The sequence below is a fragment of the Podarcis pityusensis genome (genome assembly GCF_964106645.2).
Source record: "Podarcis pityusensis genome assembly, chromosome: 16".
Classification (NCBI taxonomy): Eukaryota; Metazoa; Chordata; class Lepidosauria; order Squamata; family Lacertidae; genus Podarcis; species Podarcis pityusensis.
The window spans coordinates 19,215,049-19,274,330 of NC_138041.1; the positions used below are offsets into that span (position 1 = coordinate 19,215,049).

At 47.3% G+C, this 59,282-nt stretch overlaps 3 protein-coding genes across 6 annotated transcripts; 2 read left to right on the top strand and 1 right to left on the bottom strand.

Annotated features, from left to right (window-relative positions):
• The first annotated feature begins 3,297 nt into the window (after positions 1-3,297).
• Positions 3,298-26,278, top strand: VSIG10 (V-set and immunoglobulin domain containing 10). Of its 2 annotated transcripts, XM_080986368.1 has the most exons (9): positions 3,298-3,453; positions 6,523-6,807; positions 11,999-12,304; positions 16,567-16,839; positions 16,984-17,277; positions 18,660-18,770; positions 19,401-19,413; positions 21,571-21,704; positions 24,492-26,278. In XM_080986368.1, exons 1-9 carry the CDS (start codon positions 3,378-3,380, stop codon positions 24,560-24,562), a joined length of 1,563 nt encoding a protein of 520 aa, XP_080842494.1. In that variant the 5' UTR covers positions 3,298-3,377; the 3' UTR covers positions 24,563-26,278. The 2 variants fall into 2 exon arrangements, with proteins under 2 accessions (XP_080842494.1, XP_080842493.1); XM_080986367.1 differs by lacking the exon at positions 19,401-19,413 and having other exon boundaries at positions 18,660-18,759; positions 21,547-21,704.
• A 1,790-nt stretch (positions 26,279-28,068) lies between these two features.
• On the top strand, positions 28,069-44,712 carry WSB2 (WD repeat and SOCS box containing 2). The gene is made up of 9 exons (XM_080986385.1): positions 28,069-28,224; positions 32,206-32,377; positions 34,044-34,264; positions 35,238-35,372; positions 35,979-36,079; positions 36,419-36,591; positions 37,309-37,422; positions 39,892-39,999; positions 41,560-44,712. Exons 1-9 carry the CDS (start codon positions 28,146-28,148, stop codon positions 41,720-41,722), a joined length of 1,266 nt encoding a protein of 421 aa, XP_080842511.1. The 5' UTR covers positions 28,069-28,145; the 3' UTR covers positions 41,723-44,712.
• On the bottom strand, positions 44,678-57,335 carry RFC5 (replication factor C subunit 5). Of its 3 annotated transcripts, none has more exons than XM_080986445.1 (11): positions 57,222-57,335; positions 55,875-55,939; positions 54,949-55,085; positions 52,882-52,961; positions 51,629-51,702; positions 50,860-51,019; positions 49,839-49,920; positions 48,300-48,429; positions 47,415-47,492; positions 46,235-46,289; positions 44,678-45,646 (listed from the first exon to the last, which is right to left on the bottom strand). In XM_080986445.1, exons 1-11 carry the CDS (start codon positions 57,287-57,289, stop codon positions 45,550-45,552), a joined length of 1,026 nt encoding a protein of 341 aa, XP_080842571.1. In that variant the 5' UTR covers positions 57,290-57,335; the 3' UTR covers positions 44,678-45,549. The 3 variants fall into 3 exon arrangements, with proteins under 3 accessions (XP_080842571.1, XP_080842573.1, XP_080842572.1); XM_080986447.1 differs by having other exon boundaries at positions 54,949-55,080; positions 57,222-57,273; XM_080986446.1 differs by lacking the exon at positions 57,222-57,335 and adding an exon at positions 56,608-57,180.
• Positions 57,336-59,282: the final 1,947 nt, after the last annotated feature.

Sequence of the window (59,282 nt, forward strand, 5' to 3'; positions counted from 1 at the left end):
ATTAGGACCCACCTTATGCTTCTGATTCCAGATGGTTTAGGCAGGTTTTCATATTGGATTTTTCTGCCCTGGGACTTTATGGTGAAAGGTGGCAATTAATAATAATAAGAAGAAGAAGAATAAGTAAGCACAGTAAATGGGAGGTACCTGCAGGCCTCCACATACATGCTGCTTTTAGGAAGCAAGTGGTGCCAATTTGTATGTTCCCTCACACCCTCAAAAATAGATGGGCAAAGGGAGATCCTGGAAACTGAGCATATTTGCACACTCATGCGCACACACAATCCTATATTGCTCCATCCTCACACATGTTGAAAAATGGTTCCAAAAACGAGTCTTTTGCCCCAGAGTGTTTGCACAACTGGGATGTGGGTGAGCAGGAGCCCCTTGTTCTCCATTCCCCCAACTTAGCTTTAAACACAGCAGCTGTTTTCTCAACCTTGAAGATGGCAAAAAAACAAAACCCCTATTAAACACAGGATCTCCAAAACAGGTATCAAGTCTTTATACCTTTTGAGCTTGGAATGTTTCCTGGATGTCATCTTCCTTGGTCTGGATTTCATCTGGCGGCCTTTTCCTCCTTCCTAGTCATTCTTGAGTTATCTCCCCCTGCCGACCCCTCACTTTCTTCTGATTTTCCTTGCTTGATACATCGACCATCCTCAAGATGTTGATCTCCGTGGCATCGTCTAGGTGCTGGCTTTTTGTCCTGCATTTCTTCCTTCCCTTCTTTGGCTTTTCTCTCCTTTTCCTCTCCTTCCTTTTCCGGTTGTCTGTTACCTTTCTGCCAACTGTGCTGCAACGAGAAGCTCCTGGAAGTTTCAAGCATGGAGAATCGCACACAATCGGCTGCATTACTTATTCGTCCAACTCCTCTTAGTTGTAAACACCCTGCACCGCTCTTTGTTTATTGCTGCTCAAAATGGTAGGTTTCTTCTGGTTATCTTGCATCTCATAGGTTGCCAAGCTCCTCCTCTGACACCTCTGGGTTGGCCTGTCTTCCCAGTGGACCTGTGGGCGAGGATGTTTGCAGAGAATGGTGCTATTACAACTTTCCCTCTCTGTGGGTGTGTTATGGGTGTATACAGTTGTTGCTGATATCTTTGCTTAATGGCATCTGTTCTGTTTTCAGTTTCTGGGTAGCATAATCCTTCCTCTGTGATGGGGAGGAAACTCCCTTTAGGAAGCCTTTCCAAATGCACTCCCATAGAAAGTGGGGAAATACTATATGTTCAGTGGATTATAATTAACTTGTGCAACAAAAGGTTGGTTGCTTGGTACGTGGGGAGGAGCAGCTGTGACAGGTGGCGCTGCCAGGTGTGGAAACAAAGTCCTACAGGGATGGAGGAGAAACGAGATTTAAAGTCAAAACCTATCTGATCCACATTTTCCAAAACACAATAAAAACTCAGCCATTTTTCAAAATTTGCACCGAATTTTGCAAGGCAGATCTTCAGCCAAGTAACATATACAAAAATGCATATGCTAATGTAAGGTTTCCATAGAACTGCATCTATTAGTGAAAACAACACACTATTAGTGAAAAGACACACAATTGCATTATACTTGGGGAAGTTGCTTTGCAATCATGTGGCTATTAGGCAAAACTGCAAACAAAACTGTGCAATTTAGGGGAAATTTGCATTCACACGCTGATGAATTTTCATAGGGACATCTTTTTTTTAAAAAGTCACAAAATGATGTTGGAATGAAGAGAACTGAAGACTAGAAAAATGTGAATCCTAGGAATTGTGGAGTTGGAAGGGACACCAAGGGTCATCTAGTCCAACCCCCTGCAATGCTGAAAGAAACTGAAATCGACAGATTCACCCCTCTTACAAGGCAGCCACAAACTCTCTTGGCAGAATCATTCTTAGATGAACCATCACCCCTCCACTTCTCTTTCTCTCTTATATGCACTTGAATTTTGGACCTACCTTTTGTAAAAAATTATCAAGGTATTTTATTTACTTAAAATTTACTTATTTACTTGAAACCTATTTGCTGTTGTAATGATTACCAGAATAAGCGTTAGTGCAGATGGCTGCAGCGTGAGAGCTGCCAGGAGTGAGATCAGAGGTCTGTGCCGGTTCACAATCTGCTACCGAGCCAAGTTCAGCTTGTTACTCTTAGCGTAAAAAGCCCTTCAAAGCTTGGGACCAGTGTACCTACGAGATCGCCTTAATCTACATATGCCCACTTGACCACTTTGATCTGCAGAAGTGGCCTTGCTACAGGTGCCACATACGGGAGTACCCCTTCCGTATTTGTAAGAACTCAATCATTTGGTGTGGCAGCCCCTACACTTTGGAACTCCCTGCCTATTGAGATCAAGCAGGCGCCTTCGCTGCAGCTCTTTTTGACGCCTGCTAAAAAACATTCCTGTTTAGACAAGCCTACCCAGCTGCTTACAGAGTTGAGGTAATTTTAATCCCTTTTACTATTTTCACTTTTCTATGTTTTAAAAGTAGGCTTGTGTTTCTTGATTGTACTGTTTTATCTTTTGTAAATCGTTTTGAGGTTGTTGTTTTTTTCCAATTAAGCGGTGCATAAATTTTATGAAAGATAAATAAAAACAAAAGCGTAGCAGTATGTGCATAGGAGCCACCAGCTCCTTCGTCCCTTCCAATAAAATATTTGAGGGGTCCCCCCACCAGTCGATGGGAATTGTTATTCAAATGGTGTGCGTTTCCCCCATATTATGCACGGCGGGGCTTACCCGGGCACCCCAATATTTTATTCAAGTCCGTGCCAGATTACCAAATAGAATAAACACTGGCCTATGGGCCCCATGACTTTTGGGGGGCCCGTGACAACTGATCAAAATAATATTGATTTGATCTTGAAATTGGTTTATTAAAATTGTTGGTTGGTAAAACCAAAAACGTATTAGGAGATCATTTGCTACCCCCCCCCCCCGATTTCGTCTGCCTAGGGGCCTCCACGGGGTTTAATCCGGCACTGATTCGAGTTGCCCCCGCCCCCTGCGTGGGTGTATTTATGATTTATTTTTTCATCTAATAAATTGCACGGGGTTGGACTAGACCCTTGGGTCCCTTCCAGCTCTACGATGCTGGGATCTAATAAATTTGTATGTCGCCCTTCACCCGAAGATCGAAGGGGGTTCACGACATAAAAGCGTCAGGTGAAGCTCGCATCGGAGTTCCCCAGTAGCTCCGTCCTTCTCCAGAGCCGACGCTAGGCGGAGAAATGGAGCCGGGCATCGCACCCTCTAGCAAAGGGGGTCAAGGCCCGGATCCGCCCACGACGGGGCGGGGAAGCCGCCGAAGGTCTCCCCCGCCTCCCTTCTCCGTCCCTCCCCATCGCAGCCTCCGGGGCACCGCCGGGTCGCTTCGGCTGCTGCAGCCGAGGCTGCCATGGCGTGTGGATTGGCCGCCAGACTCCTCTCCTCCTTCTCGTTGCTCCTCTGCTTGGGTCGAGGCATCGCCGCAGGTCGGTATGCGAGGTCCGGGCTTGGGCGCACGTGGGGACGGGGCGATCCGTGTCCCGCCGCGGGGCTTGTTTTGCGCGTTTGTTGGGCGCGCCCGGGGAATGGGAGAGGTGCCTGAAACAAACAGCCCGAGACACCTTCCCTACTTCCGAAGTTACTCGTGGGGTGAGGGGGATAAGTAGGTTCCCCCCTATTAATAGCCTAATGTCCCAGGGTGCTCGTTGCAAAAATGTTAAATACAATTGTTAAAACAATTGACATCGCCCCGCTTCCCACTTCAGCTGGTAGCAGATTTAAGGGCAGTGGCCCTTTATTTTTTAAAAAGAAAGAAAACTTCCCTCATTTCCCCCCAATTTGCAATTGTAACAGAAGCAAAGAGGAAAAAGAAACAACAACATTTATTATGGCAGTCTTTCTGGCAATAGGGCACAAGCTCTGTTCTGGCCCCGCCAACGATCTGGAATGACTTTATAGTTACTTATAACTATATAATAAACCCCGCTTCCTTCTGAAGCGTTCCAAGCGTGATATGCAATCATACGATACATAATTTGATATTGTTGTGTATACTGATGATTTGTCATCTAGATTGCCCAGGTGGCATGCAGTCAGTTAAAAACAATGATTTGTAAATAAAACAAACAAACAGTGGTACAAATTCACCTAATGCTCAACGCTGGACTATAGGAACTATCCATAAACAAAGTAATTGCTTTTTAATCATCATCATCATCATCATCTATCTCAGTCATGCTCCCCTCACCTAGATTCCACCTTCTTTAGTTCATTGCAACCACCAAGTATGTAAGAACATATACAGTCCTGTACTTAAAAGTACTTGCCATTGGATCCAGCAGGACTTCTGCCTCTGAGTAGACTTGGGATTGTGCTGTTTTTTCCTAACCACACTGCCTGCCAAAAATGAAGATAAATAACTGAACAAATTTTATCATATCTCCAGTAGCCTCTGTGTGTGTGAGAGAGGGGGGGGGGGAGAGTTTAATATCTATATTATCCATTTCTGCCAAATAATGATCAAGGTAGTTTACAGTAAAAAGGAAAATGCGGTGGGTAAAAATTAAAATTAAAAACCAAAGTTATAACAACAAACTGACCCAGATCTCTGCAGTAGGGCCAAATTTCTGCCCACGGCACCCCGCATTGATTGACCGTCAAAACACTGGCAATAACTGGCTCCTGTTAATTGGAATCTGTTGGAATTGTTATTGGTCTGTTGTTTTTAACTTTGGGGCTGCTGCTGCTGCTGTTTTTTTAAAATAAAATATTAATAAACAGTAGTGGTTGGAGAGAAAGCCAGATCAGATTTAGGGGGGGCACGGGGTAGGATGGGGGTGAAGCGCTATTGTGCATTAAAACACAATATGAACAACAGTTTAAAAGCACCTTTACAATCACAGAAATACGGTGGGTTCCCCAAATGTACTTCTCTAGTGTCAAAGGCCAGGGGTAAAAGGTTGCATCTCCATCATCTTCTGACAGCTGCATAATGAAGGTTCCCGATGCATCTCTGTGGGGAAGGAGTTCCACAACTCGGGGGACGCCACCAAGAAGGCCCTCATTTAGGCACCAACCCACTCCAAGATTTTGAGGGTGGTCGAACTACCAAGCGCCCCCCTCTGCTGATCTTAGCACCGAGAGGGTTTTGTAGGGAAGGGGGTGGTCTTTCAGGTATTTGGGGTCTGAGTTGTGTAGGGCTTTAGGCACTAACATGTGCACCTTGAATTAGGCCTGGGAATGAACAGGCAACCTGCTTTAAAACAGGGGTTATGTGAGATCTCGAAGGAACCCCAGCCAGCAATCTGTCTGCTTTGTTTTGGACCTGCTTAGCATTACTTTGGAGATGAGTCATCGTCCGCCTGGTCCGCTGCAGACTTTGAATCCACGTACGCAGCAGGGTGGACGCTTTATAAATGTGAAATGATGGTTTGGCAGTCGTAGGGCAGCAGTCCAAGGAACAGTAATGGGTCTGCTGTGTTGAAAGACGGTGCCAGACAGAAATCGAACAGCACGATAAATGAGTGCCCTGAGATGATTGTGCTGAGGAAGAGAATGGGTGGATGCAAAGTCACGTTTCAGTGGAAACCCATAAGAAGTGTCTTGATGGAGAAGACCCAGAAACCATTTTGGCCTGTATCCTGTTCCTCACACTGGCCAAGAAGTCTACAATCTGTGTCTCCTTTGTTGTTTGCGCTCAACACCTTTGCTTGTTTGATTATTTAGAGCATTTACATCCCACCCTTTAGAGTACATGAAACGACTCCCAGTGTGGCTTACAAAAAACAGTTCCAAGATGGTCCTTGTCTTCAAACTCAGGATCTTCAAGAACATAAAATAGACACATGGCGCACAAGGGAAAAAAGGAAGGGGAGGGAGGAGGATAAAGCCAGCTCAAGCACAAGTTCTTCAAGTTATAATTCTTTAATTATTATTTATTTGTTTGTTTGTTTATTTATACATACCCCGCAACTCTGGGTGACTTCCAACAAAATATTAAAAATACAATAAAACATCAAACATTAAAAACTTCCCTAAAGAGTGCTGCCTTCAGATGTCTTCTCAAAGTCAGACAGTTGTTTATTTCCTTGACATCTGATGGGAGGGCGTTCCGCAGGGCGGGTGCCACTACCGAGAAGGCCCTCTGCCTGGTTCCCTGTAACTTCACTTCTCCAGTGAGGGAACCACCAGAAGGCCCTCAGAGCTGGACCTCAGTGTCCGGGCAGAATGATGAGGGTGGAGACGCTCCTTCAGGTATACTGACAGGTATAAAGACACCACTGGACTCCATCCCTCCTCAGCCTCAGCCAGCATGGCCAGTGGTCAGGGATGATGTGAGCTGGAGCCCTACAAATCTCTGGAGAGGGCCACAGTCTCCCCTCCTCTCTGGCGTCGCAGCTAACCCTGTCTTGCAAGATGGTAGAGCTGGTTTCTACCTTTTCCTGCTGCTTGAGCTCCTCAGAGGAAACAGTGGCATACAAATGTTGGAAATAAATACGCCACTGCTTTGCATGAATGAATGCAGTGATTTTTCTTTCCCCTTTGGCCACCCACAGGGACGGAGGAGGTGGTGATTGGGGAGGTGGAAGGAAACGTCACCCTCGTGTGCCGGAACGTGTCTCCGCGAGCGGTCAAGGTGGAATGGTTTCACGGGGACCCGGGAAAGATCCCCATCCTCTTCTCGTCGGACGGCAGCCTCCCTTCCGACGCTCGCTTCTCCCTGGTGAGGAACAGCTCCTTCCGCATCTCAGGCTTGCGGCTGCAGGACGAAGGCAACTATACCTGCAGAGAGGTCCTGAATGAGACAGATCACAGACACAGGATTCAGTTGCTCGTTGCCAGTAAGTTGCTGTCTTCCTTCTTTGCATGGCCTTTTCTCTTTATTATTTTATAATAATTTTTATTTGATTAAAAAAAGTAAAAAGTAAATGTACAACAAAATCAATTGCAAATCCATATACTGTAAAGAGATTGCTCTGAATCTCAAGACCTCCCCTCATTCCTTCCATGAGTCCTAATATCAACATTTACAACTGCATATCAATCCGTTATCCACTTTTTTTTATCCATCTGAGTTATCCATAGTTTTTGTTACCTTACAAGTGAGATTAAAACCCTGCTAATGTTTTCATCTGCTTACAATGGTCTCCTAAATAAATTATAAATTTCCCCATTCTTTTTAAAAGTTCTTGTCTTCTTGGTTCCTGAGCTTGCCAGTTAGTTTTGCCGTTTTGGCATAGTCCATCAACTTGGTTTGCCATTCTTCCCTGGTCAGGACTGTTTCTTTTTTCAGTCTCTGGGCTAATAGCATACGTGCGGCTGTTGTCGCATACATAAATGTACTTTTCTGATCCTTTGGTATCTCAGTACCTATAATTCCTGATAAAAGGCTTCAGGTTTTTTAACAAACATTATTTTAAACATTTTTTTCATTTCATGATATATCATCTCCCAGAAAGTTTTTATTACCTCGCACGACCACCACATATTGTAAAAGGTACCTTCTTTTCTTTACATTTCCAGCAGATATTTGTGTTTGTTCTATATGTTTTTGCTAACTTAAAGGTAAAGGTACCCCTGACCGTTAGGTTCAGTCACAGACAACTCTGGGGTTGCAGTGCTCATCTTCCTCTATAGGCCGAGGGAGCTGGCGTTTGTCCACAGACAGCTTCCGGGTCATGTGGCCAGCATGACTGAGCTGCTTCTGGCGAACCAGAGCAGTGCACGGAAACACCGTTTACCTTCCCACTGGAGTGGTACCTATTTATCTACTTGCACTCTGACGTGCTTTCGAACTGCTAGGTGGGCAGGAGCTGGGACCAAACAACGGGAGCTCACCCCGTCATGGGGATTTGAACTGCCGACCTTCTGATTGGCAAGCCCTAGGTTCTGTGGTTTAACCCACAGTGTCACCCGTATGAGTCAAATACCACCTGTACATCATTTTCATATAATTTTCTTTCAGCGTACAACATGCTGTGAATTTCAAATCTGTTTTCCAATTTGCTTGGCGTTTCTTGCTCTTCAGCCAGCTCAGGGGTAGCATGGTATTCTCCATTTGTTTTTGGATTACAAGTCCCATAATTCCCAACTTGGTTGTGTTAGATCAGGGTGTTGTAGTACAACAAAATCAGGAGGCCGCTGTGTTGACTTACTGAGGCTACATTTCTTCAGGCAGCGCTGATTGATTGATTACATTTCTATGCCTCTTTTCATTCAAATGAATGAAAGTGGCTTACAAACAATAAATAACAATAACAAGATGGAACATAACAGGACATAACAACGACAGCATAAATTGAATAGAATAATTAACAAATCATCAGCAAAACAGTTAACAAAGTGACTAAAAAAACTAAGCTAAACATCACAATTAAAGTCATATTACAGTGGTACCTCTAATTACGAACTTAATTTGTTCCGGAGGTCCATTCTTAACCTGAAACTGTTCTTAACTAAAGGCGTACTTTCGCTAATGGGGCACATGATTTCCATTCTCATCCTGGGGCAAATTTCTCAACTCGAGGTAACTCTTCCAGGCTAGCGGAGTTTGTAACCTGAAGTGTTTGTAACCTGAGGAGTTTGTAACTTGAGGTACCACTGTATATGATTAACAAATCAATACAGCATTTATAATCTATAAAATGATATTAACAACATTAATAAATTAGCAACTAAAGAATGAACTAAGCACTGTTAAGTTCATACACACACTAATGACTCATAAACTTTCACTCCATTCATTAAAATACATATGATGCCTGTGGCAGCAACTCCCTTCTGAATGCTCCTCAGGCTGGAGGTGGGGCAGCCCAAATGAAACCAACCACCCCCTGATGGCAAACATGAGTCTCTCTTCCCTCAGGGTTCTCCCTCTGGAAACAGCTCCTTTTTGAAGGCTCCTGAGGTTGAAGGGTAGGGCAAGGCAGGTGGGGAAAGCCATTACCTGCTGGCCAACACAGTTTCTCACCCCTAGGAAGGGGAGAGGGCTCTTGTGCTTGGGTCCTGCTTGAGGGTTTCCTACGGGCATTCGGGGGGGGGGGGACGACGACCATGAAAAGAGGTTGCTAGATGGACCATTGGTCTGGTTCCACAGGCTCTTCTTGCATACTTCAAGCAGCTTTCTTGGTTGACCAAATGGTCTTTGTAGTAATATAGGAAGATAGGTCAGTTGATTTGTTTTTATCAGATTATGTTTGTACAGTTGTACCTCTGGTTGCAAACGGGATCTGTTCTGGAGCCCTGTTCGCAACCTGAGCAAAACGCAACCCACGTCTGCGCGTGCCGCGATCCGCTGCTTCTGCGCATGCGTGTGATGTCATTTTGAGCATCTGCACATGCGTGAGTGGCGAAACCCGGAAGTAACCCTTTCCAGTACTTCCGGGTCACCGCAGGACGCAACCTGAAAACGCTCAACCTGAAGTAAACGCAACACGAGGTATGACTGTATACACATTGGAAACCACCCAGAATGGTTGGGGCAACCCAGTCAGATGTGCAGGATGCAAACAACAACAACAACAACAACTTTAATAATAATTATTACTACAGTGGTACCCTGGGTTACATATGCTTCAGGTTACATACGCTTCAGGTTACAGACTCCACTAACCCAGAAATACTTTGCTTCAGGATGAGAACAGAAATCGTGCTCTGGTGGCATGGCAGCAGCAGGAGGCCCCATTAGCTAAAGTGGTGCTTCAGGTTAAGAACAGTTTCAGGTTAAGAACGGACCTCCGGAACGAATTCAGTACTTAACCCGAAGTACCACTGTATTACTATTATGATTCCAATGGCCAGCAGCCTCTTTTGCCCAGGAGATGACTAGATTGCTCCAGGAAGGTCTGGTACCCAGCCCTTGCAGAACAGATACCCATTACAACTGCACAATGACCTCTCCTCCTCATCCTTCCTCAGCAAAGTCCTCCTAACTGCCACCCCCCTCATGGGAGCCCTGTTATTTTCTTACTAACTGGTTCACCGCCTCCTTACTTCCTGGCTTCGTTCCTTGCACAGCACCCTGTTTGCTTTTGAGGTGTGCTTTGTTGGTCATCGTGAAGCATGAGCGAGCTGAACAGAAGGCGGCACCTTTTTCGTTGCAGGACGTTACAGCTCCGAAAGGCTGCGACCTTGAGGCTGGGGGCCAGCAAGGGGAAGCGCGTCAGTGCAGGCTGGACCGAAGTCCAGATATCTGCCATGCAGGGAGGGACAGGGAGAGGGCTGCTTGCCTTGTTTCCAAAGGCCCTGATGAACCACTGCAGCAAAACTGGAAATTGTTGAACCTTCAGGAATCTTTGCAGATGGACGCTGGCATCCCCTTTTAAGGCAGAGTGGCTGTTTTGCATGTGGGGTGTTTGTGTGTGTTGACCCTCTCTCCACCCCACATATTTCCTCCCCCCCCAATTTTTTAAAATTAGTTTTCACAATATTATAAACAAACAAACAAACAAACAAACAAACAAACACACAAGACAAACAAACATAAATCATAGCCTTATTGAAAATTACACTTATTAACTTTGTTAAGTGACTTCCTCGCTTCCCCTTGGTTGAATTTCAATGCATGCCCTTTTAACGGTTTTCCAAATCCCAATTCTTATGAAATTTAACTTAAACATTAACATCCTTAAATCTTCACCTTATGGAATTAAACATATTAATTCATCACTTAACATAAAATCCTAAGCCAATTAAGTATCTGCAAGCTATTTTCAGTTAATTTAACTTAACAAATTTAACTAGATACGTAATCATTAAATTTATTCCACTCTTCCTGATACTCCTCCTCCTTCTAGTCGCGGACTCTTCCAGTTTGGTCGGCTAGCTCCCCCCCACATATTTCCAGCTAAAAGGAGCAGGAGTTGGGAGACAGCTGCTTCCTATATTCCTTTGTCTCTAGCCCGCATGTGGGGCAAACCCCTCCTCCCCGCCTCTCAGCAGCAAAACTCACAGGGGGAGATCAGTGGTGGAACAGCTGCTTGGGATGCCAGCACAGCCAGTTCTGAGGTTGACGGACCAGTGGGTTGACTCGGTCTAAGTCAGCACCCTATGCTCCTGTTTAATCCTTAATTGGAGCCATGAGGACTAGAATCCTGCTTTATTTCTGGGGAAAGCAGAGTGCAAGAGTATCTGCTTGGTCACTGGCATCTGCAGGTAGGGCTGGGGAAAGACTTCTGACAGCTGCTCCCAGGCGGTGCAGCCAATACTAAGCTTTAAAGGATTAAATCATGGATGGGAAGGCTATCAATGGCTGCTGGCCACAGTGGCTATGCTCTACCTCTACTGCCTGAGTTGTGGGTTCGAGTCCCGCATTGGGCAAAATATTCCCGCATTGCAGGGGGTTGGACAAGATGACACGCGGGGTCCCTTCCAATTCTATGATTCTATGATTAATTCCGTTGTTTGCCTTCATAGCCCAGTGGAGGGAGAGCAAGGTCTGGGTTCAGGACCACGGACAGTGCCCTTTACAGCCAAGGTCAAACATCCAAGGTTTCTCAGAAAAGTCCTGGAGCATCTGGCTGAGTTTTACAAAATTTATTTGCAAATGGTAATATGAACTTGAGAGATAATCCCCTGATAGGATACTTATTGGCAGCTGTAGGTATCCCTTGATAAATTTCATTCCAGAATAAAGTACCCTGCATTCCCACAAGAAATAGGAAGCTGCCCCCTTTGTTCCCACAACCTCTCCAACAATTTGTTGGAAGCAATATGAGATAGTTAAACAGCTTTTAAAAGTATAGTCATACCTTGGATCCCAAACGCCTTGTAAGTCAAATGTTTTGGCTCCTGAACGCTGCAAATCTGGAAGTCAGTGTTCTGGTTTGTGAATGTTCTTTGGAACCTGAATGTCCAGCGTGGCTTCTGATTGGCTGCACGAGCTTCCTGCAGCCAATTGGAAGCTGTGCCTTGGTTTCTGAACATTTTGGAAGTCAAACAGACTTCCGGAACAGATTCCATTTGACTTCTGATGTACCACTGTATATCCTTTTTCTTTTTTTTAAGTACCTGTCTCTTTCACCTGCTTTCCAGGTGGCCCCACCAAGGTGAATGTCAACATTGGTCCTGCCACAGCGCTACCAAATGGCACCCTCTACGCCCAGAGACACGGGACCCTCAACTTCTCCTGCACCAGCGACTCCCGCCCAACCTCTGCGACCAAATGGGATTTCTCCCAGTCTGGCTCCGGGCAGGAGCCCTTCACGGAAGTCAACAGCTCCCTGAGCTACTTTACCCTCTACAACTTGTCGCCCAGCTTGCAAGGAAATTACTCGTGCTCGGCAACTAACCTGCTCAGCCACCGGCAGCAGACCGTCACCCGCGAACTCCTGATCTACTGTACGTATACTAATAGGAAACACTTGCATAGGGTCGTTGCAGAGTTTTGCCTTAAAAGCACTCAGTACGGTGGCCCGCATCCCATAGAACATGATGTCCCAGCTAAACATTGTGATACATCAATATATCACGATGTCTGAAATAAGGATGGAACTATGTAGAGGCAAACAGTAGGGCCGGGCAGTATCTGGTTTTCAGCATCGTGATACATCACCAACTAAACATTGTGATATTCTGATATATCACAATGTCTGAAATAAAGATGGAGCTATGTAGAGGCATGGGCTGGCTTGATGGTTTCCCCCACATTGTGATTTTTTGCACAGCGCACACCCACCCACCCACACCATGATTTGTGATCAATGCTTTTTTTCTGGAAAAAAGGTGGGGAAACTCAAAACAAAATAAGCTTGTTTGTTGCAGGCCCAGTCACAGTGCTCCCTGCCCCGCCGGCAGTGGCTAAATGTAATATGTGATGAATAAATTGAAGCAGAAAATGATCTGGGTTCGAAATGGCTACAACTTTATTGATTACAGATATTGGGTGGATTTTTGGCTCAGGCATTGGGTGTATATCCATTCCAGCTTCCACCCCACCCCCTGGACAAAAAATAATTATTTGATTTTTAAAAGGTTAGGGAACTCAGTTTTCCCTGAGTTCCTGCTCAAAAAACCCCTGTTTGCAATATATTGCCAGGTCAAAAACTATGAAACTGATATTACGATATTGAATGCAAACCAGTTTTGGAGGCTATATTGATATATCACCCACCCCTAGCTGGGAATTGCCCTTTCTTGGAACCCTGGAGGGCTGCTGCCAGTCTGTACGGACAATAGGAAAGTCTCCTAGGACAGGAGAAGTGATTCAATGGCAGGACATCTGCTTTGCATGCAGAAGGTCTTGCGTTCCTCTCCAGGTAGGGCTCGCAGAGAGGCGAGCATACGAACGAATTGCATGTCGACGCAAAATAAGAATGGATAAATACAGTGGTACCTCAGGTTAGATACGCTTCAGGTTACATACGCTTCAGGTTACAGACTCCGCAAACCCAGAAATAGTGCTTCAGGTTAAGAACTTTGCTTCAGGATGAGAACAGAAATCGTGCTCCGGCGGTGCAGCGACAGCGGGAGGCCCCATTAGCTAAAGTGGTGCTTCAGGTTAAGAACAGTTTCAGGTTAAGAACTGACCTCCGGAACGAATTAAGTACTTAACACGAGTTACCACTGTATTCACCTTTTTAGGCAAAAGGCCCACACAAGGTGGCTTACGATACAGTAATGTAAAATGATACAACAAAACAAAATGCAGCAACAATTGATCCAATTGCCAGCTGCAGCTGCTTGTTGTGACACTTAACCTGAGGTACCACTGTATGAAGAAATCTGGAATGAATATTTAAGCAATAAGGCGGATAGTAGTAGGAAGTAGAGGGAGGAGAGAGAGGTGGGAAAATATTGTTTTAAAAGGTGTAGTCATAGGTATATCAGTGTATCCAAATCTGAATTGTCAAATTGTGTTATTACTGTTATTATAGTTTTTGTTGTATGCCGGTGTCGATGGTACTGAGCTTAGATGAAGCAACGGTCTCGGCATAAGGCAGCTTCCTCTGTGCCAGGAAGGAAAGCAGATACTGGACCACTGAGCTCGCCAAGTAAGCTGAGGGCAGCTTCCTATGCACCCCCAGGCCTTCAGTTTAACCACCACACCACCCACCTAACCTCTGAAGACAGGGAGGCTGCCGTGGGCCCCCCAGTGATGATCTCCATGGGCTGTCGTTCAGCGTCAAAGATGGCGTTTTCTCATATATCCTGATCCTAAACTGCTTAGGCCTTGAAAGGGTATTTTGAGACTCCTGAGGGAATGCAGCCCTTGAGGGAACTCTGTTATGAAACAAAAGCATAGGGTGGATGAAAGCAGAGTGAAAAGAGGGTGGGCTTCTGCTTCTCTCTCTTTCCATCTCTCTCCCCAACATCCCCTTCTCTCTCCCTCCCTCTCTCTCTATCTTCTTGACACCCCTCCTCTCTCATTCTCTCTCTTCCCAACACCCCCTTTTCTCTCTCACCTTTGCTCCCCACCCAGTGCCAGGAAAGGGACAGATTGCTCTTGCTGGAGGTCTTGATGTGGGAAAAACCCCACCTAAAGTCTGTTGCAACCGAGTGCCTTAATCACCAACAACGTTGAGTGACGCCCAAGGATTCTCTAAAAGCAAAATTTTATTTCTTGCACAAAAGGTTACTGCAAGCGATCAGGGAAGCGACCGGAGACAGAACCCAGATCTTTGTTTACACACAGTTTTGATAGTCGTATAGATTAGACCTGCAAGACACCGAGTGATAAGAGTCTTAACCGCAAAGGCTGATGTTTCCACACTTCAGCCAGCTAGGCATTTTTCCTGTTTATACCCCTGTTTTAAAGGTCATGGCCTTAAAATTTTCCTTTACACCCCCCCCTTGTGGTTTGCACTTTCTCTGTCCCTCAAGCTTGCATGATTTTAGCATGAATACAAGGAGAATACAGTGGTACCTCGGGTTAAGAACTTAATTCATTCTGGAGGTCTGTTCTTAACCTGAAACTGTTCTTAACCTGAGGTACCACTTTAGCTAATGGGGCCTTCCGCTGCTGCCGTTCCGCTGCTGCATGATTTCTGTTCTCATTCTGAAGCAAAGTTCTTAACCCGAGGTACTGTTTCTGGGTTAGCGGAGTCTGTAACCTGAAGCGTCTGTAACCCGAGGTGCCACTGTACATGATGATGGTGGCAGCCTGCAACAAGATGCATTAGTCTTGCTTCAGCTACAACAAAGATGGAGGTGGTCTTGCTTCAATTACAACAGTCTGAACTTTTCGCTTGCTGAGGGCCACGTGAAATTGGTGGGGTGTGGATTACTCATGCCTGCTTCAGGCCTGAACACCCCAGTTCCCCATGGCCAGCCATGTCTTTACCTGCCCTGCTCCAAAAAACATATATAACCTGTAGGGCAGTTGGACATGGCTTGGCCCAAACATCCTGCTGGGCCAAATGGGAAGGCCTAGCGGGCCTAATCAAGCCTGTGGGCTGTAGGTTCCTAACCTCTGCTTCAAGGGACACACTGATGAAAATTAGGCTTGGGAGAACGGGGAATGATATGGGCAGGAGACCTTCGTATGTGAACACTAGATTGTTTTGTACATGCAGAATGGCCCCAAAATAAAAAATCCTCTCAGGCTTACATATAGCTGTATCTTGGAACTCGTACGTTTCGGCTCCTGGATGATCAAAAACCGGAAGTGAGTGTTCCGGTTTTTGAACGATTTCTGGAAGCCGAACATCTGGCACAGCTTCCACGGCTTCCGATTAGCTGCAGGATGCTCCACGTCTTGGTTTTTGAACAGTTCTGGGAGTCGGACAGACTCTGTTCGAGAACCAAGGTACGACTGTATTTTTGCGGAAGAGAAGGTGAATGTTTGGTCTCCTTGGCTCTGCCCTTTACCCAGCTTCACCTAGAGAGCCCGCCCTGCCCATCCCTTATTACAATAATGCACACAGGAATCTTATTTGTTTTGCCTGTGGAGCTTTCGTGTTGAAAAACAGGTTCTGGGGCTAAGCCCAGGGAGGAGGCAGCTCAGTTCAGCTCTTTCATTCTACCGTCTGCCTTATTTCTCAAATGACCTGTCCAAAGCCTCTGAAAGTCATTCTGGGATAATAACATTTTTTTAAAGGGTCGCAAGAATTTAGAAAAACAATCCTGAACTTTTGCAGACATCCAGACCTTTTGGGTGGCTCGAGGTTAAATCACATCCTATGCTTCGGACAGCTGTGTTTTCATGCTGGATTTCCACTGCATATCTTGGGATTTTAGCTGGGTGCATGTTCTGATTTCATGTCTGAATTCTGAGGCAGGTTGCAGAAACAGCAGTGCAGAAAAAATGGAAGGGGGGGGGACACCAATTGTAAAAAATATATTAAACCATTGCATCGTGTGTGTTTTTTAAAAATTAAAAATCCACACAGTGTGCTATGGATCTGACACAGATTCACATGTTCTGTTTAGCTGCCTTCCAATGACCCATCCGGCTCAATATTGCCTACACTGACTGGCAGCAGCTCTCCAGGGTTTCAGGCAGGGAGTCTCCCCCCCCCCCCCAGCCCTACCTGGAGATGCCACCGGGGATTAAAGCTGCCCTGCAAAGCAGATGCTGTACCGCTGAGCTGCGGCCTGTAAGGTTTTAAAGATTGCAGCACACCTCCACCTGTGAATCTTGTGAATTTCTATGCCTTCCTCAGATCCTCCGCCATCACTGCCTCGGTGCTGGGCTCAAACCTCCGCGGAAGGCTCTGGAGGGGTGCAGCTCCTTTGCAGCTGGACCGGGGGTTACCCGCACCCCACACTTCAGTGGACCAATCTGGGGAACCTGAGCCAGGACAGTAATGTGACGGGCATTGCGGACACCAATGTGGCTGCTTTGAACGGCTCGCCTCTGCTCTCTGGGAAGGAGTTTGTGTGCCGCGGGATCCACCTATTGCAGCAGAACAGCCAGGCCTGCACCGTGAAGCTGGGTGAGTCAACAGACTGATAAAACCCTATTTTAAAGCCATCCCAAGTTGACCATCACTGCCTCCTGTGTTTGTCTTCCTTGCTTTCTCGATACGCCTGTTTCAATCACTCTCCCCACCCCCCGCCTTCTGTTTCCTCTGGTTTAGAGGCCCCTTCGCTTGTGTCCGACCCCATGAGGAGCTGCTTCGTAGGGGGAGCCACCAGGATGACGTGTCAGGCCAGCGCCGGAAACCCCCCTGCCAATATTTCCTGGCTGCGCAACATCTCCCGGACCCAGACGGAGATCCGTTCCGGCGGGAGGTTTCTGGTCAGCCAAAAGGGCAACGTCTCCACTCTGGTCATCCAGAACTGTTCTCACGGCGCGGACAGCGGTTTGTACATTTGCAAGGTTGAGAACCCTCTGGGGCTGAAGGAGGCGTATGTTTACCTCACCGTGATCGGTAAGCAGATAACCTTTAAAATGGCAGTCGGCTGGTATGCTAAGGAACGAGGCGGGGTGAAGGTTGCGCCAGTAAATGAGTGGGTGGGAAATGCTTTATTCATTCTTTCTTTCTTTCTTTTAGAGTATTTGTACCCTGCACTTTGGCCCAGAAGGAGCACAGAGTGTCTTAAGAACAATAAACTAAAACAGTGTTTCCCAAACATGGATCGCCAGGTGTTTTTGGACTACAACTCCCATCATCCCTAGCTTGCAAGACCAGTGGCCAGGGATGATGGGAGCTGTAGTCCAAAAGCAGCTGGAGACCCAAGTTTGGGAAACCCTGAACTGAAAACAAGGCAGTGCCTCCACAACAACCCATAATACTAGAACTGTGGGCTGTCCAGGGGAGCTCAACTTCCAGGGCAGACGAAAGAAACACAGCACATAGTTAAACGGGGTATTTGCTCCTGCAATGTAGAATGATGGCCTCCAACTTGGATGGTTTTTAAAAGATTATTAGGCACATTCATGATGGAGAAGGCTGCCAATGGCCATGTTCTGCCTCCACAGTCGGAAGCAGGCAGTTTGCCCCTGGATACCAGCTGCCGGAAGACACAAGTGGGGAAGAATGTTATTTCTCTCAGGTCCTGTTTGTGGGGTGGCCATTGTGAGAACAGGGTGGTGCGCTAGGTGGGCCTTGGGCCTAATCCAGCAGGTCACTTCTTAAGAAGTCTTCTTGGCGGTTTTTGTTTCTTGAAAGAGTGTAGAACCTGAGAAGTAATATGAGTTCTGGGGAAAGGCAATGTGGTACTACTGACTGTTGGAAAGGGATAAGATAAAGGGAGACATTAATCATAAATAATAATAATTTTATTATTTATACCCTGTCCATTTGGCTCAGTTGCCCCAGGAGAGAAAAAAAACATACATCAGGGGAAAATAAACTCTGCCCCATTTGGGTAAATAAACTCTGCCTCATTGGTCCATGAGGTTGAAATCAGAGGCTGAAAGGAGCAGCATTTTGGAAGCTGCTTTGTGCTGCTCCTTTTCAATTATTATTCTTGACAAGGATTGATTGATTATATTGGTATTAATAATAATAATAAATTTTATTTATACCCCACCCTCCTCAGCCAAGGCCGGGTTCAGGGTGGCTAACAAGCAATAATAAAAACAAGTTGAATGAATACAACTTAAAAACAAGATTAAAATAAAATAATAATAATTACTGCCTGTTTATTTCTCCAGAGTTTTATAATTTTTTTTAAAAAATGGGTTGCTATGCCCTGAGACATTTAATTGACAGTGAGTTATTTATTTTAAATGAAGACGTTAAATAGGCCAGAACTGCTATTTCACTGCTTTTCTTCCCACCCCGCCAAACCACTCCTCCCGCCACAGAGCCAGTGAACATCGCAGGCATAGTGGGTGCAATTGTGGTCCTTTTGCTGCTGGCCGTTCTAGTCCTCTCTGGAGTCCTCTTATACGCTGGACCCCGTTGGTGCCCAAAAGGTAAGAAACCGCTAGCTCTAATAACCCTTCCAGGCGACAAAAAATAAAAATAAAAACTATGAAAATTACAACTCCCATCATCTCTGACCATTGGCCATGCTGGCAGGGGCTGATGGAAATTGTAGCTCAACAACATCTGGAGGGTCACAGATGCCCCTCCCTCCCGGTCTAAAACTTGCTACAAGGTTATTTGAACGGTATGCAGGCTTTTAGTGGTGAAGTGGAGAGCAGTCAAAGACGTGGTCTTTTCAGTGATGGCACCCCAGTTTATGAAACTCCACTTAAGGCAGGATTGAAATCTGTGCAATGAATCTCTTCATTCCAGTACCCAAATCTGGGCTCTCTATTTAATTTTATATGATACCCAGTCAGTGGCTTTCAGCACACATGTGCACATACAAGAAAAGGATTTAACAAAAGCCACCGTATCTCCTGTGATTTGGGTTCTCTCGGATTGGGCCAGAATTGTAGAAACACCACAAGTTTAATGTAGCGAAACACAAGCTCTATGCCCTTTGACATCACATCAGATGCATGTTGTACATTCTGAGCAAGTGCATGTTTACCCATTGATCTCAAACTGTCTTCTCTCTCTCTCTCTCTCTCTCTCTCTCTCTCTCTCTCTTCCAGCCAACATGCTCAGGTGAGTGTCTCCTTAAGTGGGCAAGTCCTTAACCAGCGTCGCTTGTTTTGTATGCAGAAAATCCCAAATTCAATCCCTGGCTTCTCTTAATTAGAACAGTGGTGGGGAACTATTTTTTCACAGCCAGAGGGCCACACTCCCTTCTTGGCAATCACCTAGGGGCTGCATACCAGCAGTGGGCACGGTCAGAGGCAAATTGGGCAGAGTATGTGAAGCTGCGGGGCACCGGTGGCGCTGTGGGTTAAACCACAGAGCCTAGGACTTGCCGATCAGAAGGTCGGCGGTTCGAATCCCCGCGATGGGGTGAGCTCCTGTTGTTTGGTCCCTGCTCCTGCCAACCTAGCAGTTTGAAAGCACGTCCAAGTGCAAGTAGATAAATAGATACTGCTCCAGCGGGAAGGTAAACGGCGTTTCCGTGCGCTGCTCTGGTTCGCCAGAAGCGGCTTAGTCATGCTGGCCACATGACCTGAAGCTGTACGCCAGCTCCCTCGGCCAGTAAAGCGAAATGAGCACTGCAACCCCAGAGTCGGTCACGACTGGACCTAATGGTCAGGGGTCCCCTTACCCTTTACCTTATGTGAAGCTGCCCAGTCGGTTGGCACATCCGGCCCTGCACTGTCTGCAGCAGGGATGGGGAACCTCGTTGGGCAACTTTCCAGGGGCCACAAACCCCTTTTGGGAGGGGCAAGGAACAAAAGTGGACGGAACAGGAAACATACATTTTGCCTCTGTATAGTAAGCTAGTACAGTCGTACCTTGGATCCTGAACGCCTTGGTACTCGTACGTTTTGGCTCCTGAACGCTGCAAACCCTGAAGTGAGTGTTCCAGTTTGTGAATGTTCTTTGGAACCCGAATGTCTGACTGGGCTTCTGATTGGCTTCAGGAGTTTCCTGCAGCCAATCAGAAGCCGCGCTTTGGTTTCCGAATGTTTTGGAAGTCGAATGGACTTCCAGAACGGATTCGGTTCGACTTCTGAGGTACCGCTGTATCTGCATCCCAAACTACCTCTCTATCCTCCATCCAGCAAGCAAGAGGCATTATGGGAGATCAAGCCCACGTTCAAGCCAGGCAGAAGCCCTTGAAGCTGTGAGCCAGGGATGTGTCTGGGGAAAGTCCCAAGGGCCACATTGAGAGGCCTGGGGGGCTGCATTCAGTCCCAGGGTCTGAGGTTCACCAGTGCTGAGTTAAAAGAGTTGGGTAGCAGGCTGTGGCAAGGACCTTTCACTGCTTGAGCTGCTGCTAGTTGGAGTCACAAATGTGGAGCTGGATGGACAAATGGGCAGCTGACTTGCCTGGGGTGTTTTTTGGTGGCCAGGTCTACCCATTGAATCGTGTGGGGGTTCTCCCAACTCTCTCCCAGAACATATTCAGACGAGACTTGGTGAAGTGGAGAAATTTCCATTGTGCTAGCCAGAGTCCTTGCAATGGCTTCCACTAACACATGGACTTTTTTCAGTGGTCCGGTCTACCTGGTGAAATTCATTACAGTGGTACCTCGGATTAAGTAATTTGTTCCGGAGGTCTGTTCTTAACCTGAAACTGTTCTTAACTTGAAGCACCACTTTAGCTAATGGGGCCTCCCGCTGCTGCCGTGCCGCTGGAGCACGATTTCTGTTCTATTCCTGAAGCAAAGTTCTTAACCCGAGGTACTATTTCTGGATTAGCGGAGTCTGTAACCTGAAGCGTATGTTACCTGAAGCGTATGTAACCCGAGGTACCACTCTATTCAACAGAGGCATCAGTGCTGATGGGGGGGGGGAACCTCTACCAAGAACCCCACGCCCAAGTTGCAATATAGCTGCACAACAACCCCAGCAGAAGCGGATTTAGGGGAGTGCAACTGGTTTGGTCGCACTGGGTACAGAGCCTCTGGGTAGCATAGGGGCCACCACAGCTACAACACAGAATGGAGGGTGAGAGGCAGGGGCGCCGAATTTTGGCATTACACAGGGAACCGTTGAAATCTGAAACCCCAAAGTCTGCCACCGACCCCAGTCCATTTCCTTCTGCTGCAAGGGATAAACCCTGGGAGCTGTTCGCAGATGCAGTTGAGAGGGCAGACGGCATAAAATTCCTTGCCTGATGAAGAGGAGGAGGAGGCAGGGAAAGGTCCCGCTGACCGTTCTCTTAAGTTTCCATCCTTCTGACTGCCATAGGAATCGAGATGCAAGTGATATCCTTGTGCTGATGGATTCGGAAGAAGAGGATCCGCTGACGGAAGCAGCCGGGGAGCCCGCTTCAGATCAGGGGGTTGCCCTGGCTAATGGAGGGTCTGCCACGCCTCACCAAAGTAAGCTGTGAACCTTTTCTTAATTCCTTTATTAGCAGACCATTACAGAATTTTATAGCGATTGACAACCATTACTGGCTCTTTCCTAGCCCCTCATCTGAAGCTACAGGAGAAAAGGGCATGCAAGACAGACAACTCCTCAGCCTTGTTACAGGGCAGCACCTATTGTATCTGCTACCTGACATATCAGAGGGGAGAACATAAAAAACTTGCTAGAGAGAGCAGATTCTCCAAGTGTCCTATTTCCCAGGGACGTCCCTGATTTAGAGAAGCCGTCCCGGCTTCTGATTTGATCCCAGAATGTCTCAATTTTCCTCAGGACACCCCTATTTTCATTGGAGAAATGTTGGAGGCTGCAGAGTTATCCTATCCCTGAGCCATCTGAAGGCAATCCTGTATAGTGAGGGTTTTTTTTTTCTAAAAATGTTTAATTTTTAAAATATATATATGTTGGGGACGCAGGTGGCGCTGTGGGTTAAACCACAGAGCCTAGGGCTTGCCGATCAGAAGGTTGTGGTTCGACTCCCCGTGACGGGGTGAGCTCCCATTGCTTGGTCCCTGCTCCTGCCAACCTAGCAGTTCGAAAGCACGTCAAAGTGCAAGTAGATAAATAGGTACTGCTCTGGCGGGAAGGTAAACGGCATTTCTGTGTGCTGCTCTGGTTTCGCCAGAAGCAGCTTAGTCATGCTGGCCACATGACCCGGAAGCTGTACGCCAGCTCCCTCGGCCAGTAAAGCGAGATGAGCGCCGCAACCCCAGAGTTGGCCACGACTGGACCTAATGGTCAGGGGTCCCTTTACCTTATATATATATGTTGGAAGCTGCCCAGAGTGGCTAGGGCAACCCAGTAAAAATGTGTGGGGTATAAATAGTAAATTTATCATTATGGGATGGGACGTCCCTATTTTCACTGGAGAAATGTTGGAGGGTATGAGAGAAAGTCTTCCTATATATTTAGGAATAGTTAACCACCCCCAGAATAGCATTACAAGGGAGGCACGGTCACCCCAGTGCATGATGGGTTGAGAATTCCAGTGCAGTTCCTTGAAGCTCTCAGAAATCTGTAACCAAAAGCCTCTGTTTATTAACAATCTCTTCAGATCCATGGTTCACAGTTACAAGGGTGGTAGACCTGCTGAGGTAACTGTGAACCTTCACAGCCTGAGTCATGCCTTTAGTGGGCCGCTATGTGCTGTTTTTGCCATCACTGCCTCTAGTAGTATTCCGGATCATAATTAAAACATGCAGTAAAACTTACAGCGATGGAGTGACTCTGGAAAAGGATTGAGAAATAGCAATCAACCTTATTGCGGTTGCAAAGAGCATGATAGCTAAAAATTGGAGGGAGAAAAGTTTATCTCCTACTGTACGTAAATGGGTTTGGGGGGGAAGTCTATAGTAACAAAGATTAAGTTAAGGATAGAGATAGAGATGATAAGGAAAACTGGAAGACACAATGAGAGGTAAAGGAGGTGCTGTGGGATTGGTGGAAATCAATGTTTGTTTTTCTTTTTAGTGTTTATATTATTAATTTGTAATATTTGTATTTTTTTGTATGCTTGTTTTTGTGTTTTGTGTATTGTTATTTTTCGTTGTTGTTGTGTGGAGAATACTAATAAAATTAATAATTTAAAAATAATAATAATAAAGTTAACTTAATTATAAAAGAATACATATAACCCAGAGATATTCAACCTTTTTGAGCCCACGACTCCCTTGACAAACTGCATTCTTTCTGTGACAACCCTGTTATGTCACCCCTTGCCTGCAGAGCTGGCAGCCTCTCACCCTTTTCCGAACACCTTCCCTTGTGGAATGTTCCCTGAGCCTTCTCTCCCCTCCCCTCTCCTTGGGAGTCCTCCGGGCGGCTCTTGCTGCCACCCCTGGTCTCCGAGCTTCCTCCCCCTGCCCCAAAGAGAGGTGCCTCCTCACACTGCCCCACAGGGGTCTGGGAAGAGGATGCCCCCAGCCTTAATGGTCCAATGGAGATTGGCCAAAGGTGAACATGAGGCCAGCACCTTACCTTGGGAGGCAGCAGTGGCAACAGTAGGTGCTGCCAGGCCAACATAGTGGAAAGGCTCTTTCAGCACCAGGTACTCAGCTCCCAGGCAAGCCTTGCACACAGCAATCACAAGGAAGTCCAGAACAGTTCCTGCCTGGCCTCCCACTTGTCTGTCCATTCCCAACAATAAGGGCTGGTGGACTGGCTGGCTGGGCTCCCTTACCCGCTTGTTTGCTTACTCTGATGCTGCCTCAGCTCCTGGCAAACATCACCCCCTGGCCAGCCCCAGAGGCACCATTCACCTATGGAGCTTGTAGCCAGGGCTGCTGCAACAAACAGCTGTGCAAGCCTTTGGGAGGCAGAGATGTGAGAGGGCATCAGAGGAGGGAGGGAAGGAAAGAGGGCCAGAGACCAGTGTTGCCCATGGCACCCATGACAATCATTCAAGGCACCCCAGGGTGCCACGGCACACTGGTTGAAAACCACTGATATAACCTAATAGGTTTTTTGGGGGAAATGGGCATTTTTTGTAATTTTTGTAGTACAGTAAGTCTAACGATAATGTTTGTGCTGCTTTCAACTTGTTGTAATGGGGTGATTATTTCTTTCATGGTGTTTTGGTTTACTTTATGGAATCTAAATTAAATTTACTTATTTTTTTTAAAAAGCCAGCATGCAGCAAACTGATCCTATGAAAAGAACCCAGCCATTAAAACAGGAAGCTTGGGGCAGGAGCTGAAGGAGATGTGCTGGTGTAATTTTCACTCCCTTGTTCTTTGTTTCAGGCCCCCAGGCAGACGTGCCTAGTGAAAGTTCTCTTGAGGACACCAACAGAGAAACCAGGTCCAAAATGTAGAGGGAGCTCTCTTCATCGTTGCCTTTCCGTGTGTGCTAGGAACCAAAGCTTCACCGCAATGTAACTCTGCTCTGATCCTGGCCCGGGGAGAAGGAAGGAGTTCACTTGGCAGCCAGATCATTCTCAGAGGCCTTCTTCATCCCGTCTTGATCATGCCCTTCCACATTTTTCATAATTCTCCCGCCTGCTCTTTCTTCTTTCCTCTCTCGTCCTTTAAAGAAAAAAAAGACTGAGCTTGAAACTTCATGGCAGCGATACAGGAAATGTGCAGGGAGGGGGCAGGAGCAGGGCAGTTTCCTTCCTTAGGAGCAAGATGGAAAGATCCAGGCTGTGTTAGGAAGGAGCTTCGCTGGGCAAGAGATCCTCCAGGGCAGCTTGAAGGGCTGGAGGGAGGGGGTTGTCTTGAACCCAGTTCCGTTTGCCCAGCTTGGCATGAAAATGAATTGGGTTCTTCTGATCCTTGTCCATGCCTATGGGCAGGATTGCAGGGGGTTGGAATAGATGAGCCTTGAGGTCCCTTTGAGCTCTACAATTCTGTGATTCATTGGCTTGCGTATTTACAGCAAAGTGGAGGCAGCTGGCACAACGATGCTTCCTCTGTGGCCTTAAGCAAGCTGAATGTACCCCTCTTAACTCCTTCTGTTCTGGGATTCTCTTTTGGGAAGGGCTTGTAGCTCAGGGACTAGAGAATCTGCCTTGCATGCAGGAGGTCCCTGGTTCAGTCCCTGGCATCTCCAGTTGGGACTGGAATAAGACTCCCTGTCTGGAGAGCTGCCAGTCACTGTAGGCAATACTGAGCTCGATGGACAAGTGACTGTTTTCCTGTGTCTTTTAGAGAAAGAGCTGTAGCTCAGTGGAAGAGCATGCAGCAGGCCCCTGGCTCAATTGCAAATGGCATCTCCATGTAGCTAAGAGAGACTAAATCCTGGAGAGCCACTGCTGGTCTGTTTAGGCATGATTCTGCATAAGGCTGCCTCCTGTGTGGGGTTTTTGGCAGTAAATGAATTTCAAGTTTAGGGGCAATGTAAACCTGAAAAGGTACCAGGCTGCTGTGAGCTGCGGAGTGGTGCAATAAAGCAAGGCCTATGGAGAAAGAATGAAGTCTGTAGGCTTCTCAGATCTCCTTTGTAGAATCCTACGATCATAAAGCATTAGATGCCCTGGTCTAAAAACACTAGATGGGAATCTTATTTATGTCTTTCAGACAAAATTTGGGGATGTCGTGAATCTGGGTTATGCCAGTGGAGGCCTTACCCGATAAAACACTGAATGTAGTTAATATGAAATAAATATTGTGCCCTATTGCTGCATAAGCCCATTCTGCAGATGGGTTAAAAACCCCCAATGATGTCACCAGTTCATGGTAGCTGCAGACCTCCAGGAGGGTTTCCTGAGTGAGCACAACTGAAGCAAATGGGAGCCATCTAGGAGTACAGATCAGCTCACACTCATTTCGGTGGGGCCTGTTTGAGTAGACTGTGCCCCCTTCCAAAATCAATTTTCTAGCCCATCCAGTTACTTGTGTGTTTGTGTGTGCCACAGGCTGGCTTGGGCTGTGGGGTTTGGTAAGCTGCTCGCTTAAGAAAGAATCGTTACCTGGAGGCAACAGCTGGTCTCAAACTCAATTCCAAAGAGTTGTAGAAACACAGATTTTTCTTCTGGAGAACCTAACTGGAGGTGATCTTTTGCTTATGGAATAAAAATGTGTATTTTGCATCCGATGTGTTTGTATATTTTTTAACTTAAGTAAGGGAGGTCTGGATATCTGTTCCCAGATTTTGGATAGCCAGGGCAGTTTATTCCTGGTTTGCTATCTAATGACGTAAGAACGTAAACATTGGTGTTATCTGCCCCTGCAAAAGTTCTGGGATAGTCATATTTGCTTTGCAATCAATGCAGACTCTGCAACTTCCAGCTGTAACTTTTCCCACTGCAAGCATTCTGGGTTTTTCTGTGTCCCCATTTTGTGGCACTATAGTGTAAAAGTGCCCCTCCAGGCAGCAAGAATTTGGGAACATGTGAGGAAGCATAGCAGAAGAACTAATGAAGCTGAATGATATGTGGACAGTCCTGTACCATACATGCATAATTTAATTTGTATGCTGCTTTGCACAGTTCAAACCATGCTCAAGGCAGCTTACAACATGGGAATAATACATAACTACTTCAGGACCAAAGTAGTCATAAACAATAAATTAAACATTTAAAAAATCCAAAACCAAACTGATTACCGGTAATTTCCACATAAATCACAGCAAAATCTAAAAGGAAGATAGAAAAAAACCAACAGCCACAACCCTCCTCCAACAACACCCCCCTCCAACAATATCGCGGCTCAATCAACCTTTAATGCACCATTACTGCCTCAATGATATGTTGAACACCATACACAAAACCAGTGTGTAGGGACCCCAAAATGGCTTTCTTGAGTGCCTGATTGAATGTGGCTTCCTTCATATCATTCTGTGGTGTAGCGGTTAGAATATCAGACTAGGACTCCCTGGGTGATCTTGGGTCAGTCACTGCCTCTCAGCCTAACATGCCTCACAGGGTTGTGTGTGTGGGGGGGATTTGAAGGAGCAGGGAGGAGGGACACCTGCACCACCTTGAGCTCCATCATTAAGCCCTCAGCCAGTTGTCATGTGACTTTTCTTCTGGATCTGCATAAGGTGACGGCAAAACCCCACAAAATTTCTAGTGATAAGGGCCTCAGTGATGCCCTTTTGCGTTTTGAAGCGTCTAATTCTTAATTTACTCTGGCAATTGTATCCGTCTAGTTGTTTTTATAAATATTTGGGGTTTTTTCCTGGTCACTGATGACAAAAGCAGCATGTTTTCTCCGGGTGTCTCCCCAGTTGTTCATTGCATTTATGTGCCATCTTTTCCTCCAAGAAGTCCCAAGTGCCCCCCCCCCCCACTTCTTGTTGATCCCCACAACAACCCTGTGAGGTAGGTTAGGCTAAGAGACAATGACTGGTCCAAGGTTTTTACAGTGATGACATGTTGCAGGAAGCACCAGCCCTCTGGAGGGGCCAATATACCCACAGATTTAAGCAGATCGAAACCTGCAGCGCTACTCATTCATTGACTTGGAAGTCGGCCACATTAAGCTCGAGTCTGATCCGTGCGCTGCAGCCACAGAGAGAAGGCTAGAGGCTGCAAGCCGCGTCAACGCAAAGCATTTTTATTCTGAGTAAATTTCCCGAGGAGAGCCCGCCCATCAGCTGAAACGCATCTATCTTAAAACATCTTAATTGCGCTCTCTTTCTCTATATGTGTCCCAGGGCGGGTTACAGCAATTAAAACACAATAATAAAAGAGTCACCGACCGTCCAGGCGCGCCTCGCCTTTCAGTGGGTGGTGCGCCCAGGGCGCAAAGAAGAAAGGCGCGGCGTCGGCGGCGGGGGGCAATCGAGGACCTAAAGGGCGACCCCTCCCACGCGCTTGGATAGGAATGTCTCCCCCGCGCGCCCCTCCCCCTCCCCACAGAGCCGTGTTGTCACGTGACTGGTGACGGCCGTCGGAACTGGAAGAGGAAATCTCCACCTTGTCGCCGGGATCGGCCGCTTCCGATGCGGTCCGGATGGAGGCGCCTCCGGGGGAGCCTGGACAGCAGCGGCCGCTGCGGGAACCGGCGGCGGCGGAGAGAGAAGCGGCGGAGGGTGAGCGGGCTCGACGGGCGATCGCACGCGTGTTATGCCGCCTTTGTGAAAGCCCCAACCCCCGGGGGGGTTGGCTTTGGTGGGTGGGTGGGGGTGGGAAAGGGAGAGAGAGAAAGTGAGGGGGAAAAGCAGCCGCGGTTCCCTCCCCGCCCCGTCCAACATTTCGCCGCCGAAAAATGGGGACCTGGTGGCATCTCCGTTCTCACGCCCAGGGATAACTCCCCGCTGCCGCCGGTGTATAACCCGGGAGTCAGTCCTGTTCTCAGTGGGGCTTACTTCTGAGTAGGCATGTCCAGATTCGCGCTGTACAAAAAGCACCCAATGAGCGCGTCTCAAGAGGAGCCGTCCAAAGTCAGATCAGCTGGGCAGCGTTCAGACCTGCGCAACTAACGCAAACTGGTATAGTGCAATGGAGCGCCGGACTTGGGACTTGGGAGGCCAGGGTTCAAATCCCCATAGATCCAGGAAGCGCCCTGGGTGATCTTGAGCTTGCCACTCGTTTCTCAGCTTGACGCACCTCACAGGGCTGCTGGGAGGATGGGATGGGTAGGGGAGAACTCTGAACACTACCTTGAGCAACTGGGAGGAAGGGGAGGATATAAAGGTAATTAAAGTGAATTGTTTATTGAGTTAAACGCTTCAGCTGCGAAAGGTGCATTTTGAACTTCTGAAAGGACAGTTGCTCCATAGGAACCTGCCTGAGTGAGACCAGTGCCCCCATCAAGCTCAGTGCTGTCTACACTGACTGGCAACACCTCAGCCTCTCCAGGATTTGGGAGGTGTTGAAATGGACAGCGAACAGCCAACATTTATGATTATTAACAGCAGAATTTATAAACTGCTCTTCACTGTATGCTTTCAATCCCAGAGCAGGTAAAAATAAACAGAGGAAAAGCACCCAGTGTGGTGTAGTGGTTAGACTAGGACCTGGAAGAAGTTGGTTCAAATCCCCTCTCGGCTTAATCTACTTCACAGGGTTGATGTGAGGATTAAATGAGGAGGGGGAGAACCATTGGATCCTTGAAGAAAAAGTTGAGGTAGCCCAACAAAGGAAGAATGGATACAAAAACTTATGGAATATGCAGCAATGGCAAAACTTACCAGAAGAATAAGAAATCAAGATAACAAACTTTTTATAAAAGATTGGAAATGGTTTATTGAATATTTACAGATAAATTGCAAACAGATGAAAACCTTAGCAGTTTCATAAGAGTCTATATTTAAAGTAGATCACTGGTCAACAACAAATTTGTTGTCTGCGTTTTTTCAGTTGATTTAGGACGAATCTGATGCGCTGAATCCAAAAATCACATTGGTTTTGCTCAATCAGGTCAAGTTTTTGAGCTATGGCCACATGTCTTTTTTTACGTTTTTGTTCACATGTACGCTTGTGTGGAGCATTTTAGAAGAAGTTGGTGGGGGTAAAATGCCATGTCGAATAATTGTTTTGATTGGAAATGATTATTTTAACAACCAGAAGTATTCAGGTCCGATAGTTCTGGGTGATTATGTCAAAAAGGGATCAGTTTGAAGTCATAAAAACTCGAAATCTTCCATAAATTGGTGTGGCAAAGCATAAAGTTGGGGGATCAAAACTAAGTTAATGGGGCAGCCGCCCCTCGAAGTATCCTGATCTTCAATCAGCATGTCGTTCTGTAGCTCATTGTGATGAAATTCCAGTGCCTATCTTCAGAGAACTTCCTGACATTAGTGATGAAGATGCCTCCAGTGTTGAAGGACATGAAGAAGAAGAAGTGGTTCTTGAAGATGATGCTCCACATCCATTTTCCCAAAAGGAGTTGAATGATCTAGTTCGCGACCTCAGCTTGTCAAAGGACTCTGCCGAACTGTTGGCATCCAGATTGAAGGAAAAAAACCTCCTCTCTGACAGTGCTCGCATCAGCTTCTTCCACAACAGGCATCAAGAGTACCTCCGTTTTTTCTCGGAAGAGAAGGACTTGGTGTACTGTGCAGATATTGCGCAGCTTCTGCTCAAGCTTGGAGTGCCACAGTACGAACCCAAAGATTGGAGACTGTTCATTGACAGCAGCAAGCGATCACTGAAATGTGTTCTGCTACACAACGGCAACCAGTTTGCCTCTATACCCCTGGCTCACTCGAGTACACTGAAGGAGAACTATGAAGCGGTGAAGCATGTGCTGGAGAAAATTGGTTATGATCAGCATAAGTGGTTTATTTGTGTTGACCTGAAGATGGTGAACTTTTTGTTGGGACAACAGTCTGGCTTCACCAAGTACCCATGTTTTCTGTGCATGTGGGATAGTAGGGACCGTGCTCAGCATTACACGAAGAAGGACTGGCCTGTGCGGGAAGAATTGGTGCCTTGCAGAAAACGGAACGTCATCAACGACCCTCTGGTGGACAGAGACAGAATACTCTTCCCACCGCTGCACATCAAGCTTGGCTTAATCAAGCAGTTCACCAAGGCTCTGGACAAGGATGGTGACTGCTTCACTTACTTGTGCCAGGCTTTTCCAGGATTGACCATGGAGAAGTTGAAAGCTGGCATCTTTGACGGTCCTCAGATCCATCAGCTCATCAGAGATCCAGAGTTTGGAAACTCAATGAACGAAGTGGAACTGGAAGCGTGGAAGGCATTTGTTCTGGTAGTGAAGAACTTTCTTGGCAACAATAAGGCCAGAAACTACGCAGAACTTGTCAACAACATGCTGACTGCTTTCAGAAACCTGGGCTGCAACATGAGCGTCAAGATGCACTACCTATTTTCACATATGGACCGGTTTCCTGAGAACCTGGGTTCAATGAGTGACGAGCAGGGGGAGAGATTCCATCAGGACATGAAAGAGATGGAGACCAGGTATCAGGGTCGCTGGGACGCAGTCATGATGGCTGACTACTGTTGGACTCTGAAGAGAGACCTCCCTGCTGCTGAGCATTCCAGGAGTTCCAAGAAATGGAAGTTCAAGCCCTGAAGTTTGAAAAATGGTGAAGCAACATGCAATTTACGTGTACTTAGCTTTATCAATGCCCACCATTCAGTTTACAGTAAACCTGACCTGATGGAGAGAAATGGATGCCATTTCCTGATTCAGCAGTGCAAAAATACCCTAAATCAGTTGTAGAAATCTAGACAACATTCAAAAAGTAAAAAATTGTTGCCCAGTGAAATGAGCAAATTAAATAAATTTGGATATGCAGAAAGAGGAGAAAGGAAGTCAGAATTTGAAATTTTAATTTGATTGTAAAACTAATGAAATGTATAAACTTGAAAAGTATAAATAAAAACTTAAAGAAAAAGTTGAGATAGAAATGCGATAAATATAAAAATATGCAAAAATCGCATAAACACGTCCAATAAATGACGTAACAATTCTGTCATCAGGGAAGCAAAAATTTATATTTCCAATTTAGCCAAATCCCTAGGTGAAAAACAAGCAGTGCATTCAAACATATGAAGCAACCAGTGGTTTTAATGACAGTTCTCACCCCATGTTTCACATTCATTCATTCATTCATTCATGTGTTTATTTTATTTTGGTAGCCCACTTCCTCTCTGTCTCTCACACAAAGAGGGCCCCACTCTGTGGCAACTTACTTTGCGGCCCCCGAGTAACTCAGCATCTTTCTCCCCTCCCTCTCCATTCCATCCAGCTCTCGCCTGGGGTGGTGGTATGAGTTGTTGCCCACAAGCATCCACAGCAAGGACCCTCCATCCCTTTCCGACAGCAGCAACAAAGCAAAAACCATACCTCCCCCCAAAAAAGAGTGGGTGGGAGGCCAATAATCCGCAGGTGGCATTTCTCTCCCCTTCCCAGTCCTGAGGCCTCAAGAGCTGCCAGTTGGAGACGTTGACATGGATTTGCTGGCCTCCCCCCCCCCCCGAGTCTCTCTTTTCCTTACCATCCAGCGCACAAGCAGTGTTCAGGGTCCTCCAGGGGTCCAGCAGGTAATGATGGAAGCTCTCTCTCTCCCTCCCCTCCCTTATGTCTTATGCCTTAGGAGAGCCCATCCTCTTGGCCGAGCTAAAGCCAGGGCAGCCTCAGCAATACGACTGGAAATCCAGCTGCGAGACGTGGAGCGTGGCCTTTTCCCCGGACGGCACGTGGTTTGCCTGGTCTCAGGGCCACTGCATTGTCAAGCTGCTCCCATGGCCTTTGGAGGGAACCCAGCAGTGAGTAGCCATCTTGACGGGGCGGGGGTGTGTGTGTCTGGAGCTACATTTGGCTCTCTAGCTGTTGTTTCTTTGCTAGGTGAAGTCCCTATTTACATTATACATTTAAAGCAGCGTTGTTTCACTTTAAACAATCATGGCTCCCCCCCAGATCCTGGAAGTATGGTCTGTTAAGGTTGCCTATTCATGTCAGGGCCCAGTTTCAGGTGCTTAAAGCCATAATCGACTCATCATTAAGAAAGGCAGAGAGGGATTTTAGGTTGCTCCACCACTCTCAGAAGCTCATGGGGCTGGCAACCCCGAGAAAGGGCCTTCTCTGTGGCAGCCCCTAAGTTGTGAAACTCTTTCCTCACAGAGGTGCGTCTGGTACCCTTCATTATACAGTGGACGCTCAGGTTGCGAATGTGATCCATGCGGGAGGCACATTCGCAACCCGCAGCATCCGCAACCCGCGGCGCCATGTCTGCGCATGTGTGGGTTGTGATTTGGCGCTTCTGCGCATGTGCAAAGTGTGATTTAGTGCTTCTGCACATGCGCAAGCGCTGAAATCTGGAAGTAATCCGTTCCGGTACTTCTGGGTTTCGGTGCGTCCGTATCCTGAAAAAGTGCAACCTGAAGCGTCTGTAACCCAAGGAATAACTGTATAGTCTTTGGTGAATGCTAGAGGCATGTCTCTGTGCCGGCTTCTTTTATTTTTAGGACCCACTTGATTTCTGTGGGTGTCGGTTGTTTTTTAAACTGTTCTTAATATTGTGCTTTAATTGTTGTAACCTGCCCTGGGACCTTCGGGTGGGTTATGTTACTGAGAGTTGTTAGGAGACCGTATTCTCCTCACGCAGCTACAGTTCCCATCACGGCTGGAATTCGTAATATGGTGCCCTGAGCGAGGACAAAATTTGGCATCACCGCCCTTCCTCCAATTTTTATATTATTTTCACAATAATCCCTTTTGGTACAGTTGCTCTTTTATGGATCTTCTCAGTAGGTACCTATATAAATATAGGTGATATTATTATTATTATTATTATTATTATTATTATTATTATTTATTTTGTGCCCCCTCAGTTTGGTGCCCTGGGCAATTTCCCTGTACTGCCCATTAAACCACAGAGCCTAGGACTTGTCGATCAGAAGGTTGGCGGTTCGAATCCCAGTGACGGGGTGAGCTCCCGTTGTTCGGTCCCTGCTCCTGCCAACCTAGCAGTTCGAAAGCACCTCAGAGTAAACGGCGTTTCCGTGTGCTGCTCTGGTTAGCCAGAAGCGGCTTAGTCATGCTGGCCACATGACCCGGAAGCTGTATGCCGGCTCCCTCGGCCAATAAAGCGAGATGAGTGCCGCAACCCCAGAGTCGTCCAGGACTGGACCTAATGGTCAGGGGTCCCTTTACCACCCTAAATCTGGCACTGTTCCCAGAATTCCCTGGGAAGAGGGATCACCCATTAAACCACTTTGGAAATTGTAGCTCTGGGAGGTGAATGCAGGTCTCCTAAGAACTCTCATCCCCTCTTAATGGCCTACACTTCCCAGGATTCTTTGGGGGAAGCCATGACTGTTTAAAGCGCAGCTCTAACTGCATTGTTCAGACGGGCCCTATGCTGGACTTGTAAGCTCCTTGGGAACAGAGACCAATACTGCCTTAGGTGACCTGCCTGCCTGCACCCCACAGGAACTGCAAAGCTTCAGAGTGCACGAAAGCCGAGGCCAGGGGCCGTGGCAGGGTCAAGGAGAAGACGCTGGAGTGTGGGCAGATCGTCTGGGGCTTGGCCTTCAGCTCCTGGCTGCCTTCCCGTTCAAGGAAACACATCCTGTGGGCGCCGAGTCCTGCGTGTTTGGTCCTCGCCACTGGCCTGAATGACGGGCAAATCAAAGTCTGGGAGGTGCAGACAGGTAACCTGGTTCTGTTCTTCTCTGCTGGAAAAAACGAAGGTGGTCTTTGCATCGCAGGGAGTTGGACTAGATGACCCTTGGTGTCCCTTCCAAGTCTGTAATTGTAGGAGTCTACGATCACTCCCCTTTAGCCAATAATGTCTGCTGAAGCTGCCACCCATTCTTACCAGCGTGAGGTCTGAATGTGAATGTGAGGGAGTGAAGGAAATTGGTCCATGTATGTCTCTCTCCCTGGCACAGGCTCCTCTCCTCTCCCCAGTGTTATTTAACATACCTGAAAGCGCTGGGAATGGTCATTAGGAGTTTTGGAGCAAGGTGTACACCAGTATGCTGATGATGGAGAGCTCTCTTTCTCCGTAACTTCTGAAGCAGGAGAAGCTGAATCAGCTCTGGATAAATCGTATGTTGTAAACCGCTTTGATAAATAAATGAGAGCATCAGGGGTCTTGGAACCTATGTCCCTCCTTGTATTTCTAGACTCCAGTTCCCATCAGTCCCTGCCAGCGTGGCCAAGGGTGGGAATGATGGGAGTTGTATTCCAGCACCATCTGGAGAGCTGCAGGTTCCCCACCCCTGAATTACATCCTCTTTAGGCCCATCAAGAGCAATTGACCCATCTTCTTTAGAACAATGGGACACGGGTGACGCTGTGGGTTAAACCACAGAGCTTAGGGCTTGCCGATCAGAAGTCGGCGATTCGAATTCCCACGACAGGGTGAGCTCCCATTGCTCGGTCCCTGCTCCTGCCAACCTAGCAGTTCGAAAGCACATCAAAGTGCAAGTAGATAAATAGGTACCGCTCCGGCGGGAAGGTAAACAGCGCTTCCGTGCACCAATAAAGCGAGATGAGCGCCGCAACCCCGGTTATGACTGGACCTAACGGGCAGGGGTCCCTTTAACTTACCTTTAGAACAATATGGTTCTGGTTCTGGGGTGGTGGTAATCACGCCTTGCCGTCTGCTGCTCCTTCCAGGGCGCTTGCTGTTCAACCTCTCGGGACATCAGGACGTGGTGAGAGATTTGAGCTTTGCACCCGGTGACAGCCGTTCAATCCTCATCTCCGCCTCGCGTGACAAAACCCTGCGCGTCTGGGACCTGAGTCAAAACGGTAAGAGTGAGCGATGTGGTCCTTTGTCTGGGTCTGGGAAATGGGCATACAGCATAAAGCGCATTTAAACCACGTTGGTTTGCCCTGAAGAATCCTGGGAACTGTGGTTCACCCTTCTCAGCCCCCTTAAACTACAATTCCCACAATTCTCTGGACAGGGCAGCGGAATGTGCTTTCATTGTATGCTGTGTACGCAGCCCAGGGCAGTTTGGCAGGAAACTTAGTGGCATAGCAATTGGGCATATAGATCACATTTTCAGAGGTGCCTTCTGGGTTATTACTTTTTTTGTTACAGGCCTATAAGCTAAACGCCTTTGCATTTTCCTGCTTCTCTTCAGGCTGGCTGGGGAAAAATGGGAAAAGCAGATTACGCTAGGAGAGCCAAACGTGGCCCTTGAGGCCCCTCTGTCTGGCCCCTGGAACTCTCCCTAGGCCATGCCCCCTGTCTCCAGACCACTCTGGATCATATATGTTTTTTCTACGTTGGCTTGTGGGAGTCAATGTGATTTGTCTTCTGTATATAGATGCAATAGGTGCCCTTTGGGCTCCCTTCCAACTCTACGATTTATGACTCTAACTTGCTAATGCTTTTCTCAATTTCCCCAGGGAAACAACTGAAGGTGCTCTCTGGACACATGCGGTGGGTCTACTGCTGCTGCACCTCCCCTGATGGTCGCATGCTGTGCTCTGCAGCTGGAGAGAAATCGGTGGGTCTTGCCTGAGTGGTGGTGAAGACTGTGAGTGGCCCCTCTGACCCCATAGCAGCAGCTGTCAACCTCTATTTAGGGTGTGTTCTTACCAGGCCATTTTGAAAAGAAACAGGCTTTCCAATAAATTCCCCATCAAACAGCAAACTAAGCAAACAGCAAAATATCTAAGTTCAAGGTCAGGGGTGAGGGTCCTTTTCCGGCCTGAGGGCCACATTCCCTTCTAGACCACATTCTGGGGGCCGCATTGGGCAGTAAGTGAAGGCTGTTTTATCCCGGCAGGCCTTTGAGAACAGTCTGGTTTGTTTGTTTTTAAAGTGATTTTTGCCTCCCTTGCAGGCCCTGCTATGGAGTATGGATTCCTACAGCCTCCTCAGGAAACTGGAGGGGCACCAGGGCTGTGTCGTGTCCTGTGCCTTCTCCCCGGACTCTGCACTTCTCGCGACTGCCTCGTACGACACCTATGTGATCCTCTGGGATCCTTGCACAGGGGAGCAGCTGAAATCCCTCTGGTAAGGGAGTCAGCTATCGGAAGGGGTGCAGTCCTCTGGCTTTGCCAAGGAAGCAGTGTTTTTGGTTGGCACTTCTTGCCTGTCCCACCCCTGTTTTGAGACGAAAACACTACTGTGCTCCAGGGGAATGCTGGTTTTGACTGACTGAAGGGTAATGCTAAGGCTGATGTTTGGTGTACAGGGAGAAGTGAGGTGGTCTGCAGTTGTGGTGGGTGTGTCAAAACACCCTCGACTGTTTCTGCAACAGAGTCTCTGTGCCCTAAGCCCTTGAGCTGCCCAGCCAGAATGAAAGAGGAGCTTTTTAGCCACTGAGAAGAAATCTTAGGACCTTAGGAATTGTAGACTTGCAAAGGACCACAAGGGTCTTCTAGTCCAGCTCCCTGCAACGCAGAAACCTTTTGCCTTGGGCGATTCTTTGTATCTGAAAGCTTTAATGTGTGCAAAATGAGCCTTCCCAGCAGCACTAACTGGTGATAACACAGCCACCTTGGTATTGCTGAGTAAACCGTAGCAGCACAGGAAACCATGGTTTCTATTCAGACTTGAACAGACCTTTTTGATAAGCTGCAGTTCAGCTGTTTCATGCTGGATCTTCCCTTCTAAGTTTCTTCTGGGATAGCCATCTTCAAAGATGGGTAACAGAATGACCCCTTTAGGTTGAAGGTATCTCTCCTGACTTCTGGAGGGAAACAGACCAACCTTTCCTTTCTTCTGCAGCCACGTTCCGCTGCAGCCGGCCCTGGACCATGGCGCTGACTTCCATGCCAGCTCCCTGCGATCGGCCTGCTTCTCACCTGAAGGCCTCTACCTGGCGACGGTGGCAGATGACAGGTGAGTTTCTATTGCCTTCCTGTTCATGGTGCGCTCTTCATGCAAAATGATGGCCATTGGTGATGGCCAGGTACTTTTGCCTGGCATGGGGGGCCTTCAAGTCAGGACCAAGATGCTTGGGTTAGGGTTGAGAGAAGGGAGAGGCACTATACCTTGTTCAAATGTGTCTTGGCGGTAGTGCACACAGTGTTTGAAATTATCCAGGCGTATTTTGCACCTGGCTATTGGCCATTTGTAACCAAGTGAAGACACCTGGGCTCCAGGATGGCTTGTGACGTCACCATCTGGAGGTGCATGCCTGGGGATCATCGGATTTTGCCTGTTTTTACACACTAATACCCCATCCTGTAGAATTCTATCCGTTATATTTTACCTGCACAATCAGGATGAATTTCAGGAACCAAAATGCTATTTCTGTGCAGCCTGAGCATCAGCAGTGAACAACCTGTTGACTGTTGCAGGTTGCCTTCAGTTACCCCACCCCACTGCCCTGCTCACAGTTGTGAAGAACATTCTTACGTTATGAATGGTCCATGTTGCCATTAAAAAAGGGAGAGGTAGGAATAGGCTGATAGATATGTGGACTGTCCCTGGATCAAGTGACTTTTCTTCTTTCAGTTCCCAAAGTTCTTAACTTGGCTCAAGGTGGTCATCTGAACTAGCCAGATGTTTAACTGAGAATCAATTGCCGCCAGTCCATCCTTTGAAAAATAAGACTTTCAGGCTGTCTTGCCCCAAAATGGCAACTAGACATTCCTTTTTGGTGATTGTAACCTTGGTTTAAGGAGCCATTTGGTGCCTAGTTTATATACCTGAGTTTCTAATGCTGAGTGGAAATGGCTTGCGTGGAGGATAAAGTGGTCAGTGGTCACAGTGCTAGAATGGCCACAGCCCACAGGGGCCAACTTTTACCTTCCATTGTTGAAGGCAGTGCATTCCTCTGAATAACAGTTGCTGGAAACTGCAAGTGGGGAGAGATGTGGCACTTGGGTCCTGCTTGGGGGCTTCCCACTGGCATCTAGCTGGCTACTGTAAGAGGAGGATGCTTGCTTGGGCTTGCTTGGCCTTTGGCCTGATCCAAACAGCCAGGATTTTCTGACGCTCTCAACAGCTAGCAAGTTGCCTCTGGGAAGCCCAGGAGGATGCCATGAAAGCCATAGTCTTCCCTTTGCCTGCCCCCAGTTATCCCACCCCTGACACAGACAACAACAACAACAACAACTGATTATTTATACCCCACCCATCTGGCTGGGTTTCCCTAGCCACTCTGGGCAGCTCCCAACCGAATATTAAAAACATTAAACAGGATTAAACATTAAAAACTTCCCTAAACAGGGCTGCCTTCAGATGTTTCCTAAAAGTAAGATAGTTGCTTATTTCCTTGACATCTGATGGGAGGGCGTTCCACAGGGCGCCACTACTGAGAAAATCCTCTGTCTGGTTCCCTGTAACCTCACTTCTCGCAGTACGGGAACCACCAGAAGGTCCTCGGAGCTGGACCTCAGTGTCCGGGCTGAACAGTGGGGGTGGAGACTCTCCTTCAGGTACAGGGCTGAGGCTGTTTAGGGCTTTGAAGGTCAGCACCAACACTTTGAATTGTGTTCGGAAATGTACTGGGAGCCAATGTAGGCCTTTCAGGACCGGTGTTATATGGTCTCAGCCACTCTCAGTCACCAGTCTAGCTGCCACATTCTGGATTTATTGCCGTTTCTGAGTCACCTTCAAAGGTAGCCCCACGTAGAGCACATTGCAGTAGTCCAAGCGGGAAATTACTAGAGCATGCACCACTCTGGTGAGACAGTCTACAGGCAGGTAGGGTCTCAGCCAGCATACCAGATGGAGCTGGTAGACAGCTCCCCTGGACACAGAATTGACCTGTGCCTCCATGGACAGCTGTGAGTCCAAAATGGCTTCCAAGCTGTGCACCTGGTCCTTCAGGGGCACAGTTACCCCATTCAGGACCTGGGAGTCCTCCACACCAGCCCGCCCCCGTCCCCCAAGAATAGTACATCTGTCTTGTCAGGCTTCATCCTCAATCTGTTAGCTGCTATCCATCCTCCAACCGACTCCGGACACTCACACAGGACCTTCACTGCCCTCACTGGTTCTGATAAGAGAGGTAGAGCTGGGTATCATCCGCATATTGATGAATACCCAGCCCAACCCCCTGATGATCTCTCCCAGCGGCTTCATGTAGGTGTTAAAAAGCATGGGGGAGAAGATGGAACCCTGAGGCACCCCACAAGTGAGAGCCCAGGGGTCTGAACACTCATCACCCAACACCACATTTTGGACATGGCCCAGGAGGAAGGAGCCGGAACCACTGTGTAACAGTGCTCCCAGCTCCTCTAGACGGCCCAGAAGGATGTCATGGCTGATGGTATCAGAGGCCAGCCTTATCCAGCGGGCCTCTTCTGATGTTCTTTGGACTAGTTTTCCAGATAAGGGTACCTCTCTATTCTCCTCTAGGCTCCTGAGGATCTGGGCCTTGGAGCTGGGGAGCCCAGTTGCCTTTGCCCCAGTGAAGAATGGGCTTTGCTGCACCTATTTCCCCCACGGGGGGATCATTGCTACAGGGTAAGTTCTTCGGCAGGGCAGCTTCCTTTTTCCAAATCATGGAATTATAGAGTTGGAAGGGACCTTGAGGGTCATGTAGGCCACCCCCCTGCAATGCAGAAATACACAGGTGGGGGGATCAAACCCACAACATTGGCATTAATCAGCACCACACTCTAGCCAACTGGGGCATGAATCCAAGAAACTGGCATCGACTGACATGCGAAGACAGAGCTTCCACTTCGAAAGAAGTCCTGCTTCTAGCTCTCATGGTTAGAGCAAAGTGAGTGGCAGTTGCCTGTTAAAGCATTGTTGAGGAGGGCCATAGCACAGTAGTATAGCATCTGTCTATCTCTGTCCCAGGCGAAATCCCCGGCATCTCCAGACAGGACTGGAAATGTCCGCTGCTTGAAACTCTGCAGAGTTGCTGCCAGTCAGTGTTGGCAGTACTGAGCGAGATGGGCCAATGGTCTGACTCAGTAGAAGGCACCTTCCTGTGTTCCAGACTTCTCGAGTCACCTCTGCATTATTGTACCACTTCAACAGCCATTGTGTCCCTAAAAGAATCCTGGGAACTGTAGTTCACCCCTCACCGCACAGGACTTCCACTCCCAGAACAAACTACAGTTCCCAGGATGCATTGAGAGGGAGCCATGTGTTCTAAATGTGTGGCGTAGATGTGACTTGGCCCTCACGCTTGGAGAGTGAAGGGCAGGATGGCCTTTTCCCAGTGGCAGAACATCACCTTTGCATGGAGGAAGACTTAGGTTCAACCCCTGGCATTTCCAGGTACCGCTAGGAGAGAACCTTCCTGAAACTTCAGAAAGCAGCTGCCAGCTAGTGTAAACCAGTGGTCTCCAAATTGGCGCTGCACCTCCTGGGGAGAGGTGGGGTTGCCTAGTGGGGGTGCTAAGAGGCAAGGGGGCGGCAGGGGGATGTAAGTGGCAGGCAGACATTGAAGAGCTGGTGTCACTTGATCAAGATAATCTGTTTTGTTGAATTAATTAAACGAAATAGTTTTAATTGGATTTTTAACAAACGTGCAATTCATTGTGAATGACGTGAATATTCTTGTGTCAGTGGGTCTCGCAAACTGCTATTCCGAATAATACTTTTTATAGGGTAGGGGGCCGCACTGGGGATGAGTTGATGCAGCCGAGGAGAAGGTGGAGGCCCCCCAAATTTTGAGAACCCACAGATGAAGATGTTACTGAGCTAGATGGATCCAATTTCCCCCATATATAGCAACTTCTTACATTCCAAAAACAAACAGCAGAAGAGTGGCTTTTGGTAGGCATGGGAAAGGGGGCTTTCCCCAGATCCCATCCATCGTTATGTTAATGTTTCCTAGCTCTACAGATGGATTTACATTGCACGGTGTTAGCTTGTTGATGTTTGCCACCCTGGGCTCCTATGGGAGGAAGGGCAGGTTAGACAATGAATTGATTGATTATGAAAAATGGGTGATCATTATAATATGCAACCTGCTATCACCTGGCCTGATGTTTGCACCACCTCTTTGCTCAGTGAACAGTTTCTGCAGCCTCCTTTCACCTCCCCAATCCCTTCCTCTCGTCGTAGAACAAGAGATGGCCACGCTCAGTTTTGGACGGTTCCCCAGGCCCTCTCCTCCCTCAAGCACTTGTGCCGCAAGGTCCTCCGCAGCTGCTTCACGACGTACCAGGTGCTGAAGCTACCCATCCCAAAGAAGATGAAGGACTTCCTCACCTACAGGACTTTGTAAGGCTGTGATGTGGCTTGACGGAGCAGTGCCTGCGGTCCGCTGGACGGAGGGGGCGGCTGGCCTTGCCGATCGCTCGTGCGATATGCTTTGGTGTTTTGCGGCACAGGGAGGCCCAAACGGTCTGGTTTCACCCCTGCTCCTTTTGTGTGGGTTTACTTGGTTAAAGTGACTTTTTATATCTGGACAAGCACAGATGGGCTATAGGAAGAATCTCTTTTGTGTGTCAGCCCTACAGAGATTTGACTGCTGCAGTCCTGTAGGATGTACATTTCTCTAGGACTTTTGTATTTAAATGCAGCTGCTCCCTTTTGGACATCGGGAGCCGAAACCTTACATGGGAGCCACCGGGAAAGAACTGTTGCCTGCAGGTGTTAGTCTGCAAATCATGGAATTGTAAGAGACCACGGGGGGTCATCTAGTTCAACCCCCTGCAATGCAGGGATCTTTTGCCCAACATGGTTCTTGAACCCATAACCCTTAAGACTAAGAATCTCATGCGCTACCAACTAAGGTATCTCAGGCCTGGATCTGGCTGCTGTTCTTTGGATCTGGACCACAGCCTTCAACATTAATGGTGAAGCCAGGAGGCAGGGGGTCTTGGTATACCCTGGAGGGAGAAGATTAACCTTTTTGTCCTGTTAAGGACTAAAAGTGATGCTTTGAACATCTCTTGGTTTAGGATGGGGAGGAAGAGGTTTGGAAGAATGTCCTCAACGCAGGTGCTATGGCTGTAGAGGACTACAGTGGTACCTCGGGTTACAAACGCTTCGGGTTACAAATGCTTCAGGTTACAGACTCAGCTAACCCAGAAGTAGTACCTCGGGTTAAGAACTTTACCTCAGGATGAGAACAGAAATCACGCGGCGGCAGCGGGAGGTGCCATTAGCCAAAGTGGTACCTCAGGTTAAGAACAGTTTCAGGTTAAGAATGGACCTCCGGAACGAATTAAGTTCTTAACCAGAGGTACCACTGTATTTCAAAGTTAATAGTTCATTTTGGAGCAGATTCCCCCCCCCCCCCTAAAGAATTGAGGTTGAGATGTGGCAGGAGGTTCCCTTATGTTAGTTTCAACAGAATCATGCAGGAAGTTGAAGTAATAATTCGAGTGAATTCAGTGTGTGGAAGAGGGAGAAATAGCAAAGGGGTGAGGAACATCTGACTCAGCAGCTGTTGTTGACTTCAGGTCTTGTGAGCTCCAGTCAGCATGGATAATGGTCAAAGTTTATGGGAGATCAAGGCTTAGGGCACAGACTTTGCATGCAGAAATCCCAGGTTCAACCTATCCAGTTGAAGAGATTTTGCATAAATCAGGTCAGGGGAAACTGTGGCCCTTCGGAGGCAGCTTGGCCTACAACTCCCATCATTCCCTGGCTGTTCTGTGAGAAGACTCTGAACTACAGAACAAGTTATTTCAACCTGTGTTTGGAAGAAGGGATAGGATTCAAATCTCTGCTCAGTCGTGAAACGTACTTGAACCATGGAGGCAGTGATGGCCAGCAACTCAGATGGCTTTGAAAGAGGATTAGACAAATTCACAAAGGCTTATCAATGGCTTCTAGCCATGATGGCCTCCACAAGCATCTGCTTAGCCATTGTGAGAACAGGGCGCTGGACGAGAAGGGCCAATGGCCTGATCCAGCCGTCTTTTCCTGTGTTCTCAAGCTTACTGGCTGACCCTGCTCTAATCACCCATCTCTCAGCCCAGGGTACCTCACAAGGCGGCTGTGAGGATAAAAGGGAGAGGCAGAACTGTTTATACTAGCTTGAGCTCCTTGGAGGAACGGTGGGATTTAGGGCTGATGGAGAGATGGAGCCTCTGAGGGCCACAGGTTTATTGTCGCTGCTATACAATTTGCGCCAGCTGCTCCTAGCCCTGGATAATATTTTGAAAGGGCAAGAGGCCCAACAGGGTGGCAGGTCCCCCTAAAGATGCAGAGGTGTTAAAAGCTTCAGTTTGAGACACTATAATGGTGCAAGACGTTTGAAGGCATTGGTATTGGCTTTCTCCTCTTCTAGCCTCTTTATGTATGTGATGTGTTAGGCAGAGTCTTTGTCAAAGAGATCAGAGTTCTGGACACTGGTTGGAAGTATGTGGCTGGCTTAGGAGCTGCAGGCGAAAGCGGATCTCTTTCATCTGGAAGCTGCACTCTTTAATGCAGCCACCTTCCAAGGCTAGTCTCATAGAAATGTCTCTCCCCACTCCTGTACACTACATACCGTATTTTTTGCTCTAGAAGACTCACTTTTTCCCTCCTAAAAAGTAAGGGGAAATGTGTGTGCGTCTTATGGAGCGAATGCAGGCTGCGCAGCTATCCCAGAAGCCAGAACAGCAAGAGGGATCGCTGCTTTCGCTGCGCAGCGATCCCTCTTGTTGTTCTGGCTTCTGGGATTCAGAATATTTTTTTTCTTGTTTTCCTTCTCCAAAATCTAGGTGCGTCTTATGGTCTGGTGCGTCTTATAGAGCGAAAAATACGGTAAATGTTGGACTGAACATGAGTTCATTTATCAAGATTTCTAGTGAACGTATTGTCATGGGGAGAATAAATGAAGCCAATTGGTTTCCACGCCTAACTACAGAAAGTGTGGCTAGAGGCTGATGACCAGTCTAGAAATCAAGTCCTATAAGGAAGTGGTTGGAAGAGTGCAGCATGTTTAGCACGGAGAAGATGACAGCATTAAATATCTGGAGGGCTGATATGGTGGAGTGGATCCTGCTCCTGGAACACACAAGAAGCCAGTGGGTGGCAAGGTGACTTTGGCTCCCAGCACCTGGATTGCATCTCTCCTGCTGCTCAAGCCTCTCTGCAGCTTCTATTGATGTATGTTAAAGCATGCCTGCTATTTGCAATTCACACAACTAGCAGCATGTTTGGCCTTGCATCGCCAGGCAGAAAAACTAGGTGAGGTTACTTATCACCCTGGATGTAGAACTGTATTGAACCAAGACACTTTGGCTAGGTGCTAATAAAATCGGGCTTTATTACAATACACACACACACACAAAACCACTATTGCATTTCAATAGGAGGAAGGCAATACTTCAAGAATCTCCTTTCAAGAGATGCTTTCAAGCAACTTAGGGGAACCTGTGGCCTTCTGTATGGTACTGGACCCCGACTTCCCTGATTTCTGATTGTTTGTTGGGGCTGACGGCAGTTAGGCGGTCTGGAAGCATCCAGGGAGCTACTCGCTCCTGACACAGGCAGGTGTTTTCCTTTTTCCCGCACTCTGGAAGCCAAGGGTGCTCACCCTCTGTTCCTGCATGGCACCTTGCTGCACCCATCTAGACCTGGAGACCATGTTGAATAATTGCCCTCCTCTGCCCCAAAGCACATTTCTGTTTTATGAACTGTGGCAGGTGGGTGAGGCTACCCACCTGTAAATCGCCTGATGTCGTTGTGACATCATATGATTGACTGGTGGGGTGGTGCTGCCTACTTGGCGAAAGTTTTCACTGGAAACCAGCTGCTGAAAAGGGGGGTGGGAGAAGGTGGGAGTCAGCCTTGCTCTAGGGAAGAAGAAACTGAAGCTCACTTCAAGCTCCTGATTGCTCCTTTGTAGCCACTTGGGAGCCTGTCTCACATCTGATGGCAGGTGAGGGGCAGGTGGGCATGGCTTCAAGGAATGGTATTGCAAGGCCGAATCTGGCCTGCAGGGTAGGGGTTCCCCACCCCTGCCTTAAGGTGACCCTAAATTCTGAGGAAGCTCAGTAAAGAGCTACCATAAACGCCGATGCACAGCCAAACAGGAGTTCTGTCTTTTGGAGCTGCAGAAGCGGAAGCTGTAGACCGGACAGCAGACGAGAAGCTGGAGAGAAAGGGGCTTTTCTAAGCCTCTGCTGTGATCAGGTCTCTGGTGACCTGGAAGGCACCAACAAGGGCCCCCAGCTGAATCTTCTCGCTTGTCCCTGCAGCCAGGCGGTGCCTGAAAAGGAGAGGATGGAGGATGAGTCTTCCTACCAGTCAGTTGTATTTTTAAAGCGGCAGACAGATGTACAAGACAATAGCAAGATGCTAAAGCAGCTTTTGGTTGGAGGGGGAACTGGTTAAGGACAAACCTGTTAATAGCAGCTCACCCAGGACCTTGCCCATTCGGACCCGATATGAGCCTTCCACCCAGCATACCAGGCAATCTTGGCTTTCATTACAGTGAGGAAGAGAACATGCAGGGTTCTAGCCCTCATGGGGCAGAGAAAATATTTAACAAATGCAACTTTATCCCTGTCTTCCAGAAACTGCCCACAGCTAATGTTGCATGTTTATATATACCCCTTAAGTTTACAACTGGAAAACAGTTAATTGGTGCTTTAAGTTTAAGTGAGCTATGCCTATTTTACCCTAAAACACTTTATTAAAAAGAAAGAAAGGAACAGAGTTCTGGGCTTGGGGAAAATGAGTTTAGGGCTTTGAACACTAAGGGGAATGTATCCAATATTCTGGGTCACTGCTCAAGAGCAGCTATCCCCACCCCCGCCTGCCAGAGACGACGGTTTTATGATACAGTGACACTCACTCAACATCCGCCATCTTGATCAGCAACTGGATTCGTACAGATGATGGGAAGTCAACTGTAGAGCAAAAGAAAAGGCCATCACTGACATTTTCCAAAAGGCAGCAATCCCTTTTATTCCACCACAACAGTCACGGAAGACATGCTTGTCGATTACAACCTTGCTAAGAAGCTTGCAAAAGTCACTAGCCTGCAAAGTTGTTCTCTAGCCTGCTGAGAGCCGGCAGAAGATGGCCGTATTTCTGGGCTGGACTTGGAAGAATGGTGGTGGGGGGCTCCCTCCTCTAGGTGGCCTCTTGTTTTCTATGCTGGCTGTTCAGGTCCTCATCCACCACCCCATTCACTTGCCTGCAAGCTATTCTTTGTCACCTATAGCTACTAGGATAGTGGTTAAACACAAGGCTGATTTATTGAGGATCATAATTTAAATCTCGCACAGGAGAATGCAGGCCTATGAATATGGCTTTTGTTTGATTTCTTTCTCACTTTTTATATACCGCTTTTTTCTCCAAGGAGCTCAAGGTGGATGTACATGCTTCTTCCCCACTTTGTATTTTACCCTCACAACAGCCCTGGGAGTTAGGCTAGGCTGAGAGGCAGTGACTGGCCCAAGGTAACTCAATGAGCTTCAATGCCTCAGTGGGGATTCAAACCCGGGTCTCCCAGCTCCTAGTCAAACACACTATCCCAGAGCTTTCCCAACTTTTCATGTTGGTGACACGCTTTTTAGGCATGTATCATTTCATGACGCAGTAATTCAGTTTTACTAGTAAACCAGAGGTTAAACCAACCCCTTTCCAGCCCTGGGAGAAGTGCAGGGAGCATTCACACAACACACTGCAACTGACGCACTAATGTGTTGTGACAGTTTGGAAAACTCTGTGAGCTTTGCACCACAAGGGTTCCAAGTTCTCATTTAGGACCACTTTGCTGGGAAAAGGTGCTACCTTCTTAAGGTCCCTCTCTGCCAAATGCAGGACCTGCACACACATGCAGACACACAGTCACAGGCAGAGATGTCCCCCTTTTATCATGCTCTACAGTGGCAATACCACAACAGCTACTGGGCATGCTCAGCCGTCATGGTTTCAGAACTCTGAACCACTCGGCTTTCTTGGATCAGCCTCTCTGATCTGTCTCAGAACACAGAGAAAGCCTCCAACCCCCAAGCGGTTTTTTTTACCTCGGTGGACAAACAAGTGGATTTCTGTCAGGATGTCCTGAAGAGCTAAACCCTTCAACGTTTTCAGCTCCATGATATCTGGGCAGAGTGTCAAGGTGAGGTACTGTAAGGGTAGGAGTCATCAACAAAGCAGTAGCTCACCTGAAGCAGGTGAAGTTTACCCTTTATTCAAGGAAACAACACAGATCAGGTCTAGAGGTCTCAGCAACTCTTTCTAGATCTTCCACCGAAGAAGCATTTTTGAGGATTGAAGGTCCTTGCTTTCCCAGTGTCCACTAAGACTCCTCCTCTCCAGGGTCTTGCCCACAGTCTCGGGCAGCGTCTGCGCACAACTAACTTCTGCTCTGCCAGTTTCATTTCTCAGAGTTCTTTGAGACCAGAGGGGAGATGAGCTGCTTGCAGCAGGAGAGGGAGGCCCCATGGCTTCTTCAGCAACCTGCCTCCACGCCACCCTACACCTCAGAGTCTGAACTGTTCTCTGCCTCAGCTTCTCCCTGTTCACTAAACCCTGTTGCCTCTTCAGCTTCTAACATCTCCTCCTCCCAGTCTGCTGCTGCTTCTCCCTCTGATCTCTCATCGTTCCAATCCCCTGGCCCTCAGCCTTCTTCCCTAGGGGTTCCCCGGCTGCTGTCTCTCACCACTCCTCTGCATCCTGCAAGTCCACGACAGGTGCATTCTACAGAACGGATGCAATTCCCTACCTGAATCCCTGCTTACTGGAGTGCCCACGGAAAACCCAGATCTGAAAGCCCCCAAGGGGGGACCAGTGCAGCTGGAGAAGGAAAGGGCAGACAAACGCAACAGCCGACATCAGGAATATAGGGCACCGTTTATGCCCAATGCTTTGCAGGTGGATTTCCGCTTGGCATGGGGTTCAAAGGATACTGCGATAGGCAGTGGTGAAATCTTGGTTCAGCATCCAATCGAGGATGTTGGCAATGTCAGACTTGAGCGGCTGCCCTGTGCAGGTGTAGACTGTCTCCTCGGTCACCTTTCCAAAGGCCATGGATGTGCTCTGGCAGGGAAAGAGAAGAGAAACCACTGTGCAGCAAAGGAACAAAGGCATTGACACCAACAACCAAAGCTGATTCAGCCTCCACTTTAAGACCAGGGCAGGGGAAGCCTCCAGAAGCTTCTGCACTCCAGTTCCCGCCATCCCTGAACAGGCGGCTAAGGAGAAACTGCTGGATCAGGCCAATGACCCATCTAGTCCAGCATCCTCTTCTCATGGTGGCCAACCAGATGCCTGGGGGGAATCCTCAAGCAGGATTTGAACACAAGAGGCCGCTCCCCACCTGGGGCTTCAGAATCATTTACTGCCTCCAACTATGGAGGTGTGTTAGTTAGGTGGGCTAGTGAATCTGTGTCAATACAAAATGCTGTTAAGAACTAGGAGGAATCTGGCAACTCCAGATGAGAGGGAGGGAAGGAGGGAGCAAGATGCTACTTGGGAGGGTGGGGAGAGGCACCAACTGGGTGCTGCATCCAAGGGGTGAAGGAGGAAGCAGGTGGCTGCAGATGAAGTCATGGCTCTAAAAAGAAACAATGAGCCTCTACTACAGGCTGCTACAAAACAGAAGAGGCTGCTGCAAAGATGCAGGGGGGTTGCAGGGCAGGCACTGAGCTGCAAACCCTCAGGCCCATTTTCACCTTTCGCTGACTCCTCTTCACATACTGTCACAGGGCAGTGTGTATTTTGAATTCAGAGAGCCATATGCTATTTCCAGAGAGAGTACAATGCATTTGCTGTTGTGCATGGACACACACACACACACACACACACACACGTACGTGCCGGTTTCAGAAGCTACCGTATACTGAGAAAAATCACTGGTCTATCTAGTTCACTTTTGTCTACACTGACTGACAGTGGTTCTCCATGGTTTCAGAAAGGACCTTCTCCCAGCCTAAGCTGGAGATGCTTAAAGCAGATGACTGCTACCGAGCTGTGGCCGTTCCCATAAAAGAATACAAATAAACCAAAGTTTCTAGTCCCCATGGTTCCAAATAAAGGGTTGAATTAAGTAGGAACATAGAAAACTCTTATAACCAGCCATAACATTGCTTCATCAAGCTCAGTATCATTTCCATTGACTGTCAGTAGCTTTGCAGGGTTTTCAGACATGGAGTCTTTCCCAGTCTAAACCTGGAGGCCACACACTGAACCTGGGACCTTTTGCATGGAAAGCAGGTGCTCTACCAATAAGCAAAGGTCCGCCACCTCCAAATTCCATTGCTGGGGACAAACAATAGGAGGGGGACGCACAGCACAGCTGTTGTCTTCACACCCAACTGTCTGGCCACAGGGTGAAAACACACCAGGAGTTGGCAAACCTTTGGCTTGATCCAGCAGGACTCGTTCTTCTGAGAGCAGGGAACTGATCTGATGGCTGGCTCTTTACAGAAAGCCGAAGCCATACGTACCTGTAAGATGTTCAGAGACCTGCGCATATCGCCATTGGAAAGCGTCACCAGGGCTTTCATCCCATCATCGCTTACATCAACTCTGAAAGACAAAAAAAGGACAGAATAAATCAGGGGGAAAGGAACCTTTTCCAGCCTGAGGGCCACAATGCTTTCTGGGCAACCTTCTGAGGGCCACATGCTGGTGGTGGGCAGGGCCAAATGCAGAAGGAGCAAGCAATGTAGTGGGAGAGCTGAAAAAAATGCCAAGGTATTTCACTTCTGGCAACCAAGGAACCCCTTCGGTTTCAGATAGTAGATGAGTCTAAAAAGCATGGGACAGAAATTTTCACTGCCCTCTAGTGGCTATTACTCATTTACCATAAGTAATGTATTTAGCGTTAACTCCTAGGAGGCTTAGCTAAGAGGCTTAGTTTGGTCACAATCGACTATACATCTCCAGAGTTAATGCTAAATACATTACTTCTGGTAAATGAGCCACCATGGTGGCCAGAGGGTCATGAAAATTTGTGTCCCAGGCTTTTTAGACTCACCTACCCATGTACTATCTGAAACCAAAGTGGCACATTGGTTGCCAGATGTACTTTTCCCCCAGCCCACTAATGTGTATTCTACCTTTCTACAGAAGGCTAATTTCTACAAACACACCAGCTGGGCAAGCGAGAGGCATTATCAAGAGTTCAAGGACACATTCCAGACAGGCAAAAACTCTCAAGGAGGGTGTGGAGCAGGGCTGGGAAGGGGCATGGCTGCAGAGGCAGGTATGGTCAGCAGGGTGTGTGTGTGTGGAGTCTCAAGGGTCAGAGAAAAAAAGGACTTTCTGGTCCCCTCCAACCTTGCAGTTCCTCAAAACTCAATCAATACACAGGAGATATGGGAGCTGTAATCAAGTACTCTAGGGCTGATGTTCCCAACGCTAGATCGACAGTTCCAACATTTGCACAAATCGGAGGAAGACGGTTGCCAGGCGCAGTCAAAGGGGAAGAGCCACGATGCCCCCCAGCTGCGCTTTTTTACTTACCCCTCCTCCTCGATGACGTGCTGCAGCCGAGGAACCATGAGCTCAGGAGTCAGGGGCCCAAAGCGGAATCTGGTGCACCTGGACTGCAGGGCTGGGATGATCTTGGAGAGGTAGTTGCAGATTAGGCAAAACCTGGTGTTCTCGGTGAACTTCTCTATCACTGGAGAGGTGGTGCAAAGGATTGGGAAGAGAGATGAGCTCATGTGAGGCTGAAGCAGGGACAGAGGCCTACTGAATGCAGTTAAGGCTGAGAACATAGGAAGCTGCCTTACACCAAAGTCAGACCACTGGTCCATCTAACTCAGTACTGTCTACACGGACTGGCAGTGGCTCTCCAGGGTTCAAGATGGGATGTTTCCAGCCCTACCTGGAGACACCATTGGGGACTGAACCTGGGACCTTCTGCATGCAAAGGATGCTCTACCCCTGCACTGCTGCCCTTCCCCTTTGCTGCTTAGTTGCGATTCCCATCATTCTTGACTGCTGGTCGTGGCAACTGGGGCAGACAGGAGTCGGCATACAACTTCTGGAGGGTCGCAGGTTCCTCATCCCTTTCCCTCCAACCGGCTTGTGTGCATGTTACACTGAACACAGGTGCTCCACGTTTAGGAGAACCCTACACTACTGGCAGAGGCTCTTCAGGGGGCCAAGCAGGAGCCTCTCTCAGTGCAACCTCGAGATGCTGCAGGAACAGCCTTAGGAACTGCTACCCTCGTGAGCTCGCTGTACCTGCAACACTATTACTCCCCCCAGCACAAGGTAAACTTACCACGCCTGAGGGCATTCTGGGCATCCTGTGTCATGGCATCTGCTTCATCCAGAATAACCAGCTTAAAGCCTTTCCTAGCAGGAGGGAAGGAGAAGATGACTGACGTTGGACACAGAACTTCAAGCAAACCACAAAGACACAGATGCAACCCATCTTCAAGAAACAAAGGCGGAGTCAAGCCTGGCAAAGAGGTTTTTCTATGGATACACCTCAGCTTTCAAGCAACATCTTTTGAACAGCCCTGGCTAAACCTTCAGCAGGCGACTGGGACAATGACTCCGGGCTACGGTTGAAAGTGACAAGCTTAGGTGACAATGTGGCAAGGTTAAGTTAAAAAACACGGCACAGGGTATGCAAAATGTCGCCTTTCAGAATCTTTCTGTGACAGACCTGGAGACCAAAGACTCAGGTTGGGGTGTAAGACAGGAGGGGCCAACATGGTGTTTCACAGATCTTCGTGGACTACAAATCCCATCATCCCTGGCCACGGACCAAGACGACTAAGACTGATGGGTGTTGTAGTCCAGCAAGCAATGCAGAGCATCACATTGGTTGCCCTGGCCTTGAAGATTAGCCCAGGAGTAGCCAATCTAGTTCCCTCCAGATGCTGCTTAACTCCAGTTCCCATCAGCCCCAGTCAGCATAGCTAATGCTCAAGGATGACCAGACTGGAAACATCTGGAGGGCACCACGTTGGCGACCACTGGATTAGCTTATTTGAGTCTTTTCAGGGCAAGGAATGGGTTTTTCTACTTTGCTGTTATAATTGAAAGATGAACTAGAGCCCTTTTAAGAAGTATTCTCTGTATTGGGTTATACAACCATGCTTCAACGTTCTTCTTTGTAAAAGTTCACATTAATGTTATTTCTATCAACTGTGCAAGTAATTTTACGCGGTATTAGGGAGGGAGGGGCTTATTATGAAGCCTGGTCTGTCCCAGTTTTAAGATGGGACAGGGCTAAGCTTTTGAATGGAAAATCCTTAAAAACCAGTCTGGAAGCACCCAGTTAAAAGCATTACTTACAAAGTGGTCTGAGTATGTTTTTCTGTTCAGTCCTACCAGGAAGCAACAGAACGCCAACCCACATCATTCCCAGGGGCACCTATGTTCAATTGAGGCGCATGGTGGCAAGGAGCCCTATGTGCTGGCTGTTAAGGCTGTGGGTGGATCGACCACACTATTTCAAAAGGGTTTTTTTTTGGGGGGGGGAGAGAACTTTCAGGAAGGGCTCGGAGGGTCCTGGGCACTTACTTAAAGATGCTCCTCGTGCTGGCAAAGTTCAGGATAGGCCCTCGGACAATGTCAATGCCCCTGTCGTCTGAAGCATTGAGCTGAAAAGCGAGGAAAGTGGGATTTAACAAACTAGAAGTAAGGATAGAGGGAGGAGGCGGGCAGGAGGAGGCTGTTTTATTATCATATCAAAACAATTAAATAGATGTGAGCACCATATAGACGCCATTGAAACCAACTGCTAAACAGCAGGGCTCTCGTCCAATTAACGAAATCTTTGTGGATTTAAAATCATATGAGCTTTAGTCAACTGGTTTGTAGGCAAGAAAAAAACAACAGTGGTTCTAAAGCAAAAAACAACAACCCATCATTTGTTTTCAGATGATGCAGGTATGCAGCAATTCTTTCATGGAGGGTGGGTGACATTTCTGTTTTTGCATTTTAGTTCAGGGTATCCCAATGTGGTCTGTATTGACCGCCTCACCCCCCAACCCAGGATTAATGGGAAGGTGTAGGTGGGTGAATAAAGACTGGGGGCGATGGCGTGTCAAAAAGGGCCTGGGGACAGAGAGGAGTTTGTAAGGTACAGTGTGAGAAATATAATTAGGAGCTATGAGTCTCAGAAATAAAGGGCATGTCCCTCCCTTGCCACCAAGAAACTTCCATATCTAATAATTCCACAATTCAATAGCATTCTCAGAACATGCTGTTTTATTGTTTTTCCTCCTTCTTTTTCACATTTTGTGATTCTTAGTAATGATGACTGATGATTAATAAATGTTTTTAATATATATAGATATATATTTCTTGACTTTATTGCATTTACATTCCTAAGAATTTTGGCTGGGGTCAATGACAACTTTATAAACTCATCAAAGGGTCAATGAACTCAGAAGTTTGGGAAATCCCGTTTCAGTTAAGGAAAGTGCTATTTTAAAATCAGTTAATTAGTGCAGCTCTGCTATAAAGGACTTCCTCTTGCCAGAAAAGATGGAGAAATTTGACCTGTTTCTTTTACACTCTCCTATCCTGTAGTTCAGATACAAGTATTTTTAAAATTTGCTTCAACAATGTATATACCACTTAACACAGTATGTTGTCAGCACTCCTATTTCCTTTTTACCAAAATGTACAGTGGTACCTTGGTTGTCGAATGGTTTGATTCCAGAACAAATCGGCTCCCGAACGCCGCAAATCTGGAAGTGAATGTTCTGGTTTACGAATGTTTTTCGGAAGCAGAATGTCCGACGCGGCTTCTAACTGAATGCAGAAAGCTCCTGCAGCCAATCGGAAGCTGTGCCTTGGTTTTCGAATGGTTCCAGGAACTGAACGGATTCTCAGAATGGATTAAGTTTGACAACCAAGGTACCACTGTATATTCTCCCTGCCTATAAAATATTGCACAAGCTACTTATGAATTTCTGAGAGGCATCTGCTTGGCCACTGTGGGATGTATGATATTGGATTTGATGAACTGATCGAGCAGGGCTTATCCTATGATCACATATCTGCAGAAGCTTGCTAAAATAAAACTCTGTAAAGCCAACACTCTTTTTTAAAGAAAAGAAGACTCTTGCTCCCAGGTCACACAGAGCTTTAAGTCAAAACCAGCACTATGCATAGAGCTCAGAGACAAACAGGCACCTAGTGAAGCTGGTCCAAGAGCTTAAGTTATTCCACCACCTCTCCCGTGTAGGTTTCTCATTATAAACTCTGACTTTCCATCCCATTTTCTATGACAGGAATGTCAGCAGCATACCTTACAGCAGTGCTTTTTTCCTGGGGGGGATGCAGGGGTACGCATACCCCTAAACATTTTGTGAATCTAGGTTTGGCTTCATTGAGGGGCAGTATTTCAATATGAGTAGGAAAATGAGAGTACCCCTAAACATTTTTTTAAAAGAAAAAAGCACTGCCTTACAGGTTTGTTGGAAGATGAGCAACAAAGAAAAGTATTGTCACTCCTGAGTAGTGGGATAGGGCAGGCTAACAAAATATAAATCGTGCAACGTGATTTCTTCACTTCCTCTGCACAGAGAATGGGCACAAGAGTCTAGAGAAGATGATGAGCTCTTTCGGTTACCTTACCTCGAGGACCATTGAGCTAAATGCTTTGTCTTTGTAAAGCTGTTTAGCACAGGCCAAAATGGTGGAAGTCTTGCCAGTCCCTGGAGGTCCATAGAGAAGGAGATGAGGCAGTCGATCTTCACTGATGAACTTCTGAACTGGTAGGAGAGGTGAAAGGACATTTCTGATGCTCAAGGTAACAATTTAAGAATTTAATTTTTACAAGTTGATAGGCATGACACAAAAGGCAAAAGGGATGGAGGGAAGAAATAAGCAGGTTCCAACCTTTAAACCAAGTTAAAATTACCAAACGACGAGGTGGTGAAAGGCCAAACAGCTGTTGGTCCAAGTCACTCCACTCTCCCTCCTTTGGGCTGTGAGAGCAAAAGCTTCTGCTTGTTTTATTTTATTAATGAAGCTTGTTGCAATCTAAACTGTGGTTGTACTTTAACTGCAGCTTGTTTGAAATAAACGAAGTTCAAACCATGTGTTATCAAGCTGACTTGTTCAAACGATTAATCTCTGAGATTAATCAAATATGATTAATCTGAAATGGGTAAGTCTGATCTCTTGGTGGCCATGCCAAAGGATGAGACGCTTGCAAAGGCTCATTCCTGTCACAATAAACTGTGGTTTGTTGTGATGTCCAAAGGCAACAACTGCATTTGTCAACGCACTGCAAATAAGGAATACAGGTATTACATGCTTTTTCACAGCTCATGACCCTTCATCTATGCCATATTAGTCCTCTTCCTTTCTTGTCATCACACTTGTTGTTATCACAAGGTGTATCACAAGCTAAACAGCCCTTCCTTACTTTGGTACTTTTCGAGACAGCTTGACTTGGGGAGGCTCACTATCAGGAAAACCTGCTTTAAGAAGAAACTATGTGTTTCCCAAAGGCTTTGAGGTGATAAATAAAAGTACTGGAAGTATGTGATACTTACTGGTACTCAGAATGTCCTGATGAGAAATCAGATCACTCAGCGTCTGAGGTCGGTATTTTTCTACCCTGTCAGTAAAAGACAGAATGCAGATGAAATCCTGTCTACATGTGGTGTAGGCTTGATCTACACATACAGGAGAACATGAGAAGGGATTTGCTGGGTCAGACCAAAGGCTTATCTAGTTCAGCATCCTGTTCTCACAGTGGCCAGATAGAGGTGCCCATGGGAAGCCCCCAAGGGCAACAACTCTCCCTACAACTAGTGATTCCCAGCAAATGGAATTCAGGGGCTTACTGCCTCTAACAGTGGCCTTGCCAGAATGAAGGGGCCACAGACTGATAGAACCCAGGACTGCTCAACTTCAGATTTCAAGTTAAGTTTGGAGGTGAGGGTTGTCTACATTGGGTGGGTGGGGATAGAAATCTTATAAGACGCACACACACAAAACAGACATGGGAAACCTGTGGGCTTCCAGGTGTGGCTGGACTCTCATCAGTCCCAGGCTGCATGGACAATCGTCAGGAATGATGGGAGTTCTAGTCCAATCACATCCAGAGGGCCAAAGGTACCCCATACCTGACGAGAACTGCCTAAGAGCTCAAAGGCTGCCTTGCTTGCTTACCACTTTCTACTCACCCCAGCAGAGAATGGCCCTCCCAAACAAGAATCCCCACCCCAGACGCTTACCGCCATATCAAAATGGGTCATTTTATCCCTTGAGGCTGGCACTTACCCCCTCATTCTTTGGCACTGCGCATATGCCTTTACTACCTTTCGACAGAAGATCCCAAGTGTGGGACCGAAACGAATCCTACAATATATGGCTGCAGTTATTATGTATTCACACAACACGGGAATACACTTTTTTATTCTTGTTGTTATTATGACCACCACTATCACCAGGAAGAGGGGGTGGTGGAAAGAGAGCACCCTGCATTACTGTCAACTTTTCCCTTTTCTTGCGAGGAATCCTATTCGGAATAAGGGAATTTCCCTTAAAAAAAAGAGAAACGTTGACAGCTATGGCACCGTGCTCATTGCTTCCCTGAGCTCCGTGGATGAAGATGCAGCGGAACGAATAAAGAGAACAGCAAGGTGAGCGAGGAGAACACTCTGCACATGCTCTGGGACACTCTCGGCATGATTTACACAGAACACCCCCAAGGGAAAAATCCTAGCTTGGGAAACAGGTTCCGGAGCGGAGTCCTGGCGCAGAATATAAGCCCGCTGCTCTCCGGAAAAGAAACTGTGGGAGTGGGGGGGGGGAACTAATGGCCCCCATCACGCAGCCTCCTAGCAACAACAGCACACTCCCCGCCCGCCCTTCATCGATTGATAGCGCTATACCAGGGCAAGTTCGCGTTCCTCCCGGCCACCGTCCTCCCCGCAGGCGCCGCCGCCGCCGCGCGCTCCATGCCGAACCTTCGCGCCGCTTCACTTCGCCGGCGCCAAAGCGGCCCAACCTCGCCTCTCGCGAGATGTGTAATTTAAAACAAACAGCAGTAGCAGCCGCAGCAGCACGCGAGACTTCCGCGCCGAGGCATCTGCGGCTACGGCTGCCGGGCCGCCTCCCTCCCTCCGTGTTGCTAAGGCGCCTCTGCTGCTTCTGGTAACTAAGGGGCGGGGCCTTGCTGCAACCTCGCGGGGAGAGAGCGAGCAGGCGCCTCCCAGCAAAAACTCCTCTCCCATCTCTGTGGCTCTTCTGAGGCTGCTTCACGGATGGGCACCTTGCCCATCTCCACCCCCTCCCCGCGATTCACACGCGCACGTGTCATCCCCCCCCCCCCAGCATTTATATTTCCTGGTTAATACATCTGCTTTTTGTTCGGTTTTTGTGTGTTTGGCACCATTAAGAGTGGATGCAGCTATATTTATTTTGAAAAACCTGGCAAGCTAGCAAAAAACGACAACCCACTCTTCTAAACATCATCTCTTGCTTCGTTTTGTTTTTGTGTGTTTGGCACAATAAGTATAGTTAAGGACATTTTATTGGTAATTACTTATTTTTTTTAAAAAATGGTGGGGGTGGGGAGTAGCTACCACAAATGCTGTGAAAAGTCATCTGCTTTGTTCTGGTTTTGTGCTTCGCGGCGAATTTAATGGTAAATAATTTATCTCGAGAGCTGGGTCTTTGGGAATCGTGCTTTAATTTCCCCCTCCCTTTTCCTATTACTGAAGATTAATAACACCCAGCCACACGCCAATGTTTGTTTGTTTTAACATATAGGGACCATAATTTTATTCAGGAATATGTTTTGTTTGGTGCTTGATTGTTGTTATAACTCTTAAGACCTGGATAATATTTTAATTCTACCCCCCTGCCCCCAGTTACTCAACATTGATAAAACACACACTCACCAATGATTTCCCCCTTTAATATAGGAACATCACCTTTATTTAATAACAAAAAAGGTACTATCTTTTAATCATCCTGTTTTACCTATTTTCACCCCATTTCTCTCTCTCCCTCCCCCCTCCCATGTAAAGAAGCCACTACAAATGCTATTAACATTACCCGATTTGTTTTGATTTTGCATTTTGACAATATGATGATAAATATATCTCTTAAGATCTGGGCTTTGGAACAATGCTTTAATTCCCCCTCCCCCAATTACTCAAGAATAATAAAACACATACCCTCTCATTATTTTTTAAATATATGAATGTTACTTTCATTTTAGAATACAACAGTGTTTCCAGGCAACCTTTTTATCTGAATTTTCATTCTTTTACCTATTTTATCTCATTCATCCTTTTTTATTGTTTAAAGGTACTATTAAAATGATCTGCTGTTTTCTGTTTTTCTGTCACACAACTTAATGGTAAACATATCTCTTAGGTCTGGGTTTTGGCAGAATGCTTTAATTTTTGCCTTCTCCCTAATACTCAAGATTAAATTGTAAGGCATATACATACCCCAATTATTTTTTACAATATAGAAAAGTTACTTTTATTTCAGGATGTAAGGGGGCTTCCTGGTGGCTTGGTTACTAAGTATTCTTCGTGATTTTTTTGAAGTTAGATTAGATGACACTGGCTAATTAGTGAGCCTTCATTCTGATTTGTTTGGTGGGAGGTTATATGACGTTTCCCTTATCGCAAAAAGTTTTATCTTTAGGGGAGAGGATTTGTTGCCCAAGAACTCCCAAACAATTATAATTGCAGAACTGGAATTTACTTGTACAGAATGTGATTGAATCCCATCCAAAAATAGGTTCAGAAAAGGGCAACCAAGATGATCAAAGGGATGGAGCAACTCCCTTATGAGGAAAGGTTGCAGTGTTTGGCACTTGCTAGTTTAGAGAGAAATAACGAGTAGCAGGTGACATGATGGAAGTTTATCTATGGAGAAAGTGGATAGTGAAAACTTTCTCTCTATCATAACACTAGAACTGACAGGCATTCCAA

Coding starts and splice junctions, on each gene's coding strand:
- VSIG10 (XM_080986368.1), top strand. CDS start 3,378: ATGGCGTGTGGATTGGCCGCCAGACTCCTCTCCTCCTTCTCGTTGCTC. Junction 3,454..6,522: donor GGGTCGAGGCATCGCCGCAG/GTCGGTATGCGA, acceptor GGCCACCCACAG/GGACGGAGGAGGTGGTGATT. Junction 17,278..18,659: donor TGTTTACCTCACCGTGATCG/GTAAGCAGATAA, acceptor CTCCCGCCACAG/AGCCAGTGAACATCGCAGGC.
- RFC5 (XM_080986445.1), bottom strand. CDS start 57,289: ATGGAGCGCGCGGCGGCGGCGGCGCCTGCGGGGAGGACGGTGGCCGGG. Junction 51,703..52,881: donor AGCACGAGGAGCATCTTTAA/GTAAGTGCCCAG, acceptor CCCTCCTGCTAG/GAAAGGCTTTAAGCTGGTTA. Junction 49,921..50,859: donor CACGTCATCGAGGAGGAGGG/GTAAGTAAAAAA, acceptor TTTGTCTTTCAG/AGTTGATGTAAGCGATGATG.
- WSB2 (XM_080986385.1), top strand. CDS start 28,146: ATGGAGGCGCCTCCGGGGGAGCCTGGACAGCAGCGGCCGCTGCGGGAA. Junction 35,373..35,978: donor CTGGGACCTGAGTCAAAACG/GTAAGAGTGAGC, acceptor CAATTTCCCCAG/GGAAACAACTGAAGGTGCTC. Junction 36,592..37,308: donor GAGCAGCTGAAATCCCTCTG/GTAAGGGAGTCA, acceptor TTTCTTCTGCAG/CCACGTTCCGCTGCAGCCGG.